This window comes from Hibiscus syriacus, unplaced genomic scaffold (genome assembly GCF_006381635.1).
Source record: "Hibiscus syriacus cultivar Baekdansim isolate YM2019G1 unplaced genomic scaffold, ASM638163v2 tig00110895_pilon, whole genome shotgun sequence".
Lineage (NCBI taxonomy): Eukaryota > Viridiplantae > Streptophyta > Magnoliopsida > Malvales > Malvaceae > Hibiscus > Hibiscus syriacus.
This window is the reverse complement of record NW_024062903.1, coordinates 5,102,724-5,174,812: the sequence shown is the minus strand read 5'-3', so window position 1 is coordinate 5,174,812 and position 72,089 is coordinate 5,102,724. Positions and strand designations below refer to the sequence as shown.

Genomic DNA, 72,089 nt, shown 5'->3' with positions numbered 1-72,089 from the left:
ACTTGATATTAAATTTGGATTAGTAGAAGGACATTATGGTTTTTTCACCTGAAAGATTTTATATTCTCTCTTTTAAAGGATATAACACGTGGATAAGGAGGAAAAGTCTGGAACCATTTCTGCTCTCTTCTTATTCTTGCTGTGAACTCCTTGGCTAAAGGTAAGTTTTTGTAAATTTATGGGTTTCTTCAATTTTTGGTTGGGTATTGAAAGTTTGGGTGTTATATAAGCTTAAGGAAAGCTTATATATGATTAAAACAACAAGATAAGCAAATTATAGATGAATTGGTAAAATGAGTATAGAAATGAAATTTTGATATAAAGCGGTTTTTAAAGTTCTATTAAGATATTTGACTTGTCAATGAGTTAATCAAAGGGTTAGGAGTATTAGAAATGATTAAGAGCTTGGTTGAAAACATGGTATAATTTTTAGGGATCAGATTTTTGGGTGGAATTTAGTATGTTTTAGAGTAGTAATTGATGACAAGTTGGTTTAAATGAAAGAAGTATAGTTTAAGGGCTTAATGAAGGATGATATAGGAGATTGAGAGGATTTTTGGGTGATTTTTGAAGTGAAAATGGCAATTCTGGGCTTCGAGTATCGGTACTATTAGAACAATACCGATACTTTAAGGGAAAATCTGTGAAATTTGAGGATATTATCGATACTTGTTGAAGAGGTATCGATACTATAAGGGTAGTATCGATACCCCAAAGAATGGTATCGATACCAATTTTAAGATGCAAACATCGAATGTCATTTTGGTATTGGTACCTTGAGGAGGTATGGATACCCTTGAAGAGAAGTATCGATACTGGAGGGATAGTACCGATACTTCTAGGCATGAAATGAAAAGTAAAAGTTTCTTGCATCACAAGTTATTCTGATTGGATATAACAGTTTGAAGAACGATATTGATTTTTTATTTGTTTTATGTAGTGGTTGATCGTAATCAGCTTCTGGTCAGCTCGACATATTAAGTACTTATCCAAAAGTGTTATGGAATTCTCTTAGGACTTCAGTGAGGCAAAGGTAAGTTCTATTTATATAATTTATTGATGTTTGACGGAAGGCTTATGATAAGTCAACCTAAAATGTTTTGAAAAAGATGAAATGATATTATTATATGTGAAGATTTTCTATATGATTATGTTTTATACAAGTAAATGAATTCTTTGAATAATGATATGTGATATTAAATAATTATGTAAATCACTATGAAAATATGATATTTGTGATTAAATGAAAATAACGATAAATGCTTTGTGAAACAAGATATCATGAATAAATGTTTGATTGTGAATAAATAATAACATTTGATAACGCTATGTGAATAAGATGTATGTAAAAGATTTTATGAATATGTGTTAAGTGAATATGTTCCACGGAACATAAATGACAAGTGAAAATGTGAACTTTGAACAAATGAATGTGAAAAAACTCTATGTGAGAGTAACTATGTGAATAAGAAACACGTTGAATAATGATTGAACATAAATATGTGATTAATAACCTAAAGTATATGTATGAGGATTAGAGTAATATTTGGCATGCCAAGAGTCGAGGGTTTTATGTGGACCTCCAGGATAATTATGTGGTCCTCCGGGACAATTATGTGGTCCTTCGGGACAAATATGTGGCACTTCAGTGCAAACCTATGCGGTCCTTCATGACAAATATGTGGCACTCCGGTGCAAATTACGAGTTGTGGTGACAACATTAGTGTACAAAGTCAATGTACTCAAATACCTAGAGTTCTCTGTATTATATGTTTGGGCAAATTAAACAAATTGTTATAAAATGAAAAATGTATCAGTTCTATGTAGTTTATATGAAACTAAAAGTCTATATGAGAAATGACATGAAGATATAATCTAGAATAAAATAAGTATAAATTCTTCAATAATTAATAAGAGAGGTTAAAAGTTATAACACTGGTAACTTTTGATAATATAACATTTCTTTTATAAAAGTATACAAATATTTTATAGTGTCATAGTACTTATAATGTCTCACTAAGTCATCGACTTAGTATGTGAGTATTTTCACACGTAGATTCAAAGTTATGCAAGGAGTAATATATGTAAGTGAGGAGCATGACAACATACCTTTGAAAATTACCAGATCATAGAGATTTTAAATTGTATGTTATTGAGTATGGTAAATGTTGTTGGCATGTATGATAAATGTAAAGTTTAAATACTCTGATATGTATTTTAACTGTGTTTTATTAAGTTTTGTTTTCTTTATCAAATTTCAATCAAATTTTTAAAGAGTCAAAGTACTTTTAAAAGTTAATGTGACGTCTCGGATTCGTATCCGGGTCGGATACGGGTTAGGGGTGTCACATTTAATGGTATCAGAGCTTAGGTTGAGTCAAGTTTTTTCAATAGACCGGTCGGTCGACTTTTAAATTTGTTTGGTTTGTATATGCCAATGATATAACAAAAATCTCTGATTTGATAGTATAAGGAGTATGTTGTTCTTGATAGTATAGTTAAATGATTATAGTTTAATAGATTTAAGACTAAGAAGTTATCCGAAGTGAAATGGGAAATAGAGTTGATAAGAGATGTAGTAACTCGACAAAGTGAATAGTCGAAGTCTCAGAGAGTATTTATTGGATGTTGGACGTTATTCTGAAGTGTTTTCAATCATCTACTCCATCGTATTATTAGAATAAATGTTGTTTTAGAGTTAAAAAGGTTTAGAAGTATCGAGTTTAAAGATTTAGTTCAGGAATGTCTTGTTTCTGTGGATTTTTACGAGAAAATTTCGTGTACTGATCTCTATTGTTTTAAAATGGAAAAGTTGGAGGAACTAATTTCACTGCTAAGAGGTCAAGTATGTGTATAATGGATTAAGTGTGATACAAAGAGTAAACATGTTTCCATCTGGGATTTTTGAAAGTAGCTCTTATTAAGATATTGATATATGGTTGATAAGGCCAGAGATTTACAGACTAAGTATGTCATTTGGAAAGCATTAGGGTTATTATGAAAAGAAAGATGAGTTATAAATTTTGGATGAATTGTCTTCTATTAAGTAAAGTAACATAGAAGAATAAGTATCCTCTTCTGGGGATTTATAATCTTTTGTTCGGTTAAAAGAGTTAGTGATGTGCTAAATTTTCCTTAGTTTGGAAAAAGGAATATTCTACCAATAGATAAAGAGTAAATTGAAACGAGTCTATAGTTCACTCAATTGGGAAAGCATGAAAAGCAAAATATAGTAATGATTAAATGTTATTAGCCACAAGGGCGATGATAAATACCATATAAGTCGTTATCAAGGTTTTAAATTAATTTTGATTGAGGATTAGATATTGTCATTGTTAAGCTCGAATAGATTGCTCGAGATAAAGTAAGGACATGAAGTAGAATTTTTATTAAGGGTTTAAACTTTCTTAAATAAGTTAATGGTGAATGCTCGAAAGTATAATTGATGTACGAGATATGATTGAGTGAAAGTTGAAAAAGTTATTATGAATTCAAAATCCATTGGACTTAGATGATTATTAAAAAGATTCATCGAGAAACTTTCTAAGACCCCTCCTTACTAAGTAATTTATTAGTAATGAGATAATAGTTATTTGGATTAGTAAGAAACAAGGAAATGCAAAGTATGTCTTAGTACTTGGAAATTAATAGTTGAGAAAAATAAGTCAGACAATTAAGTGCAGTGTATCAAAGTATATTTGGAAATGATTCTTAAGAAGTAAACAGAATATACAAGTGGACTTCGTTGGAAGTAAGAGAAATTCATTTTGAAAATTGAATAAGGAGTTCAAAATTTTTAGTTATATGAAATCAAGAATTAGAATAACAAGTTCGGTCTAAGTGTAAATGTGATAACTTGGAATTGGAAAATTCCTTAGAAATTATACAAGTTGAAGTGGTAGAAGTAGTTTAAATGGTTGAGTAAGTATGTGAATCTAGTCCTTGATGAACCAAGAGGAGAAAAAATTCAAATAAGAAATGATAAAGAATAAGGTTCTATGCAAGCATTGTTGAATATTAAAGTTATGAAGGTATGATAAGACTTCTCATATCGATATAAGAAGAGTTATGGAGCATGAAGAAAAAGAAATGACCTATGTTGCCAGGTGGTTTCGATTTATTAAGGAATTTAAGTGAATGAGTCTAAAGAATCAAGTATGATAAGGGTTATTGTGAGGTGTAGATTATAAGTTTGTAATGGAAGTATATAATTTTCAGTTCTCAATAGTATTGAGAAAAAGTTACGATGTATTTTGTAACTGGGTTATATTTGAATATCGAAGTGTGGAGTATTCAACGAAGATTGTGTATTTCATTCCTGTTCCAAATGATTTTTCATTGGATAAGTATGTGGAACTATACATTAAAGAGATAGTTAGACTATATGGAGTGTCAGTTTAATTGTATCTGATGATATATAAAGTTTACTTCAAGGTTTGAAATTATTTGAGTAAGACCTTCGGAACTTGATTTATATTTTACATTATTTTCCATCTATAGTTAAAGGGTTGGTCCGATTAGTTTATTCAGATTTTAAAAGTTATGTTAAGGCATATGTGATTGAGTTTAAAGGACCCTGAGAAAATTTGTATGCTATATTGCCAAGCATAAGTGTGGATTTGCTAAAGTTGTATTCTTTTACCATGTAGACTCAGCTAATAGGATAAGAATATAAGCAATAATTACATTTCTGTGACCAAGTTGTTGAGGATAAACATAGTACTTCTTTGGATTGTTATGTGTTAAGAAAAGGTTATGGTGTTGCAAAAGATATCGACATAAGTTTCGAGGTTGGTATGATTAGAATCTGGGAATGAATATGTTTTTGCACGAGAGGAAAGGTTCTAGTTCTGCAAAGTAATTAGAGAATTAAGTAAAAAAATGACTAAATTTTGATCTTGAGTTGATAATATTTGTAGATATTGATTGTTATAACACCCCCTAATTAAGTGATGAATGACATTATATTATGTTGATTTTAAAAGTCAAGAGTATGTGCGAAATCGAATGAGTGAAAAGAAGGGAAAGAGATTAAGTTCTGGCAAGAATGAGAAAGTGTTGATCATTACTACATGAAAGGTAAATGTGATAACTGATAGGACAAAGCTTAAAGGTAAGATCTATTTTTGGAAAGTGTTGTGTCACACCCTAATATGGGGTTAGATTTCTTTAAGTTTAAAATATATGAAATGATATGATGTTTGGTTGGCAAATAATTATTTTATTAGACCATTAAGTTATTAAACAAATTGAAGATAATGAGTTAGGTAGAATGTGGACAAATTGTAGGATGAATGATTGATTGAATATAGGGAATGGATTTGTTTATATATATATATATTTCAAATATTGGGAACCATAACTTGAATGGATATATTTTTTTTAAATAAGGATAATGATATTTTAGTGGAATCCATTACTTTAAGCTTTCACTTTGGCAAGCTTTTGTATCCACTAAATCCCACCGAGAAAGTTGTCTTAGTATCCACTACAATTGCTTCATCTCTGACTCTTTCCTCGGCTGCCTCTTATGGAATTTTGGAGCGAAAGCTATGTCTAACTCGCATTCAGTAGAGTTTTCTTTGGACATGGGTTTCTCCCAAGTGATTCTTGAAGGAGACAAGAGGTAGTGCAAGGAGTCTATATGCATGGTATTGCCACTTCATCTCTCACGATGGAAATCGAGTGGTGCACTTTCTGGTAATTGATACATCTCTTGGACTCTTTGACCGGTTCTGGATTGAGACAGCTCCTAGGGATGGTGGACTTAGCTACGACAGATCAATGTTGGCTAAAGACCCTCCATAGTTTCGCTTTCTTATGCCTCATTCGTGATATAGAATCTGATACAACGACAAAAGATTTTGATCCAAAAGCAAGTTTATACGCCGAGCCATGCTCTATAAACCAATCGTACAAAGAGAAGAAGATAAGAAACATCTCATTTTCTGATATCGGCGTAATCACCGGTGTTCAAGAAGACCACAACAATGAACCCGCAAAAGATTCTACAAGACCTGAGGAATCATCTTTTGTTAACTTAGAGCATTCGGATTCCGATTGTCCATTGTTTGCCGGAAACAACACGGAGACAGAAAAATACTCCATGGCTTGAGCGAAAATGCAGAACCTGGAATGTGATATGTACGAATCAAAGTATTCGGAGGTTGGATTCATAATGAAGAGTTTGATGCGATTCAAACCATGTATGTTGGTTCTTGGACGACGACTAGTGACAACGGTTGATACGGTGGTCGTCGGCATTCAACTACCTATCGACGAGGCTTCCTTGTTCATATGCAGAGTATGGCTTGAAGCTTTAAATATTAAGTAATAGAATGGAAAAGAAATTGTGGAATGAAATAATACACGTGGGTTGTGGGGGAATTGAAGATAACATGCAAAAAGGGGTAAACCACAAGGTATGGCATCCAAGTTTGGTGAGATCTTTACCATGTCTCTTAGTTTCCAAGTGGTTATAGTTATGACATAATAGTTTTTACAATATCAATTTAGTCCATGATGTTAGTAATTAAATATTACTAGCTCTTCAAGTTTTGAGTTATGCAAATTGGGTTTCCAAATTATTAATTAGATTCTAATAAGTTATTTTTTATGGCGAGGAAAATTATTGGAAGTTGTATTTGTACAATAAATTATTCGCGTTCGTTAGAAAAAGATTGGAAGCTAGAAATCAAGTTGGTGAGCTGGAATTTAAGACTAATATTTTGGGTTTTGTTGATGTTTCGAATTTGAGGTTCGTTTCGCTAAATTCAAACCCGGTAAGATGTTTTTCACTGATTAATCACCCAATTCGATCCGTTTTTTAGAATTAAGCCCCGTTTTTGATGAAATATTTATTGTTATGTATCTGAGGAATTATTGGAAGCTAAATTAAAGATTGAGGTTGTTCGAATGGAATTTTTATGGTCGACCAGTATGGCACAGAAATCGAGGTAATACTTTACTACCTCTTTATACTTTATGGAATATGTGAATATTGGTAAATGCATGAATGCAAATGTTTGGTCTAATATGTGTAATTAATGAAGTTTTACATTTGATTCGAATATGGTAAAAACTCGGTATCTGAATATGGATCAGATGACTAGTACAAGAAATTGAAAGACGGTTTGAATTCAATTACAAGTTATTAGATTAAGTGATATGGGAATCAACATTGGATTGTAATGTATATTACCTCATTTGATAAAGTATGAAAATACTCTTATTTAAGTGATAAATTATAAAAATACCCTTATGTTGTAAAAAGACAAGAATTGACCATGGAAGTTGGATAAGAACTTGTAAAGACATATTGATCTGATGAAACTACTGATGTGAATTGAAATGCTAGTTTGCTTAGGAAATCTAGATAATTGATTTCTAAACCCAAGATGGCTTGTACAATATACTAGAAGTTTGATAAGGAATATTTTTAAAGTTTAAAGATTATTCGAAAAAGAGATAAACCCTAGAATCTCTGAATTATAAGTATTTTTGTTAAGAATTTTAATACCAAAATTATATGGTTATGAAATTACGAAATTACCTTTGAGAGGGAAAAGTAGCCCAAATTGACCCTGATTGGAAAAGTACTCAAGAAGTAATGCTTAAATCGATGAATTACTAGTTTCATCGTTAAGTTATACATTTATACGAAAAATTTCTGATAATCCATAAATCTCCACGTTATGAGTAAATTCATGAAGAATAATTTATCGATGGTGCTTTCTTGACAAAATTGTTCAAAATGACTGAAATAAATGATAAGTTTGAATTCGATAATAAGATCGGACGAAATGAACTGATTAAAATATGTGGGATCTATAAAATGACCGAAATACCCTTGAAATGGAATGACTCAAGAATATCACCAAGTTCAAAAATGAATAGTTATCATCAAGCTTTGAAATGAATGGAAAAACATTGAGCACCAAAATGACCAAAATACCCTTATGGTTTAGACTAAGTAAATGTCTTGGATTAATTAAGAAATTCAAATAAACATGGATGTTGTACTGCTCTTTAAAGTTATGAAACGCAACTTATACCGGTTAAACAATGTTAGTACTATATCAGTACTTGAATGGCATATGTATCACTTGAATGCTAGTTTGTATCCTCAAGTTTGGATTGATGATAATTATAGAAGTACTCAGCTCAGCTCAATGATAGAGTGCATTCGATATTAAAAAGTGGATATTCGTGAGATAAATCAATCATGAATACCAAAATGATTTTAGTATATGACCAAAGTGAACTGAACGGAAGTATAACATGTATCCGAAACTCAGAAGTGTCTGAATTACTCTGGAAAACTCTAAAGTAATCGAGATAACATTAATTGCTAAATGAACCAAGGAACGTTAATGATGGAGAATTTAGTAAGTAATTGGATGAGTTTGGAAATACAATAAACTTGTATGATGTACTGTCCTTATGGTTATGAACTAAGAATCAAATACGTCATCAATTCTTGATATTATTGTAATGTGGAAAGAAAATAAAGATTATAGGGATGCATGTTCGATACCTTAGGGTATATTTAGCGGTGATTCTGAAGATGATTTATGGACAAGAATTGTCGGTATTATAGAGTGAATACCAGGAAAGGAAATGAATTGACCAGTCGATATGCATCAGTTCTTAGAGTTGTTCAGCTCAAGTTGTTCGATAATCTGATCGATTGTCATGGATGGTAATTGCCCTGAATATTCGTTTCTTCTTTTTCGACTCAAATCACTCCAGTATTTCCGGATGCACATGAAAACATAGTGGGATTCTAAAGTATCAACCTTAAATGTCTGATTAGATCAGTTAGTAACCGATTCTCTTCAATAGGACCTCGTTCCTGGAATCTGATAAAATTGCATAAGTTTTCTGTTATCCAAAATGATGACTACAAAATGCCTCTGATAAATATTGGGATTTCTCTAGTGTGTTCCTTATATTTTAATAAATTATTTTATTGTTTTAACATGAGGTATACTAAAATTTATGGTTACTATTTTTTAGATGCACCGACTTAATGGTGATGGCTTATGGATTTGTATCACGATATAAATTGTATCTTGGATATACATATTTGTAAAGTACAACTCTGATCAAGCTGGAAAATTTTATGGACTTAATGTGACTCTTAGGTAGGCTCTGCGGCCCTGAGATCATTCTCGGGTAGGCCCTGCGACCCTAAGATATGTTCTTAGGTAGGCCCCGTGGCCCCGAACTTTCTTGGGTAGGCTCTCAGGCCCTAAGATGTTCCCTTAGGTTAACTATTTATACAATGGTTTTAAACTACGAGTTTAAAAAGCTCTACTACAGTATGATTTATGAGATTTACTGAACTATCATTTGATCAGTGTACCTATTATGATTTTATGGTACTGTTGGAACACACTAGACATCCTATTCGATCTCCTGTAAATGTCATACTTTGAATGATTCCTATGAATTGTGGTCTTCATGGCTTCAAATCGATGAACTACCAGTGGAACCTCAACTTTACCGAAAATTTGTATACGTCTGATTCAAGAAGAAAACTATATGGCCTTTCATTTATCTGCATGTCCTATAGCATCATCTGGTAGTTTTGTATTACTGAGCTTTTCGAAGCTCACTCTATTACTCACCATTGCAGGTTAAAAGCATTGTACTAGTACAACTATCAACATCAGTAAGGGAGTTCTTCCGGAGTTGCTTGCAGAGTATGGTACATGTGATTATGGGGCATGTAGATTGTATTCTATTTTATATATGAGTTTGAAAAACCTGTTTTATTTTTGCATAATGATAAATCATTTTATGAGTTACATGTTTTGACAAAAGTTTTAAATTTTCCGCTATTTTTACAGTGGGACACTCCGGTGGCCTAATGTGACACTTCAGATCAGATCGGGCTATCCGCATCGGTCTGAGGGGGTTACATGTTGATTATGTGATTGTCTAAAAAAAATTCATCAAGTTGGTTTATTTTAGTGAGTGGTATGTCAGCAAGTTTAAGAAAGGTATCAAGATAGTTTATGTGAAGTTTTATGTAAAAGGAAATGTCAAACACCATTAAGATGGTTCAAATTGAAATTGAGACGTAGTGCAGCCAGACTTGATCAAAGAAATTGAGTTCAAGTAGGTGACAAAGTGTTTCTGCAAGTATCACATTGGAAGGAAGTTTTTCGCTTTGGACGTTAAAGAAAACTTACTATTAAGTTCATTGGACTTTATAAAGTTCTTAAGAGGATTGGATAGTGGTATAACAGTTAGCGTTGCCATCAGAGATGGAAAGATTCATAATTTCTTCCATGTGTCTATGCTTCAGCGATATCGATTAGATCCTGCACGCATCATAGCTCCAGATGTGATAAAAGTTCAATCTAGCTTAGTTTACGAAGAGAAACTGGTTCAAATTTTAGCATATGAAATCAAGCAGTTAAAAAACATAACGTTTCTGATAGTTAAGGTTCTTAGAGAAACCATAAAGTGGAAGAAGCTACTGAGAACGTGAAAAAGAAATAAAGATGCAATATCTTCACCTCTTTGTAATGAAAATTCAAGGATGAATTTTCTTAAGGGGGAGATTTGTAACATCCCAATCATCGGGTCAGTGAAAATGTAAGAACTCAAAATTTAGCGGTTTAATTAGAATAATTTGAAATTTCAAGAATTTATTTGAAAATTTTCGAACATGACTTGATATTAAATTTGGATTAGTGGAAGGGCATTATGGTATTTTCACCTAAAAGATTTTATCTTCTCTCTCTTTTAAGGGATATAACACATGGATAAGGAGGAAAATTCTGGAACCATTTATGTTCTCTTCTTCTTCATGCTGTGAACTCCATGGCTAAAGGTAAGTTTTTGTAAATTTGTGGGTTTCTTCAATTTTTGGTTGGGTATTGGAAGTTTGGGTGTTATATAAGCTTAAGAAAAGCTTATATAAGATTAAAACAACAAGATGAGCAAATTAGAGATGAATTGGTAAAATGAGTGTAGAAATGAAATTTTGATATAGAGTGGTTTTTGAAGTTCTATTAAGATATTTGACTTGTCAATGAGCTAATCAAAGGGTTGGGAGTATTAGAAATGATTAAAAGCTTGGTTGAAAATATGGTATAATTTTTAGAGATAAGATTTTTGGCTGGAATTTGGTATGTTTAAGAGTAGTAATTGATGACAAGTTGGTTTGAATGAAAGAAGTATAGTTTAAGGACTTAATGAAGGATGATATAAGAGACTGCGAGGAGTTTTTGGTGATTTTCGAAGTGAAAATGGCAATTATGGGCTTCGAGTATCGATACCGTCAGAACAATCTGATACTTTAAGGGAAAATTTGTGAAATTTGAGGGTAGTATCGATACCTGTTGAAGAGGTATCGATACTGTAAGGGTAGTATCGATACCCCGAAGAATGATATCGATACCAATTTTAAGATGCAAACATCGAATGTCCTTTTGGTATCGGTACCTTGAGGAGGCATTGATACCCTTGAAGAGAAGTTTCGGTACTGAAGGGATAGTACCGATACTTCTAGGCATGAAATGAAAAGTAAAAGTTTCTTGTATCACAAGTTATTCTGATTGGATATAATGATTTCAAGAACGATATTGATTTTTGATTTGTTTTGTGTAGTGGTTGATCGTAATCAGCTTCCGATCAGCTCGACATATTAAGTACTTATCCAAAAGTGTTATGGAATTCGCTTAGGATTTCAATGAGGCAAAGGTAAGTGCTATTTACATAATTTATTGATGTTTGACGGAAGGCTTGTGATAAGCCAACCTAAAATGTTTTGAAAAAGATGAAATGATATTATTATATGTGAAGAGTTTTTATATGATTATGTTTTATACAAGAAAATGAATTCGTTGAATAATGATATGTGATATTAAATAATTATGTAAATCACTATGAAAATATGATATATGTCATTAAATGAAAATAACGATAATTGCTTTATGAAATAATATATCATGAATAAATGTTTGATTGTGAATAAATAATAACATTTGAGAATGCTATGTGAATAAGATGTATGTGAAAGATTATATGAATATGTGTTATGTGAATATGTTCCATGGAACATAAATTGCAAGTGAAAATGTGAACTTTGAACAAGTGAATGTGAAAATAACTCTATGTGAGAGTAACTATGTGAATAAGAAACACTTTGAATAATGATTGAACATAATTATATGATTAATAGCCCAAAGTATATGTATGAGGATTAGAGGTATAGTTGGCATGCCAAGAGTCGAGGGTTTTATGTGGTCCTCCGGGACAATTATGTGGTCCTCTGGGATAATTATGTGACACTTATGTGCAAACCTATGTGGTCATTTGGGACAAAATGTGGCACTTCGGTGCAAACCTATGTGGTCATTCATGACAATTATGTGGCACTTCGGTGCAAATTACGAGCTGTGGTGACAGCATTAGTGCACAACCTCAATGTACTCAAATACCTAGAGTTCTCTGTATTATACGTTTGGGTAAATTAAACAAATGGTTATAAAATGAAAAATATATCATTCTATGTAGTTTATATGAAACTAAAAGTCTATATGAGAAATGACTTGAAGATATAATCAAGAATAAAATAAGTATAAATTCTTCAGTAATTAATAAGAGATGTTATAAGTTATAACACTGGTGACTTTTGATAATTTAACCTTTCTTTTATAAAAGTATACAAATGTTTTATAGAGTCATAGTACTTATAATGCCTCACTAAGTCAACGACTTAGCGTGTGAGTGTTTTCACACGTAGGTTCAAAGTTATGCAAGAAGTAATACATGTAAGCGAGGAGCAGGACAACATACCTTTGAAGATTATCATATCAGAGAGATTTTAAATTGTATGTGATTGTGTATGGTAAATGTTGTTGGCATGTACGATAAATGTAAAGTTTAGATAATCTGATATGTATTTTAACTGTGTTTTATTAAGTTTTATTTTCTTTATCAAATTTCAATCGGATTTTTAAAGAGTCAAAGTACTTTTAAAAGTCAATGTGACGCATCGGATTCGTATCCGAGTCGGATACGGGTTAAGGGTGTTACATTTCCTTTCTCTTGTAAATATTTGTGCTTTTGTGAGTTTAATCTTGTAAACACCTACCCTGTAAGAGTTTTCTTGTTTACATTATTTTATCCTTTGTAATGGGGTTTTTATTTCTAGTTTATCCAAGTGAAAACTAGGGAGTTGTAAATGTTATCTCTTTATCCTTGAAAAATAAAGAACAAATTAGTTAATTTGTTGGAAAATCCTTAGTGATGAGCTAAGGTAGTGGATGTAGACTTGGTTGATAAGTCGAATTATTATAAATTGATGTGTAAGTTTTCCTATAATTTTACTTCTTACTCCCTAAACTCTAAAAAAGCTAATTCACCCATTTTAGGCAATTTTCAGTTGTCAATTTGAACTTAATATATCCAACGTAAGATGTTTAGGTTTGAAAACATTAAAGGTAAAGTGAAAAGAAAAGTGAAGGGATGAAAAATTGAAAGGTAGAATGTTAAAAGATCGAAAATATATTTATTTATTTTTATTAGTGTAATTCATAAGAAGGAAAAATATCCAAAGGAATTTGTATTTTTTTATTATTTGATAGAGATGGGAAATGAAAAAATAAATAAATTTGAAAACTATATAACTATAAATTGACATATATTTCTCTCATATTTTTTTTTAAATTGAAAATTTTCAACTTTATTTATGAAAATTAAAAATATTATTACTCTCGTTTTTTTCAGATTTAATATTAGAAGACTTAATTTTTTTTAAAAAAAATTATAAAAAAGAATAATTTAACAAAATATATTTTAAGATAATTTTAGGCTCCTACAACTAAACATTATAATACTATTCCATATTTCGATAAAATTGATCATAATCTTATTTCCTATTAGTCAATTTCACTCTTAAATAATTTTACATTTATCAATTAAATATCATAATTTTATATCAATCAAATAAAATAATTTAGAATTCTTAATAATGTATTAAATTAATTTTTTATTAACTTAAAGTAATATAATATGTTATTTGTTTAAAGATTATTAATTATTTAACATTAAACATTTCTATCTTTTACACATGTGATAATCGAATATGAGACTTTAAAAATAAATAATAATTTATCAATTACTAAAATCGTACAATTCATGCAATATGTAGAATAAAAGGTAAAATCAGCTGTTCAAGTCGGGGGTGTTCAATGTTCGGTTAAAAATTGAATTAATCAATCAAATCGAAATTTCGGTCGATTAATTTTGATTTTGATTGGTTAACGATTAATATTTTTTTTAAATTTAAGTTTCGATTAATTCGGTTCGAAATCGGTTAATTAACCGAATTAACAGAAATTATTAAATATTTAATATATTATATATATTATTTAGATTTACGAGTGTTTGAACTTGGTTTTTATCGAATTAACTGAAAAAATTATCTGAATAAACCAAAAAATATTTAATATTTAATATATAATATATATTAGTTATATATTATTTATAAATTTTGATTAATTCAATTAATTTGGTTAACTAATCAATTAACCGAACATAGTTCAGTTCGGTTAAATTTTTTTAGAAAAAATCTAATTCAGTTAACGATTAATTAAAAAAATCGATTAATGAAATTTGAATAATTAGATTCGATCAATTAATCGAATTGCTCGTTTGAAGAGCAATCGTTTAATTTTGCGAAAGGTTGAAGGGTACCTAATCCTACGAAATTAGGGCATCTAATCCTACGCAGAAAGAACCATAGAATATTCGGCTGATGTGAGATATCAAATGTTAACCGTTGGATTAAAAATAATCCAACGGATAAGAAAAAAACCCTAGTTAAACCAAAGCCGATAGAGTGACTACTTAAGCTAAAGCAGGCTGCATTTCTTCTCCTCTATCATTTGCTTTCAACGCTCTCTTGCGCTGCGACGTAGGGAGCTTTTTGTTTAGCGATTCTCAACTAGTCTTCTTTTTAAGCTTACAGGTATAGATCCGCTTCTTATTATTTCTTAACTTTTATTGATTGATTGGAGGTATAATAAGATCTGATTGGTTGTTTGGTGATATATTAGTTTCATTTTTATGTGATTTAGCTGTTGTTTATGTAAATTTAATTTTTATTTTCCTCGGTTCGAGTTGCTTCTTTGTACTTGATTTTTTTCCCTGGATAATACTTCTGCGTAGTCCCGGATCTGGTTCTTGTTTGGTTTGATTTGATCGATGTGTTTTTATGCATCAGTGTTCGTTTAAATTGTATGGTTTAAAATTTTTAAAATTCCGTCTGAGATAATTTTTCACGTGATAACTGATCTACTGAAGCAAATGCAAAATAAGTGAAATCTATTAACGAAAATTTTCAAAATAGTAAGCCATTTTTTTCTGAGGCTTTACTGTTTTGAATGCAAAACTTTGATCGGTTTTATGGAAAAAGATATTTAAGATCTAGTGGCTGTAGTTTAGTGGAAAGAACACCATATCTATGGAGGATCTGGGTTCGAATCCCAGCGGCCACTCTTTATCATTGTTGAACCTGTTGAATTTTAACTCGGATAGATCGCTTTTTGAAATTAAGTTGAATTATTCTTTATATCTTTATTTAAACCAGATGTTGAATTTGTTATTTTTTATTCATTAATATACACATATATTAGGCGATGGAACTGTGTTTTGTTTGATCTTGAATTTGTGTATGATTTGTTTTGTGAATTGGTTGCTGTCAATTTTCAGGTTCTCTCCCGAGTTTTATAATGGGTAAGGAGAAGATTCACATTAACATTGTGGTCATTGGCCATGTTGACTCTGGTAAGTCGACCACCACTGGTCATTTGATCTATAAGCTTGGTGGTATTGACAAGCGTGTGATTGAGAGGTTCGAGAAGGAGGCTGCTGAAATGAATAAAAGGTCATTCAAGTATGCCTGGGTGCTCGACAAGCTCAAGGCTGAGCGTGAACGTGGTATTACCATTGATATTGCCTTGTGGAAGTTTGAGACCACCAAATACTATTGCACTGTCATTGATGCACCTGGACATCGCGACTTTATAAAGAACATGATCACTGGTACCTCACAGGCCGATTGTGCGGTACTCATTATTGACTCAACCACTGGTGGCTTTGAAGCTGGTATCTCTAAAGATGGCCAGACACGTGAGCATGCTCTGCTTGCATTTACCCTTGGTGTCAAGCAGATGATTTGCTGCTGCAACAAGGTAAAGTTATTGTATTACATTGTAATTGATGTACCGGTGTCCCCTTTTGATAAATGTGGTGATTTTGCAACTGTAACTGATTTTTTATTGTGATCTGGTGTAGATGGATGCAACTACCCCGAAGTACTCTAAAGTGAGGTATGATGAAATTGTCAAGGAAGTCTCTTCTTATCTTAAGAAAGTTGGCTACAACCCAGAGAAGATACCATTTGTTCCCATCTCTGGTTTTGAGGGTGATAACATGATTGAAAGGTCTACAAACCTTGACTGGTACAAGGGTCCCACTCTCCTTGAGGCTCTTGACCAGATCAATGAGCCAAAGAGACCCTCAGACAAGCCACTCCGTCTCCCACTTCAGGATGTCTACAAGATTGGCGGAATCGGAACTGTCCCTGTTGGTCGTGTTGAAACTGGTGTCCTAAAGCCTGGTATGGTTGTTACTTTTGGTCCCTCTGGTCTAACCACTGAAGTTAAGTCTGTCGAGATGCACCATGAATCCCTCCCAGAAGCTCTCCCCGGTGACAATGTTGGGTTCAATGTTAAGAATGTTGCTGTTAAGGATCTTAAGCGTGGTTTTGTTGCGTCAAACTCCAAGGATGATCCTGCCAAGGAAGCTGCCAACTTCACCTCCCAGGTGATCATCATGAACCACCCTGGCCAAATTGGAAATGGATATGCCCCCGTCCTTGACTGCCACACCTCCCACATTGCTGTCAAATTTGCTGAACTGTTGACCAAGATCGATAGACGATCTGGTAAAGAACTTGAGAAGGAGCCTAAGTTCTTGAAAAACGGTGATGCCGGGATGGTGAAGATGGTTCCCACCAAGCCCATGGTTGTTGAGACTTTTTCCGGGTACCCACCTCTTGGACGTTTTGCCGTTCGTGACATGCGCCAGACTGTTGCTGTCGGTGTCATCAAGAGTGTTGAGAAGAAGGATCCAACTGGTGCCAAGGTCACCAAGTCTGCTGCCAAGAAGAAATGAGGTGGTTACATTTGATAGAGATATTGCTTTTATTACATCTAGGACAACTATCTTTTAATTTTGGACTTTTGTTGGAACTTATATTTCATGTTGTTAAGTTCTGCTATAAACTGTTGTTGATTTGCTTTTATACCAACCTTGCTTGATATTTGATATTTTTTTCTTCCAATTTATGTGCTGATTGCTTCCTTAGCTAAGGCGTTGGAACGGATAACACAGATTTTACACAGCCCTTTTTTGTCATTTCGTTCAGTTTTCTATTGTGTTCCGATTCAGGGCTGTACTGTATCTTAAGCTTGATTTAGGTTTTAAATAAATGCAAACTATTATAATTCGGTTATTTAATATAAAAAAGATTAAATCTACATTTATAAATAAAAAATTACTTGATGCCGAAGTTGGGGGAAGATGCTTGCTCCTGTGTTAATATGCGTTTGGGATAGAAAAGCTATGAACAAGACTTGAAGTAAGAATTGTAAAAAGCTTATGACTATAACATTGCAGAAGTATAGAGTTAATTGGGTCATGTTCTTAAATTATAATCCTTATTTTAAATTGATACTTAAACTTTTAAATACTTCAATTTCATCCCTAAAATGACTCTCATTCTTAATTAGAACTTAAATTTTTAAATATTCTAATTTTATCCTTAAACTATGACCCTCTTTCTATACTGGTTCCTAAACTATTCAATATTTCAATTTTATCCTCAAAATTTTCCAAATATGTAATTAGTTTCAATCATAATTAAACCTAAATTGTGCTTCCCCCCAAACATATAGTAATATAACTTGGTCTAACGATCTTATTAACAAGTGATGTGATTATTATATACGTAAAGTTCGAGAAGAAATTGGAATGTTCAAAAAGTTTGGGACCAATTTAGAAAGGTCATAGTATGGGGATGAAATTAAAATATTTAAAAGTTTATGGACCAATTTAGAATGAAGGTCTTTGAGGGCATATGATGTAATCAACTCAAAATAATATACACGTTTTAATGTGTTAATACAAGTTTTATATTTTTAATATAAATTTAATATTTAATATTTTTTATTTTTTATAATTATATATAATATTTAAATTATTTTTTATCTAATTAACTATTTAAATTTTTTATATTTATATATAAATATATTTCTACATACATAATTGAAGTATATTTTTTAAAAAACTATAAATTAAACTAGATATAACTTTAAAAAAATCAACAAAAAACTTGAATTAATACGCGCAATACTATTAATACTTATAAGTACCATAATTTCTATAGTTATATTTAAAATATTAAGATTTTATATAATATATTTGAGGTTCATCTTTTAAATAATTAATTATGACTTTTAAAATCAATATCTTTGAGTTGGTCCTTTGATACTCAAAACTATTTTTTAAATAATTTTTTAATTATCAATGATCAAAATTGAAAAATACTAAATGTTAGTGATCAAATTTATAAAACTTTAATTTGGTAATCAAAATAAAAAAGGATAATAGTTTGGTGACTAGTAATATAATTTAACCACGAGAATTGTTTTCCTTGGGAAATACGTAAAAGGCAGTGGCGGTGGCGGGTGGGTGACATAAATAACACACAAAGGGTCATTTTTCTCATTACACAAAAACCCTAAAAACCTAGTCTTTGGAAACGGAATGCAACAGTCCACAGGTATCTCAGATACGTCAGAAATGGTGAGTCCCTTAAATGGATTAAATTTCTTTTCGTTCTTGTTCATCTATATCGAAAATTAGAGGGATTTATCAACAACAAAAAATTATAGGGATTTAATAATTAAATTTACATAAAACAATTTGGGGGTATTTTTTGTTAGGTTGCTCCTTTGATAGCCGGAATCGCGGTGGCAGCTGCTGCTTATGCGGGGAGATATAGCATTCGGGCATGGCAGGCGTTTAAGGCAAGACCGCCGACGGTTAGGGTTCGAAGATTTTATGAAGGTGGGTTTCAGCCTAGTATGACAAGGAGAGAAGCCGCTTTGATTCTGGGGGTTAGGTAATATCAGTATCTTTCTCTTACAGTTAATGAGATAACCCATTTTCCCGTGTCAAATTTTTTGCTTTATGTCATGAATAGGGGTGTAAACGAGTCGAGCACGAGGTTAAAATTTTTAAACTCGAAATCGAAATCCTGAATTGAAACTCGTGAGCAGCTCGAAAAAGCTCGAAATGAAAAAAAAAATTCTTAAACTTAACTCAATTGAAGCCTCAAACTCGAAATGGATCTCGAATAGCTCACGATCTATTTCGTTTCATTTACAATCCTAGTCATGAAATCGTTTCGTTGATGTTGAGGGCTGATTTTAAAAAGATTTTGTGGTTATTCGGCAAATTAATGAATTTATGTGTTTGATTGATGTTAGTTCTTAGGGATGATTGGTAATCATGTTGAGGTTAATTGATCCAATATTTGGGTTCAAGTTTATTTTCAATCATCCGACCATGACCTTAATCATCAATGAGATGGCCCCTTTTTTGCATCATCAAAATTTATGCTTTTTGTCGTGAATTCGTTTTGTTTAGTTGAAAGTTGATTTTAATGAAATGGGGTTGCTTGATTTTGTGGTTATTTGGCAAATAAATGACGTTCAAGTGTTAGATTATGTAAGGATAGAGAAAATAAGTGTAAGTTCTATTTGATTAAGGCTAGATTTGAGGAATGATTATTAATCATTCAGGATTGTTGCTGTTGAGCTGAGACTAATTTAAGATTGGGGTTCTTGTTTTGATACATTCAATCATCCAATGACAGAAGGCTTTCTTACTTCCTACTTTGTCCGTTGGGTTTTGCATTTAGTGTTATTTGAATATATTTACTTCAGTTATCTTATGGTATTGCACTCGTTTTGCAAGTGATTTCTTTTACAAATGAGTTGTGCATGAAAAAGCTTATATGTTGTGTTCAATCAGAGAAAGTACTCCTGCGGAAAAGATCAAGGAAGCACATAGGAGGGTGATGGTTGCGAATCATCCTGATGCCGGTGGGAGCCATTTCCTTGCATCAAAGATTAATGAGGCGAAAGATATGATGCTGAGGAAAAACAAGGGTGGCAGTGGCTCTGCATTTTGAGGGGAATCGAGTTTTAGAACTGATAACCCTTATCCGGGATTTATTCACTTCTTGCAATGCCTTTAGAGCGAGAAATAAGAGAAGAAAAGGTAGTTGCTGATATCATTCTTTTGACCCCAATAGTTTCAGACGTATTTGGGAAACTAGTAGCTCTTATATGATGGTCTGAATTTTAGTTTATAATTGTTTTGTGAGAGAAACAAAACATGTTGACTGTATTGTATACACATTGCCTCAAGTTCCAACCTTTTGCGCTGAAATTTCGAGTCTTAGCACCCAAAGAAGGGGGAAAGTTTGTTCTCAATGTCCCTTGATCTTACCCTAACAGGAGACACGATACATGGAACACTTTTTTTTTTCAGTTCTAGTTTTAATATTGTTGTGGTGGCTCTGCATTTACATATACATTATCTTATCTGGGTTTGAATCCTGTCTCCCCTCTCAACTGCATAAAAATAATCAATTTTTTTTCTGAGCCTTCTTCCAACTCAAAATGGGATTCGTTTTACCAAACAATTTTTCACGATCCCACAATTCCGTTTCCCAAATTTATGTAATTTGCTATCATGTTTTCCAGCAGGATGAAGGAGGGGGAGAGTGGTTTAAAATTATTATGATATATTTTGAAAATTTTTTTATGTATTTTCTATGAAAAATCTATTTTTTTTCTTTTTCCAACATTTTTTAATCTCACAATTTCCATATTGAAAGTTTTTTGAATTTATATTATTGAAATTCACAAAGCATAAATACGAATTTAATTTCACACTCGATTTGAATTTATATTATTTCTGACGGATTGCTGGATTAGCTTGGACCTCTTTCTTTTGATATTCCAACAATATCTTGCTCTCCAAAGCACATAAACACAATTTAAAACATTTCAACATATAAAAAATCAAAATCAATATTATAGAATAAACATACTTTAATTTAGAGTCTGGGTTTCTTACCAAACCTTGAAACAATGATGGAGCTTTCAAATTCTAATCTTTGTTCCAAAAGCTCTCAAGGAAAGTTCTAGAATTATAAACTGTTTCTTTAGGATTCATGAAATTGGAAGGTTGAAGAAGAAGGAATATCTCCTCTCTCTCTCTCTATTCAATTCGTAAAGGCCCCCAAAAACATAAATATCTAAATTCTTCGAAATTCAAAACTTTAACATTATTCGTCATCTATGTAATTTATATCTAATTTATACTTGACACGTGCTACAAATTTCTATGATTTAACGCCAACATCTCTATTAGGATGATCAACGTGCAGAACTTCCACTTTTATCATCTTTTTAATTTGATCCGTAAACTTTCAATTACTCTTTTTTTTTTTAATTTTCAGTTTAACCTCAAATTGAACTATCATTTACTTAGACAAATTTAGTCGAATAAAACACATTTCTAAATAATTAAAAATGATATAATAGTTTTTCTATCATCAAACTTTAAGATGTCATGTTCAAATATTCAGAAACATCACATTTACCCTCATCTCAAAATTTATTTGAAAATCCTATTTTATAACATCTTGTCACCGTGGGATCGAGGCACATTTAACACACCATTGACAAGTAATCATTAGGTATAATCATTGTGTTACCAGACAGTCGATGTAATCGAATAGATCTATAATAACCACATGATTCACTGATAGATATCATGCTCCACTCATATGGAACCATCATGTGGCACTAAAGACATAAAATATAAAAAGGCTCTCTCTCTCTCTCTTCTAAGAGGGAAACGTATAATCTTTCTTTTGACTCTTCTTCGTTTCTCTATCTCTCCCTTGGAGAAGGTGGTTGAGGTCGTGTCCTTACTTTTGAACACTATCTTACCCAACAACTCTCTACTCAAACTAAAAGAAAGGTGAATTACCTCTGATCGACACCCTCACATCCACCTTAATGACCCTCTCCCCAAATCAAAAAACATCACCAAACCTCTATTCCCCTAATTGTACATCAATAAGATTGATATAGTCTACAAATATAAAAGGATAATTTTATTGAATTATTTATAATTAAGATTAAATTAAAAGAATGTATAAATACTAAGGACTAAATGTATTATTAACCTAATTGAAAAGATACCAATTCATCATTTTCATTAACCATTTAATGTGTACTTATATAATTGATTAATTTTACTAAATTTAGTACCTTAATTGAAAAAAAATACGTTTAGTAACTAAAATAAAGATGTAATAATAATTCAATGACTACATTGGTAGTTTTTTTAATAATGAAATGGACAAACGAGTATTCGAGTTTTGATAAGACCCAATAGGCGTAGAAAAGCTCAATGGAACCCAACTTTTCGAACTGTTAAAAGGATATTATTGTGGGCAAAAACTTCAAGCCCACTAAAAGTATTATATATGTTTGATTCCTTTCTAGGGTTAGAGCCTTGAAGGCTTAAGCTCGGCGGCTGTGGTTTCTTCTTGTCTCTCTTCCAGTCTCTTAGAATCACTCCTTCCATTGAAAAACCACTCGGCCAACATGGGGTATGTTTCATTTTTCTCTGTTTAGCTCAATTATGTGGCCTTTCTATTCCTTGTTTGTACTGCTCTTGTATATTCATTGAAAGTTTTTTTTTTCTTTTCCACGACCAGTATTGGTTTTTAAATGTGGGGTTGGAATCTTGAAGCGTTTTCTTTTTTCCTGCTTTTTGTTTAGTGTTTTTTATAGCTTTGATTGTATTGTTCCCGTTTTTGGTTGTAGATGTAATGGAAGTTTTATTTTAATAATTTTTTGCTCTAGGTTTTTAATTATTGAACTGAAATATGACTGTGATTTATGATGACATGATATTCCATATTAGTTTATCTAATTTGGATTCTGGCAATGATCGTGGAGAATTACACCATAATAATTCGTGTTTCGATTTACTTTTTGATTTTCATTTTCACCGTTAGAGTTACCGTCTCCATTTTCAATAATTTATAAGACCATGGAAAAACCCTAGGTTCATGTTTAGATTTTATGATATTTGATCTACGATACCTAGATTCTTTATTTTCCCCAAAAATACTCATTTTTCAGTAGTTTGACACATACTCAGACAAGCAGACATGGTATTACTTCAATTAATAGTTTCAGTTTAGATTGTATCACATGTCAATTTGGGTTTGGAAATTTTTGGGTCGTTCTGATTTGGGATAATTTCAGGTGTGAAGTTTTGGGGCTTGATGCTTTGTGATTTTTTATTTTGTTGTTACAATTTTGAATTTATTTTTGGGGTCTGGTCACTTTGGGCATGGGATACCCATATGATAAAGTGATTGCCCAAGTCAATGTAACGGTCTTTGAGGATTCGGTATAAGGCATTGGCATTATTTTTTTTCAGGAAGACTCGTGGTATGGGAGCTGGACGCAAGCTGAGGACTCACCGTAGGAGGCAGAGGTGGGCTGATAAGGCATACAAAAAATCTAACCTTGGAAATGAATGGAAGAAGCCATTTGCTGGTTCTTCCCATGCCAAAGGCATTGTCCTTGAGAAGATGTAAGACTAGATCTTCTTTTCCTTTTTGGTACTCTTGCTTTCGTTAACAGTTTATAATTTGAATATTTTTACTAATGCATTTGTGTCTTGCAGCGGTATTGAAGCTAAGCAGCCGAACTCTGCTATCCGAAAGTGTGCCAGAGTTCAACTGATCAAGAATGGAAAAAAGATTGCCGCATTTGTTCCAAATGACGGTTGTTTAAACTATATCGAAGAGAATGTTAGTACTTGAGTGAAACGTTATGATATTGTTTAAGCATGCTTGGGATGTTCTTGTTGTGACCATAGTGTATTTGATGTAGGATGAGGTGTTGATTGCTGGATTTGGACGAAAGGGTCATGCTGTTGGTGATATCCCTGGTGTTCGATTCAAGGTTGTGAAGGTCTCTGGTGTTTCACTCTTGGCGCTCTTCAAAGAGAAGAAGGAGAAGCCTAGATCTTAAGATGGTAAAGGGGAGGATCTAATTATGAGGATTAGTACTTTTACTAGCAATGTTTTGCTTCATGCCTTTTCGTTTAATAGTCTGGTTATCGTATTGGTGTTTTAATGTTGTTCCAAACGAGCATTTGCATTTTGGTATTCGAATGAGTAAGGGATTAATACGGCTTTCATGGAGTGGAAAATTCCAAAAACCTATCGGGAACAATATGGAACCCTATGCTTAGATGAAAATAAAGGAAATGAAAGTTAAAAAAAATAATTATAATTAATAAAGAAGGGTTTAGCATTTCTTGTTTGATTTAAAATTGCAAAGGAAAGAAACTGTTTAATATTTTGCAATTATAAATTGTATACAACATATATTAACAATTACAGTTACCCCATCTAATCTTAATTTACATTAGGTCTACCAGTATATCGTAAAGCTTATATCAAAACTTTTAACAACGTGCATTTTTAAATAATTTAGTAGAAGAGAAAAAAATGAACGCAATGTAGAATTATAATTTGAAATTTAAGTATAAACTATTATTGAAAAAATAGGAAATATAAAATAGAGGAAATCGTATATTAAAAAAACCCTACAAGCGAGGTTTTAATGTAATCATGTTTCATTTAGGGGTTATAGTTTTATTTTCAGGGTTTAGGGTCCTTAAATAAGTTATGAGAGTGTTGGGATAAATGTAGGGTATTCATCTAGTTTTTATTTCCGTCAAGAATATTTATCTTCATTTTGTCTCATGATTCAATGTGAATATGAAATCAATAATTATTCTTTTCTCGTGATTCGTAAAATTAAAATTGTCCTCATTCCATCGTTCATGTGAGTCTCACGACTCACCTAATCTCTGAAATGATTATCTCTCAACTCGTTTCGTTTCATATAATATATTTACAATTATCCGTAGACTAATATATGTTAACATTATTTCATCTGTCACTATTTTAAATAATAATAAATTATCAAAATCTTTTATTTGATAAATGAAAATATAATTTCAACACACTTTTTAAAAATTTCAAAGGATAATTTAATTATATAATGTTTAAATACATCACAAAGTATAAAAACTTCAAAAATCATATCTATATCTGCTCCTCCATTCACTACAAATTTAACTTTTGTGTCAATTTTCGTTTCAGCACACATAAAATCTATTTTCATCTTTGTTCAATTAGAAGTGGCGGAAAGTCATTCCAATAACATCCCTAAATAAAACGAAGAGATCTCCCTCCTATATAATTCTCCTTTTCCAAACAAGGGAAATAAATCCCCCTCCCTCATCCTTACCTTACCATGTCCAAACATAATGTTCAAAAAATAATAATAATGTTTAATATTTACATCGCTTTGAAAACATTATGGTTAATATCAACATTTAAATTCGAATGTTATTCAAATCCGTAAAAAATAAGGATAAACTACATATCTAATGCTTAAATGATCAATTTCGTTTCATTTTAGTACCTAAATTTTCATTTATTTCAAAATTATATCTAACATTTATTTTTTGTTTCATTTTAATACATTGACGTTAGAAACTCAACGGAACTACTGCATGTGACATTTTTATGGGTAAATTATATCAATTTGAGTGACTAAAGTTTAAATATTTTCAATTTAACTACCCAACTTTCAAATTACTCATGTTTTAATCATTCTAATTTATTTTATTAATAATTTTGTGACATTACATATTTTATTATTATTTTATTAATATAAATTAAAATAAAAAAATAAATTTGAAAGTTGGGTGATTAAATTAGAAGTAATTTGAAAGTTAAGTAATTAAATTAAAAAAATAAACTTCAATGATGAAAAAGAGTGAGAAGATAATTAACTGATGAATAATATAATTTACCTATAAAAAAAGTGCTATGTTGTAACAATTCCTTTAAGTTTTTAATGATGAGGTACAAAAACAAAACAAAAAGTAAATATTAGGCATGATTTTGAAACAAATGAAAGTTTAGGTACTAAACAAAACAAAACCGATAGTTTAGGTACTAAACTTGTAGTTTACCCAAAAAGTAAATTCAATATTTGTAAATATTAAAATTCATACTATATGGTTCCCAATAGAAGAATCCGTTCATGCCCAAACTTCGAAGCAAACTTACACAGATCTTATTTAGTTTTATTTAAACTATCTGCATTCGATAGGTATATGTAATAGATGGTGCATGATGCTCAGTTCATGAAAATATTTTCTACTGGTACAAATGAAGTACGAACAAGGAAATTTTGTAAGGTTCCAAGACCTAGAAATTCCATTACTAGCAAATTTTCAGACATTATTCATGAAGATTTGTTTGGCACTATAAATTGGGCACTTCAAGTTCAACCCTTAAAAACTACGAAACGTGCCTCATTAGACACTACCTCCATGAAATAGTACTTCAGGTTCGAACTTAGAGAAATTCGAACCCGGGACCGCCTTATCTCCATGATAAATATCATATCCGAAACAGGTGGAATTTGAACATGGGAATCAATTCTACTGAATAACCAAAGTTTATCACCGAATCTATAAGACTTGTATAAAAAAAGTTCCAAATAAGAATAATTGGAAAAGGCACATACCAAGGTACCTTGAAAGAATCTGAAACTAGACTGCTGCGCTTAGATATTATTCTCAGTAAAGGTGCTCTCCAGAAATGGTAATGGGGTTGTCTTCTCGGCTGCCGCTAATCCTGATAGTACATCATGCGATGCATCTGTATTGTAAAAAGAATCCTTGACTGAGAAAGGTATCCTTGAGCCACAAGTAACTTCAGAAGTCATTGGGGATGGAGAGGTTGGAGTGAGATTTGACAAACTGTTCTCGAACTTATCAATAGGTTCTTTCCTGACAGTGTTGATTTCGTCTTTGACGGTAGCTTCCTCCTTGCTGGCGTCATAAAGGAGAACTGTTTTAGTCTTGAGGTATGTATAGCTGTGCGTATCATTTTCAGCTTCTTCTTTTGATGAAATTTTATTTTCAACATTGGACTTGGAAGCTACATTAGAAATTGTTTCAAGTACTACATCGACAGGAACAATCTTGGTATCCTTTGTGTCAGCACCGTCCTTGCTTCCCTGGCCTGCTACTTTTTCAGCCGAATCAATACCGTTTCTAGGGGAGGATTTATTCTGGAGTTTTGGAGATATGCCAGGGCTGGTTTTGAGGTTTATTGAAGAACTTCGTGCCAATGTTGCAGCAATTGGAGATTTCCGAATAGATAAGGAAGATCTCGAATTTATAGCAGAGGAAGTTTGCTTAACATCAACCTTGGGGCTTTGGATTGCAGTAAGAGTTCTAACAGGCTGAAGCTTTCCGATCTTTTCCTTGTTTGAGCTTCCACTTGGACTAGTGTTTTTTGCTCCAATTTTAGGCAAACCACTAGGTAAACCAGGATGAGACAGCATACTCCCATTTGGAGTGCGTCCTGATGATCGTACCTGCATTTATCACAATTTCAAACAGTCAGACCAACAAATCAAGCTAGAGCTTGAAATAGGCATAAACTAGTTATATACTCTTTTCTTCAGAAGATCAAGACTCTAATATGGAAACCTCAGTCTACTTGTTCTTGAAACAATTCAAGTATAAACCACTTCTGAAATGGTATAAGACTAGAGAAACTTTTAGAAATAAGAACTAACCCCGTCAAAGAAGCCAAGTTTTGGTGATGGCATGCGGAGGCCAGATGGTTTCACTGAAGCAGGGTGAAGAAGTTTAATAGTTCCAGCAGAAACTTTGTTTTCACTTTCATTGAGCGAGCCAGTAACCTCAGCACCATCTCCCTGTGAGCACGTACCAGTTGGATGGTTCTGTGAGTGCACATCACGTTTTATAGCAGGTCCCTTGAGGGAGACAGAGCTAAGGTTAATTCTTGCAACATTAGAACTTTGATTAGAAGCAGATATAGATGATGACTCTGAGGACCATTCACTGATAGAGCTTGCAGGAGAGATACTGGAAGAGATGTTGCTAAAAGACTTCAAAAAAGTTGGGAGCTTTGAACTTCCTGCTTGAATTTTACTTTTTGGTACAATTCCGGAGCCATTTTTATGTTTAATCAAATTAAAGGAAGATACATTAGTTCTGTTAGAAGAAATACTGGCGCAACTTTCAAGCGAGGAACAAGAAGAATTCAGCTCCGTTTTGCTAGAGGCTGGGGAGCAAGAAGAAGATTTCGAAGATGGCTTAGACCTAGGCACAATGTTTCTAGCACCACCCAAAGGAGTTTTTAATACTGTAGTTTCTCTACCTGCAGCAGTTAAAATCAATTGGAGAATGAATTAAGCAGAAAAAGTGAGCAAGAAAACATCCTCCATTTAGATGAAGTTAATTTACACAAATAGTAGTTTGAATTACCGGCAACAGTTTTTGTATCCTTTTCCATTCTGATATTCTTAGCACCCAAGGAAACCCTTTTTGGTGAAGGACCGACACTGCTTAAAACCTTTGGTGGCTTATGAAGATATGAAGTTGATTCCCCACTTCTAGCAACAGACTTTACCGTCTTTATGTTTATATAAGCAAAAAAAAAAAAAAAAATCAGTCTTCAGTGGTAGTAAATAGCAGTTATATGGATGCATGTTTAGCAGTTGCAATAAGTGAATATTTACAAGCTTATAGCATTGTTTTCTATGAACCTGTATAACACAAACAAGCCAGTTAATTTCCCTAAAAAATCTGATTTAGAACTTTAAAACTTACAACACACTATCTTGTTGAGTAATATCATCTTTATCTCAACTAGAAAAGATGATACAACTAACAGTTCATTTGCATTAAATTAGCAACTGATTTTTATTTTTCGGGAAAAAAGATGTTATTGGAAAGAAATACAATAAACTAACTAGGAATGAAATTTATTGCACCGGATATTTCTTGAGTGTACCTTATCTTGTGTAGTAAGTTCTACATTTCTTGAAGCTGTGAATAAACAGAGAACATGACATTGTCAGTTTGAGAATATTTTGTGCCATGAACACACGCCTAGAATGTGAAGTTGAGCTCTAGACTCGAGTACAATGTAAATATGTAAGTTGTATTTAAGGGGAATCAAAAGAAAAATGATTGGGTGCATCAACATAAAACAATGCAGAGACAAAAGGGAAACAAACTATACTTACATGACACAGTTTTACCTTCTGTTGTTTTCAACTCCTTTCTGCCACTAGAATTCACAGTGACAGAAACTTTGTTAGATTTTTGGATTGAAGCTCTTACATCCTCAAATAAATCAGCCTCAAAGCTTTCCAATGTCAAGGTTTCAGAATCCAACGTTGTTAGTGAATCATAAGATTTGTTTTCATCCTCTTGAATCACAGGCAATGTTTGTATATGACCTTTCTCATTGCCTCCCAGCATGCTAGACAACTCCTCCGGCTCCAGAAATCCTAAGTTATATAGTACAAAACGTTATCAAAAACCAGAAATTTAGAATAATAAATGATCGAATGCATATAAAATCAACGAATGTGTACCTTCACTAGTAAAGAAAGCATTATCCCATGCTAAACTTTTGCGTAAATTATATTTTCCATTTTTACTTGTCTTGTTTTGTTCTGAATACTCCATTGGTTCCTCTGCCTTTCCACCTTCTTCATGGGGCTCATGGGAGCCTGATGAGATTTCAATGCTCTCGGGATCCTTAGCGAACCTAACAGTTTTGGTTTCACTTCCCTTCTCTGTACAATAGAAAAGCGAAGCGAAAAAAAAAAGGCAAAATAAGATTAAGCTTCAACTTTCGCACCAAAATGAAAATCAAAATATGCTGTCATTCTGGAAATCGTTGAAAGAGGTATTTCCGTTTCAATTTACTTACTAACAGACTATGTTTACTGAGTTGATTACTGATTTGTTTATGAAGATGATACGACTACATGGGTGTACTCACAGCAATTTTTGATGAAAAATACTAGCATGTCAACAGTAGACTAAAAATTTTAAAATGGAAAAAATTAAGACTTCTCAAAAAGTAGCCCAAATTATCTAATGTTAATAAGAAATTGCTTCCCAAAATCCAAAAGGTATCATTATTTAGTGTAAAACGAAGCTAAATGTAACGAGAAAATGCTTCCAGAAGATTGAAAAAGTAGCTAAACATCTATTCCTTCTATTAGCCAATTATTGATAATAACTAATAAACCGGCCGAAAACATTAAACATAATTTCTAAACATTATTAGCATAAGGTACTTTTTTCCGGTAAACAAAACTCAAAACAGCTTTAAATTAAAAGATACTAAAAATCAAGCAAATCTAGCTATTTGCCACTGTGAAAAGAAAAATCCAGAAGAGTAAATTAAATTCTATGCAAACCTGATGATTGAGGAATTATCGGATCGCAGAGCGGCGAGTTGATGAGACAATGGTCTTCGGAGGAAACATCAATGAGACTTAGCCCTTTGATATTGAGATCGCTTTGCTCCTCAGAATCAAGCATTTGCAGACAGAGATTAGAATCGGAGCTTAATCAGTTAATTGAATTGAATGAAGATGGAGGATTGAAAAGCAAGACGACTGACGGTCACAGGGAAATAAATAAAGGAAAAGTGAAAATTTTTGAATTTGGGAGAAGAAGCGGTTCAATTTTAAATTAATTGTAGAGAAGAATATAAAGAAATAGCGTCACTTTCACTCAGGTGTATGTACACTGGAGCCGGTATTCATGTGTGTGGTCATCGGATTGGACCGTTGGATTTATCCCCATCCGACGGTTGCTAAAAAATGTTAGAATTACAATCAATACCATCTTGGGTAAACTATGTATTTAGCCCCCAACTATCATTTTTTTCCGTTTTATCCATCAAACTATTTTTCCTTCAAAATTATCACTAATATTGTGTTTTAATTTCATCTCGATCACCCGTTATTAAAAAATTAATGATGATGCTAACGTGTCATCATAAGATAATATCACATCATAATTGAAATAATAAAATATCATGTCAGCAACTCTGTTAATTATTTAACGATAAATGATAAAAATGAAATCGAAATGTAACATTTGTGATAATTTAAAAAAATAGATAAACAAAGCAACTAAAATAATAATTTAATGACTAAATACATAGTTTTTCATGCAATCTATTATCATATAATACACATGAATATATATGTTAGGATCGACTTACACAATGTAAATTTTTTAGTTTTACATAGATTTAGGACTGTTGGACTAGTGAAAATTGATGGTTGAGATTGATTCTTTGTTTTTTTTTCAGTGAATATATTCTCAATTCATATTATTAATCTTAATCATCTATTTTCACTATTCCAACTATACTAAATCCATGTAAAATTAAAAGAGTTTTAAATTGTGTAATAAAATCTTATCCTTATGTATATACACACATAAATATGTATGTTAAGGGTGTGAGCATTCAATGTCAAATAATTGAGAGTTACGTTAGAATATACTATTTTGTACTTACTAGAGATTAATCAAAAATAAATATATATATATATATATATAAGATTAAGTGATTAACAGTAAAAAGTTTAATTTTTTTAAAAGAAATAATAAAATAATCTAAACTATTTATTTTCACTTCTAAAGCGATGAAAAACAATATAGTGAAGTACATAAAACGTTTTTTATTTTCCCTCTCGCACCTTTCCCGCCAAAAAAGCTGCGGATTACGATACAATTTAGAAGAAAATTTGACGAACACTTGTGTCCAAATTAATATCACCTACGTCGAGATGTTCAAATCCCACGGAGAGAGCTCAATTGAAAAGTTTGGTTCGATCAACTCAAGCAACGTTGGCTCGATCGTTCCCGTTTATTTTACCGAGAGCGAGTACTCCAAGGACGAAGAAAAACTGATCGTTGAGCTCATTCGCTTCTTCTCTGTTCCTCCAGGGAAAAATCTTGCCCATCAGGTTTGCTTTTCTCTCCCTTTTATTTTAGTCGCGAATCAGGAGACATTTTATTTTATTTTTCTTTAATTTTTCTGATTGACTTCATTATAGTGGTCAAATAATCGACAGTGATCCGTAATATGTTTTTGATGTTCTCAATCAGGTGCATTACGCACATAAATGGACGATTTGGTTAGGGATTTGCTTTTGTTATTACTAAATTCTTAGTTTTATTGTCATATATCGGCAATTTTCCAGCTGCTTAGTTTTTTTTTATATTTTAAATTCTAAATCCGATTAATGAATAGCTGCAACCCCAATTTATAGCTACAAGCTTTGCGGTTTTATCATGAACAGGTAAAGGATGATTGTGGTGCCGTTTCTTTGTCTCTCGATTACCAACAATTTCGAAAATCATGTGATATTGAAGAATTCTATGCAAAATTGGAAGATAAACCTAAAATAGCTCTTTCCACCATGAGTGTTGCTATTCACCAGGTATGAATAAATGATGGAAAGAAGTAATTTTGAATTTTATTTAAATTTGGTTTAACCGAGAATCAGAGCAGGTTTTATTAAACAATCCAGATTTCTACTTGGAAGAAGGAATGAAGATTAATATCCGTCTGCACAACTACCCTGAATCCATGATTGTTTTGAAGAACTTAAAGGCAGCATATATTGGTACCCTTCGATTCCAACTTATAGTTGCACTTATAGTTATCCACAGAGATTTAAATTGCGGTTGCAGCCTTGTTTTTGGTTAATTTACATTTACCGCTATTGTGGACAAAATGGATGCTATTGCGATCATTGTGGGTATCAGCTTATCCAGTTGTTGTTTTGTAAAATGATAGATATTTGATTATATATGCAGATAAACTGGTATCTGTGCGTGGTACAGTGGTAAAAGCTAGCACTGTCAAGCCTCTTGTAATTAAAATGATTTTTTCCTGTGAAAAATGTACAACTGAGATTCCCCGTTCATTTCCTGATGGAAAATTTTCACCACCATCGGTGTACTTTACATGGCTGCAAGAGTAGAACGTTCAGACCAATTCGATCCTCGGCTCAAGCAATAGATTTTCAGAAGATAAGGTAAACAACTTGATGCAAGATGTTACAGTATTTCGTAGCAACTCCATGCACAATTGTATAGCCACACGTCTTAATAACAGTCCATTACATTAAGAAGGAAAAACTGGCTTCTCACCTTTATTGTTTACACAAATTCCAGGTTACAGGAGCTACTAAAGTCCGAGGATCATGAAGAAGGTCGTGTACCTCGAACAGTAGAATGTGAATTGACCGAAGATCTTGTTGATGTGTGCATCCCTGGAGACGTAGTAACAGTCACTGGAATTATAAGAGTTATCAACAATTACATGGATATTGGAGGAGGTACATAAATAAATTCCCTTATAACTAGTTTATCCTGGAATTTGAAATAGCTTTACAAACAATATCTCATTGGCAGAGGCAATGTTAATAAGGTACCTTCTAGTTATTGCAATTATATATAAACAAGGAATTTTACGAGTGTGGAGATTGTGATTTGAAGTACATTAGGATGGAATGAATCAAAGACTTGCTTACACCTACCAGTTTTCTGCAAGTAATATAGTTTGGGAAAAACTTTGATTCTTTTCAGGAAAATCCAAAGGCAGAAATCAAGGATTTTACTATCTGTACATAGAAGCAGTTTCTGTGAAAAATTCCAAGTCGCTATCCATGACTGAAGATTTGGAAGATTCAAACGGTGATGCTAGATCAACAGAGCTTGTAGATTTGTTCTCTTTCTCTCCAAGGGATTTGGAATTTATTGTGAAGTTTCGCGAAGAGCATGGTTCAGATGTCTTTCGCCAAATACTTCAATCCATATGTCCATCCATCTATGGGCACGAGCTTGTTAAAGGTAAACCTTGAATTTGAACGAGCAAACTTAGTCAAAGTTGCCATCTAAAATGGTAAAAAAATTGGCTAATCCATTATGCTCTGTTGTCATTTTGGGGCACTACATCCCCCCACTACAAGACTACCATGCCACCAACCCATTGTATATGATTGTAACCTGTAAATTTGCTTTATATAAACCCATGCCAAGTATCACAATTAGTGTAACACATGGACAGACATGGTCAAATATTTCTCAATTAATTATGTGATGTTGTATTTATGTGAATATATTGGCTTTATCAACAGCTGGAATAACTTTGTCATTGTTTGGTGGTGTACGGAAACATTCAATGGATCAGAATAAGGTTCCAGTCCGAGGAGACATCCATGTCATTGTTGTTGGTATGCTTATTTTTATCTGCGTCTTTTATAGTCAGATTATCATCCAGTAATCAGTGGGATCATCCTTTAAAATTTCTGCAGATAAACACGATTGTTTGATTCTTAACAATTACTACTATTTTACCAGGCGATCCAGGTCTGGGGAAGAGTCAATTACTGCAAGCAGCAGCTGCTGTTTCCCCACGGGGAATATATGTTTGTGGCAATGCAACAACCAATGCTGGTCTAACTGTAGCTGTAGTGAAGGACACCATGACAAGTGACTATGCTTTCGAGGCTGGTAGTTGTAGTTGACTCTTTCTCTCCCTTCTTTGAAAGCTGATACATGTTCTCTTCGATGTATCAACCTAGTTGTTTGATGGGTATGAACTAGCTCAGTTCAAATGTATTTTTCACCCATGAACCAGACAACTATTGGATTGATCTACATCGGATTTACAGTGGAAAGATAAGATTTTATATTCATTCTTGTAACAAACACATTTTCTGCAGGAGCCATGGTACTTGCAGATGGTGGACTATGCTGCATAGATGAGTTTGATAAAATGTCTGCTGAACATCAGGTCCCTCCTGACTACTTTATTTTTCATTTGACCTCCAAGTATCCGGGCTTTGCTTACATCAGGATTGCACCAGGCTTTACTGGAAGCAATGGAACAACAGTGCGTTTCTGTTGCAAAAGCTGGACTGGTAGCAAGTTTATCTGCCAGAACATCTATCTTAGCAGCAGCAAATCCTGTTGGCGGTCACTATAAGTAATACTTAGTGAATTCTATTGTGTATTCCCATTATTTTTACATTGTGATAGTTTTTCTTGGGATGGCCAAAATCTACTTGTCAGCTATATTCTTCATCAAGAGTCAGCTTCTTTACATAGTCTATTCTGTAGACTAGTATATTTTCTGTTCGTTTTGCTTTGTCCTATTGTTCCTCAAGTGATGTTGCTGGTATTATTTGTTGATAATTGACAAAACCAATATTCAACTGCAGCCGAGCGAAAACAGTCAATGAAAATTTGAAAATGAGTGCAGCTTTGCTCTCTAGATTTGATTTGGTTTTCATATTGCTTGATAAACCTGATGAGCTGCTGGACAAGCGACTTTCGGAGCACATAATGTCGGTAAGTAATATTGGGTGGACCCTTTATTTTGTTGAATTCCAGTGAGTAAATTTATATGTATTTCCTTCAACTTTTGTACCTCGTAACAACAAATAGCTTATTGGCAACATTGTATATAGGTTTATAAGCCTGAGACAAGGTTTTATGAAGCAAAATGTCATTTACCCTTGTGTCTATGTTGCAGCTTCATGCCGGATATGGAGAAAGATCACCTGCTGTGAAAAAGCCACGTATAGCTAAAGGTTTCTTTTTTTCTCAGTGTTATGAAAAGAAAAGTGTTTCTTATGCATGCTAGTTGTCCGGTTTAGAAAGAGAACTAACAAGAAACACTTCTGTTTTATAAATGTAGCATCACAAATCGTTGACGCAGTAAGTATGAGCGTGAAAGAAGGTTCTTTAGTTTCGAGGCTGAGACTTGACCCCAAAAAGGATGCTGATTTTGTCCCATTGCCTGGTGCACTTATTCGCAAATATATTGCTTATGCAAGAACGTATGTATTTCCCAGGTGATTTGAAGTGATCTCCGCCTTGAACATTCATTTGCCTGCCTTAGCAATTTTTGTTCTTCTATCATTATCTCTTTACTTTTATGGCAATTAGGATGTCAAAACCAGCGGCGGAAATCCTGCAAAAATTCTACTTACAACTTAGAGACCGTAGCACATCTGGTGACGGTACACCTATAACAGCGAGACAATTGGAGAGTCTGGTGAGACTGGCACAAGCTCGAGCACGAGTGGAGTTGAGAGAAGAAATAACAGCCCAAGATGCTAAGGTAAGAGGCTTAGTTTTCCTTGGTTTCTAGGTTAGGCAGGTAGGGAGGATAATCTGATAATGGCCACTCAGCTATTATTGTCTGAATGAAGCTAAATGATAACTTATATTGATTTAACTTTTAGCCTACTTGAGAGTGTCAGATGAGTATATGTTCAACATGGGTATTAATATTTGGAGGGTTATATCTGCATACTGATTAAATTATAATTTCCATCCTTGTACTACATTCAATTTGAGGATTTAGCTTATAATTTGGTTCTCCTAGTGTTGTTATTAATATTTCGTTTTGATCCCATTCACTAAGATCATCAAAAAATTGTTAATGCGGGCTATGTTAATTTTGCAGGATGCAGTTGAAATAATGAAAGAATCGTTGTACGATAAGTATGTTGATGAGCATGGAATTGTGGATTTTGGTCGGAGTGGGGGAATGAGTCAACAGAAAGAAGCAAAGCGGTTTCTAAGTGCTCTAAACAAGCAATCAGAGTTGCAGCAGAAAGATTGCTTCTCCATATCTGTACAAACTTAAGCTTCTCAAAGTTGGCCTACCAAGTAATTTTATTCTCTCTAAAGGAAATCACTCGTATCCATTTAAATTTTTATTTCAGGAAATCTACAGTTTGGCAGATAGAATTGGCTTAAGAGTTCCTGATGTCGACACATTTGTTGATAACTTAAACAGTGTAGGTTATATTCTTAAGAAGGGGCCAAAGACATATCAGGTATGATGCATCTTAATAATTAGAATGATACTATACTAGTAAAATCTTGAATCGATATGATATTTTGTCCATTTTAACTATGTAATGTATTTGAATAGAATGAAAAATACAAAAATGAATAAGAGCTTATTTAGTTCTAGAATTTACATTTGTATAAGTAGATTCTTCTTTATATATATTTAGAAAAACCATTAGTTGAGTGTTTAGATTTCACAAGCAAGGTTAAAACGATGGGGCATGCCCCTTAGGCCATAGGGTATTGTAAAAGTATAAAAAAAAAGGAAGACGTGTGATGTTTCTTAACTCTGGTCGACCTTTGCCAACCATGTTGCAGGTGTTATCATCATCGTATTCAAGGAGCCAACCATCAAGACCAAGATGCTAAACACCATCAAATCAAAACAGGTAGGCTCCTGATTTCAATTTTATGAAATTCTATTATCATATTTTATGCATATAGAAATGAGAGAGGGAGGAGGGCTTCTGATGCATTTGTTACCAAAGTACAGTGGGTGTAAGAATGTGACCTTGTGTGGTAACTGAAGTTTGGATTTAGCATTAATACTAGTCATAAGTGAACGTCTCTTTTGTATTTCTTCTCAAATGTATTACAAGATTAATAGACATGTAAAGAAATCATACAGTTCATTTCCAGAAACACTTTTGCATCTGATTTTGCACCTGAAAAACCTAAAGCTTTTTTGAACTTAATTTGAAAAAGAAAAAAAATCAAACCCATAAGTAAGAGAGAAAAGAAAAGAACTCCAAATGACCCAATTTCATGAAATGGTGATTCAGTTTTTGGTATACTGAATTAGGATGCTACATCTCAATCATGATATCATCTCATTTTTTTACTCCAATCTTTTCTATTCCTCACGTTGATGCAGTCACAAGCAAAATGATTTTTGCTCCATGACCCTTTAATGTCTAGTATCCTTGAGTTTTAACTCTGAACCCCCCCCCCCTTTCTTTCAATCACAACTCAGTTTCCAAAATTTCATTCGAGTATGCAAACCTTGATAAAAATCCTATTGTTAAGCATTAAGCACCATGTTGTAAGCTGCAGTGTCAGGGTTTGGATCAGCAACAACTGAGCAATCCATAAACGTTTGACTCGGTGAGTTACCGTGGAGGCACTTATAAAAAACAATTGATAACCATCATACCCATAACATGATAACGCCCAAGTGTCGACCAATCACCAAAACAACATAAGAATAATAATGATGATAATAATCAGCACATAAATAAATATTGTACAATATGTTTTAACATTACATTGTTCATTATAAAAATAAGATGAATGGAAACTCACTAAGTTCCCTAAATGCCATTCCTAAGAACCCAAATCTACAATAATACTACCCGACCATTTACATCATTTCTTTGATGAATGAATCAATTCCCAATTATTGATATACAATCATTACTGGAAAAATAACATCGGATTATGTGAACCATTCACAATGTCAGTTTTTCACATCAGACGTTACTCTAATTGTTTCGGCATTGTAACATGAACTCGAGGAGATTTAGATGATGAAATTGGCTGATGTAGGATTAATCTCACTCATTGCCTTGTATCAGAAGCCACGTATGGGCCCGTGACTACAAAAGTTGAAAGATGATAGAACTGACCAAACCAAATTTATTTCTTAGAATTTAAAGAACTTCGAGTACTAGGCAGTAAATAAGAGTTATAATGATCGAAGATGATACAATATAGCAACAAAGAATCATCACAAGTAAAATAACTGGCTAAACTCTCTGAAGATACCTTGAGAGGCTTCATTCACAAACTCTACGCGTCACCAATTTCAAGCATGTGAATCTAAAGCATATTTTGAGCTAGTATAACATTGATTTTTTACTTGTGTTATGGAAAGCTTTTGGATTGGTTTATAAACCCAGTTTGAAATACATTTTGGCTTGAAAATCTGTCTCACATTTCTTATGGATAGAAAAACTGTTTTGGGTTGAAAAGCTATCTTTTATCAATAAAATCATTTCTCTCGGTAGTTGGTAGGTTAACTTTTTCACATAATCACATTAGACATTTTTATTACTTACTATTATTCTCTCTGTCTCTTTTAGTTTTTAAAATTATTTCAGTCAAAATATCATATTAGAAAAATCACCAAATAACAATACTTATATATATATATATATATATATTATCCTTGTATGCCCCACTCTTTTATATCTATCAAAATAATTCTATGAATCACTTTGTAGGTATTATTTTATCATTTTCCTTGATCAAATATATCTCTTAAAATTATGTGCATAGTCAATATGAGATAAAATTTTGGGACAACAATTTTAAATTTTAATAATCTAAGAAATAAAACATCTTAAAAAATAATTTAGAGAAGACTTGATAAAAATAAAAGAGGTACTCCATATATCACATTGAATTTGATTCCAATTTTTTTTTATCTTTTTTATAAGAAATGGAGACCTCGTTAAAAACCCCTTCGTGATTGTTGAAACACCATAAGGTGAACCAGAAATCAACGAAAGGAGAAAAAGATCCAAATTGTATTCATATAAGGATAAATACACAATTGGAGATTACAACCAGAAAATTTAAACAATAGATACAGACAAAAAAAAACCCTAACCCACGTCCTATCTCAGTCGATTCCCGACTTTGCTAAAACATCCGCCTCTAAATTAGCTGGCCTTCAATCCAGTGGATAAAGCCTTCCAAGTTCCTAATTTTATCCGCAATTTCTTTCGAAATTGAGGAATACAAGCTGGGGCATTTATCTAGATTCTTTATCCACTCCACAGACAATTTACTATCACTCTCCACGATCACTCGTCCCTTAGAGCACCATTTAAAAGATTCGAAAAACAGTAAACCATGTTTAATGACCTTCAACTCCATAAGAATAAGGGGACCCGGACCAACAGCTTCTTGAAAAGAACCCAACACTGAGCCAGATTCATCTCTCAAAATCCCACCCAAACCACTGGCCTCCCACCTACTATTGACAGCAACATCCACGTCAGCTTAAGAAAACCCGATGGGGGAGGGGACCAGGACAACTGTTTGGCTCGAAAACTTCCTGAAACAGAATAAGAATCACCGAGCAGTCACCAATGAGAAGATCCCTTGAGATGACAATGTTGGAGAATTTAGCTAAGAACCAGGAAGCTAATATGAACTTTGCAGTACAGAACAGTTGAACCGGATCGAATACATTCTGCTAAAAAACAATAGCATTCATATATTTCCATATCGTCCATAGCACAACACCAAGAATAAAAGTCCAAATAGAAGAATTAGGCACCAATTCCTTCTAAGCAGAAAGAAAACAGTAGGCATTCTCATGTAAGACAACAGTAATTTTCCACAATTTCAAGAACCTATTCCACAAACCCCATGAAGCAGTGCAAGAGAAGAAACGGTGAGGGGAAGACTCCAGTTCTATTTTGCAAAAAGGGCACAAGGGATCCAATATCCCCATACAAATCTCCTTAATAATTCAGTCTTAATTGCCAGATTTTTATGGACAGCTTGTCACATGAAAGTTTTCATTCTTATTGGCACCAACCCCTTCCAAAGAAAACCCTTCCAAAAATGGTCTGCAATCATATCCACGGAGCATGTTTTCAAGCATGAGTTAACTGTATAAATGTCATCCCCATTCCCTTGCCAAAAAAGACCATCTCTCGAGTTCTCCAAAAGGCTAATATTGCTAATTATTGCCATCAGTTCAACCTATTTATCAACCTCCTAGTCACTCATATTCCTTCTCATTTTTTTATCCCCATTTTTTTATCGAGTAAAGAAATATTATATTTCTAAGATAAATGTCAAATTGAAACCCACACATTGATAAATTAATATGAACATCTTTGACGACTCGACAATTAATGGATCAATTAATTCTGAAATTTTATTTTCTTTTTAAAAAACGAAGTTTTTGTTTCTATTTTCTGACACCAACCCCAAACATAAATGAAAAACGCCAAAGCAAAAAAAAAAAACATTGGGTAGGGGCTGAAATAAGAAGCCACAAAATGAACTTAGCCTAACATTTTGCTTTCCCTAGCTGCCAACCAGTTGACCCTCAAAAAACCTAAACATATGTGCTGGTTACAGATAGATAAAACAAAGACTAGAAAACGATGAAAACACAACAGCCTCTTCGCAATTATTTATCATTTCAACCACATCATACATTAGCTAATAGTTTGATGAGCCTTGCAGGAAATAATAAACATGATCAACCGAGTAGCATTGCCTCTTCTTATACCACTCAATCCCAGAACCTCAAATTCTCGAATTCCACTTTCATTCAAGTCATATTCTACCTTTCAGTTCTGCAGTAGAAATGGGAGATGTTCGGGTTCAGGTTCGTGATCACTGGGTGATAATGGTGGTGGAGGAACGTTGCATTAGGTATTTGATGTTGGCCGGCAACAGCTGATGGGGAAGTAATTATTGAAGATGAGAATCCTGATGATGCTGCACTAGGGAAGAGTGACATTTCATTTGTCCCACCATAAGGGCCTTGGATTTGCCATGGTGGGGAATCTACGGCTGTCCTCTTCTCTATTGCTCTTTCCTTTGAATAAAAACAAAACAAAATTAAATAGTAAAAAACCTATAATAACTGATTCATTGCATCAGACACTACTGTTGTTTCGAATTACGGATAAAAAATAGTTTTTCTCCAAACTTGTCACTTTCATTTCTATAATTGGTTCATTGCTGGTAGAAATCAGGAGTCGACCAAAAAGATGTTGGCCTTACCCTATAACCTGGAAGGAAAGTGGGATTTGCAACATTCCAGTTCGGAACGTGTTTGAATACCATTGCTTGGCCAAGACTAGGTTGAACCCTCGTTACCGGAGCAGACCTCTCAAACTGAAAAGGGCAAATATAAGTTTTTAAGCGACGGAATACTTCAATCAGTGAACTGAAATAAACTTTTGAGGGGATGTAATCAACATTACCCTTGCACCACTCGCAACAGGCAGGCCATCATAGCCATGCTGGAGAGCAGAGTCGCTCGAATTTTTGTTATCATTTTGATGATCGGATGTATAGGGGGGCGCAATGCCCAATTTTAAGTCGAGAACTTCACTCTGGTCTGTAAAAAGAGGATCAACAATTCACGGTGAACTAAAGCAAAAAATTGTTTATATATATATGGAGATGGGAGATGACAATTCTTGAAATAGAAAGAGTACCTCTGTTTTCAGGTTCCAAGATTAGCTCCGTCTCATACGTGCTTGGCTCAAAGTTGGTGACCGCTTCTCTTCCATTACATTTTATAGCAGCCTTGTCATAAGCCCTGATTTTCAAATAACAATAACATAGACAAGTAGAGTTGGAAATCAAGCAGGTTGAGAAATCAATGGATTGTTTGTCAGTACTATGAGAGAAACTTGAATTCATAATCTATTGACCTTGCGGCTTCAATCTCACTATCGAATAGCCCCAGATATATGTACCTGCCAGAAAGGAGTGTATAAATAACCCAATCAAAACAGTTACTATGAATCAATTCATTCATGATTCAACTACTTTGATTAATGTCACTACTTAAAACATATCAACCAATATGCTAATACAATTTTAGCCTAAGTCAATGTTAAATGATTCAGAGAGTTAGCGTCAGATATGAGAACGCATCCAACATGGATTCGCTTTAACCTTTTTTACAGGTTTTCTTCATATATTTGGAGAATCATACCCCACACTCATATCCTTACATAGATTTTACATATACCAAAATTATATTTGGTAACATAACTAGAAAACTAAACAAAAAATTGAAGTCCCAAATTAGCAAAGGATTCTTACTTCTTGCCAAGAAGTTGCCCCATTCGAGCTTCCCATCGACCGCACTTGTGCAATGTAACTCCCCTGTATTTGGAACTACCTCTTGAAAAACCAGTGCTCTGCCTACGAAGGATATGCACAAATTCTTCTTTTGTGAAATTACTCATCTACAAAACAAAAAGAACGGTTTATTTAACTTCCAGTATCATTCTCTAAAGCATATATTGAGTTCAATAAATCAAAGCCAAAATTCCCAACCTGCTTAATATCATCATCGTAATCGCCAACATTAAAATTAATATCTGCATCGATTCCTCGAAACTTGATTGCCGCTCGATCATATGCTCTGTTAACACCCTCAAAACAAAAATTTCATACCCCAAAACTTTTAACAGTTATCCAATTTGAGAACAAATTTTACCTTGCTGCAGCATGTGCTGTGTCAAATCCCCCTGTTTAGAAAGAAAGAACACCCAGATCAAAATTTAAAACCCACCATTTTTAAGCTTCAAAAAGAAAAAAATGGATCACTGTCTCAATTCTCCTTACCCAAGTACACTTGTTTCCCACAGTCCCTGGCATTTTAGAGGGGTAAAAAAATACCCAATGAGAAAAAAAAGGGAAACAAGTTTAAACAGTAGAGTGAAGCAAAATGAATCTGTAATATTGCATATGTATACCAAATATGGGATTCCCAACGTCCGGTTCTACGATAAAACGTGACGCCACGATATTGAGAACTTCTCGAACGGGGACCACGTCGACTCTTCTTCACTTGTTGCCTTAGCTGAACTTGCTGTTGATGTTGTTGCTGCTGATGGGCTAGGATCCTCTGCTCCACGGCTCCCTCGCCGTGCACGTGGTACATCGGAGCTTCTCGGGACCCGCCCAGATCCAGCCATTTCTTCAGCGACGTTTCCGTTGACTTCCCGCCATTTCGCTCGACGCCGACCGGGAAAAGCGAGATGGTTGCCCGGTCGTTATTCTCTGCTTCTTGCTGGGCCTCTCTGAGGATGCCGAAGGAGTAAGCGAAAGTGTCGGTGACAGCTGCGCTTGAAGAGGAGTCATCGTCTCCGCCGGTGGTTGCGGTGTCGGCGTTGATGACGTAGGAACCGATGCTCCCGGAACTATCCAATTGGATATTATTATAACCGGAAAACCCAATATGGTCATTATCTCCGAACATCTCCATCTCCATTATCTGCACCGAATTATCGCCACCATCGGAATCAACGCTCAAGTTAAGATCCAGCACCATAACTAAAGCTTAAAAAATGAAATGAGAAAACAAACAAGGTTTCCAAGTTTCAAATAAAGAAAAACATGAAGTTAGAAGGAGGGAAGTGTGGGTTTTAAGAAGGAAGTGGATATCAAAGGAAAGCTAGAGAGGATTCATTGAGGCTTCTTCTTCTTCTTCAGTTTGGGATTGTGAAGGAAGAAGAAAGATGAAGCAACAAAGAGAAAAAGAGAGAAGGGATGACATAGGGGTCCCTCAAAAGGCACGATGGGACGTATGAGGGAACAAGTAGCTTCCTATTTTGCCATTTTTTATAATAAAAAAAATCTAAAATTAAATTTAAAAAAATAATAAAAAAATCCCTCTACCTTTTTCCTTCTTTTCGAGTTTGATATAATTTAAGAATTTATTTTTTGATCAATCTTACATTCTTGGCTGTAATGTTAAGATTTAGAATCACAATTTATGTTTAGATTCCTCTTATTAAGAATAATTGTAATGCTAATTTTTTCTTAGTTAGTAATAATTTTTTGTTGAAATATTAATTTTAGTGGGTACTCGAAGTATTTATTTACAGTTTTCTTTTATAATTTTGACTTGGGTGAATATAAGTTAATACCTCATCAAAAAATTTAATACTTTAATAATACATTTGCGTGTTCAAACATTCTAAATTATGTTCTATGTTTTCAAATTATACCTCTTATTTTAAATCATTCCTCATATTTTTAAACATTTTAGTTTAATTTTTAAACTATAACTTTTATTTTAAATTGATATTCAACTTTTTGAATATTTTAATTTTATCTCAAACTATGGCTATATAACATGTTAATTTAAGTCAATTAAATGGATGGGCTGCCACTCTATTTCTTGTTGGTCGAGTTACTTTGACTAAATTCCTTCTTGCAACAATCTCAATCTATTTCATGCAAACTTCCCTAAAAGAGTTTGCTACGATTTAAACGTCTCGTACGATAATTTATCTGGGGTTCTACTACAAATGAAAATAAAACTGTCTCCTGCTAATTGAGACTCTTTATACCAACCGCTTGATCGAAGAGAATTGTGCCTCCATCGAACTTACGACCACAACGTTGCATTCATTATGAAGGTCGGTATGCCCTTGTAATCAAACTTGACTTTCTCTAGATAAAACTTTTGCGCGAGAAATACAGACTTATTGATATTTGCCCCCTCTCCATCAACCGCTCTTCTTGTTCATCTCCTTGGAGAAGTCTTGCTCGCATATGCCTGAGTTCAGACACTGCATAACATGGTTGGTTCTGTCCGATTCTTGGAAGATGCTCGAGTCCCATCTCTTTTGACCCTTCGACCTTATGCCCTTTCACAGGATATCGTTGCTACTGACATAAGCATTGTTGACTTGGTGACTTCCGATAGAAGTTGGAATATTGAGGCCCTATCTACCATTATTCGGTTTGAAGCTATTCAACACTTCCTCGACATAAAACCATCGGATACTCTCGATATATCAAACTCTTGCCTCCGGCGATGGCACTCCCGCAACCTTTTCACGATTACCTCAACTTAAAAAAAACCCATTTGGAAGCTAATCTGGCACCATCAGATTTCCCAAAGAATCAGAATCTTCCCATGGATAGCTTTTCGTAATAAACTAATGACAAACCATGAGAGCAGAAAACGCTCCTTGGATAGTCCAACCTGCTCAAGATGTCATGCCCATCAGGAATCAATGTTGCATATACTTTGAGATTGCCCTTTCGTCCGCTCCATTTGGTGTGCCATTCTCCTACCTACTATTTTGAACAACTTTTACCTTCCGCATCACCAGGAATGGTTCGAAACAAACCCCAACACTTACGATACTCTTGTTGGCTCCATTGTTCACTAGAACACCTTTTTTGCCACTCTCACGTGGCATATAATCGCAACGACTTCACCATCGACGATCCCTGTGCCGTTATTATACTATTTGGGTGCAGCATTGTCATTCATGCCATATCACCCCTCCCAAAAACCCGATTCAATGGATGCGGCTAACCCAGAGATGATTTGTCTCAATACAAATGCGGCTAGTCAATTTTATTTTTTTTAAAGAAATTGATAGGTTTTTTAAATAAATCTTTTTTATCATAATATAATAAATTTATTTAATTTTATACGATTTATTTTTATGGATCAATGTGGATGTTTGATTTTAAAAGAGTTTTATTGCCAACAATTTGTTGTTAGTATGAAGATGTGAGGGGTAAAAAATATGATAGAAAATACATAGTAAAAGATGAGTTTAAAGTTATGGGGGATGCATTTAGGCAATTTTTATGATATATCACCGGTGACCGGTAATATTATCGATTTAATATCGGTCAGATTATATTTTCTGATCTAACACCCTTAACAGTAAAGCGCGCCCCCTACACCGCGCTATACGGTGAGCTGGCGTCACGTGGGTATAGCACGGCCCCTGCAGGGCGCTATACCTGTATATCTGACATGTGGGGTATAGCGTGGTGCAGGGGGCGCACTATACCCCTAACTACCGACCCCTCCTCCCTATAAAACCCCCATTCTCAATCAATTTTATCACATTAAATTCTCTCAAATTCTCTAAATCTCTCTCAAATACTCTCTTTTTAAGGTATATTTTATAATATTTTTACTATTATATTTTACTTTATTTAATATTTTACTAATATAATTCTTTTTGCGTATATATAATGGAAAGCAGTCTACTTTGCTCGGATGGAAATCATATATCTCTACACTTTGCTGATACAGTAACATTTTAACGTTTTAATTTAATTTAAATTATTAGTAATATTTAGTTATTTATTTAATGCATGATTATTATATTAATAATTAAATATCTCGACACTTTGCTGATACGGTAACATTTTAACGTTTTAATTTAATTTAAATTATTATTAATAATTAGTTCATTCATTTAATGCATGATTATTAGATTAAGAATTAATTTTTGTAATTATTTATTTTTAGAGAAGGACCGTGTTTTAGATCATTTTATTAGGAATCTTAAGTTAGTGATACCCAGCCGTGTCTTGCTGTATTTAGTAGAGGCTGGATTCGGTTACATAGGTATATATCAGGATCACTGTAAGATAGAGCCAGACCTGATTTCTGCCTTAGTAGAGCGGTGGAGGCCAGAGACCCACACATTCCATCTTCCGTGCGGAGAGTGCACGATCACGCTTGAGGATGTTTCTATGCACCTGGGGCTTCAGGTGGATGGAGATGTGATATCGGGGATAGCTTCCGGTTCTTGGACTGCTTTGTGTCGGGATAGTCTAGGACGTGTCTCGGAAAATTTTATCGGAGATAAGATACCGTTAAATTGGTTAGATGCTAATTTTCGGGAGTTGAGCGCAGACGCCTCTGAGGATGAGGTTAAGATGTATGCAGGCATGCATACTGTAGCTGATAGGAGGGTTGCTGATGTCGGACAAATCGCGCAACCTAGTTCACTGCATGTGGTTGTGACATCTTAGCGATTTTCGTCTCGCCGGATCATTCAGTTGGGGCTCGGCAGTTTTGGCTTTGCTGTACAGGAAGATGTGTGGAGCCACTGACTACAGACGTAATGCTATCGGCAGATGTCTCTTGTTGCTGCAGTCTTGGGCATGATATCGATTACCCTTTTTATGTCCCGTTGTGAAAAACCCATTCGTATTTTCACTACTTCTGAGGTAATTATAAAACTGATTTTGTATATTAATAATTTTATACAACGTATAACAAATTTTTTTCCTTGAATAGGTGGTCTACTGATAGGAAAATCATCAGGAGCTACCTGATGATTTAGAAAAGATTAGGGTGCTAATCGATCAGAAGGCTGGCACACATGTATGAATTTTAATGTTTAAAAATCGATTTTAGATTATAGTTATATAATTAGATTATTATTTTGATAAAAATTATATTTTATTTGTTTTAGTTTGAATGGGTGCCATATTCTACTGATGATGTGACGGCGGTGATCCCACCTGAGTTGAGGGGTCCATTAGATATTTGGATGGCGATGGTCCCTCTGATCTGCTATGCGACCGTCGAGTGACACTCCACTGATCGGTGCTCCGGCAGTTTGGTTGTTTTCAACCAATTCTGGAAGCACCTCGCAATATGGACGAGTTGTATAGCTTAGACAGACGCGGCAAGACAGATACAGATTGGTTGGTTAGGCATCATGGGTGGGTCGTGTTGTGGGAGGATCGACATCGGCGCCTTCCCCGTAGAGAGCCCATTTTTGATGACCTCTTGATGTATGCTGAGGATTATTATGAGTGGTTCAACAGTAATGGGAAACCGTTTCTACTTCCCGAGGATGCACGAGGGTAGACATTTCCACGACGTCGACAGAGACGTTCACCGACGCAGCACCATCGTCCCCCGACTCGTGGACGGAGAGCAGGTGCTTCCGGTTCATCCTCAGCTGCACAAGCAGGACCTTCCCAGCAGCCACCGCAGCCATATATGATGCCCCCATCGCCTTTCCATTACCAGATGCCGCCGCCACCTTCACTCGGTTTTATGACCCCGCCACCACCACCGTCACAGATGACCCCTCCTAGAGGCTATTATGGGTCTGTGTTTGCAGACCCGACTTGGGGTTCATATGCTGGATATTTGGCAGGTTCAGCCTCATCACCCATGGCCGCAACACAGACACCGTCTCCTGTACATTTTTCACACTCAGCGATTTCTGGGTTTTATGACTTTTCCCAGTTTTCGCAGGCCGGTGGGATAGTCAGTCATACACTCCAGGGTCCTTATTCTACGGAGGTGCTTCATCGTCATCAGCTCCTCATGTACCTGCGCAAGACGACGACGACGACGATGGTGATGATGATGACAGCGAGGAGTCAGAACCAGTGATACGAAGAAATCTTCCTCGAGACCGACAGCCACCGCCCTGCGGAACACATTAGCGTCGCAGGCATCGATAGATTTTGTTTTTTTTATTATATTTGTATTTACTTTATTTTGTTAAATTGTAATTTTTTTATTATTTCTCATTTAATACTTACTTTATTTTGTTTTTAATGTATTTCAGTTCGTTTTTTTTACCATTAATATCAGTTATTGTAATTTGGTTATCATTTACCATTAATACTTTTGTTATTAGTTTGTTAAAATTTAATGATTGTGTTTGTTTTTTTAATCTTCATCGCTGATTATCAAACATGACTTGAAGTAAATGCAAAATAAAGTAGAAGAATTATTATTTGATAATAAAACATCATTTCCTCATCAATTGTTACTTGATGACAACAGAAGTAGACATGTTTTTCTAGTGTGTCCTGGGTTTCTACAATGCCCACATCTTCTGTCTTGTCTAGATCTTTCTCTAATATCCATATCGCAATGAATTCGATTGGATTTTGGACGACCATACTCCCTCAATAAACTCAGATTTGGTACAATCGGAAGCCAATCTTGAACCTCATCAGGTTCTTTTTCATTACCTATGGGGGAAACTCAAATTCGTATACCTTAAAAACTTCAGATAGTAGGTATACGAGGTCCATAAAATGGTTATAGTCTTGATGTGTATGCGAGCAAGCTGCTATCACATGAGAGCATGGATACTTCAGAGCTTGAAAAAACCCGCAGCCGCACGTTCTGTCCCTTAGATTTACTCTTAACGACACAGCTTCAATCCCTTGAAGAGGTTGTGGTAACTCTGTGACAAGAAACATTTCATGCCTTCTAGAGAAGCTTGTTACAACATTCCATTTGATGCAATAATTTTTTTCTGTAGATCTGCAACTAATCTAGGGTGATAGACATGACCGCCTTGCATCCAGGTTTGAGCTTGTCCCCCGAGTTTCGCAAAAAGCGCCCCCAAACGAAAATATGTAGCCTTTACCAAAGCCGCTACAGGTAAGTGACGTGCACCCTTTAAGGTTGAATTGATTGCCTCTGCCAAGTTGGTCGTCATGTATCAATATCGATATCCACCATCATATGCGTTCGTCCACATTTCTTTATTGATGAGGCTGATGTAATCATATCCTTCCTCGTTCTTTTCCCGCAACTCTTGAAACATTGATTCAAACGTTCGAGGAAGTAGTTCGTAACCTGATCAAAAAATATATAACTTACTAACTTGCTGTCTTTGCAAAATTAAAACGATCGAAAGATAACAAATTTGCTAAGTTTCACTTACCCATGCGCACAATTAATTGACGCTCATCATTCTTCTTGTACCTTCCATGGTAGTTAGCGGCAATGTGTCGAAGACAATACCTATGTTGGACAAAGGGTGGTTGCCACATTGGACCCAAAGACTCCATTGCGCTTTGATCCAGCTCCGCGATCTGAAATGACACAGATGTTTTCCTCGTGATAACATGTGCCCGTAAATTTTGGAGGAAAAAAGCCCAAGAAGCTGTATCTTCTCCTTCGACAAGAGCAAAAACAACTGGAAGAATGTTGCGATTGCCATATTGGACAACTGCCAATAATAAAACTTGCTTGTATTTTCCATACAAGAAATTCCTGTCGATCTGGACCACAAGCTTGCAGTATTTGACAACATTAACGCACTGTGGGTAACTCCAAAAAACCCGGTAGAATTGGCATCGACCGCGAAGAACTCGATCATTATGGTATGCATAGGAGGTTTCGAAGTCCACAATTGTCCTAGGATTCAACGTTCGTACCAGCCTAAACCAACCTGAAGTTCGTTGTAAGATGCATCTCATTCGCCATGAAGTTGACAATGGCATTTTTTTTGCCAACCAAGCTTTTTTATAGGAGACAGTGTACACATACTGCGATTGTATAGCTGAAATCAACACTGCAATAGCTATACGAGAGCTTGCTTTGACCATGAGCATGATGGCTTGGCATATCACTTTAGAGTCCAAGTTGGGATGATCTTGGTTGACCCCTCCAGCACAACATGTGTGAAGACCGTTGTATACTGTTAGTTCCCATCTGTTATTTTTCCTCTTCCTCTTCGATACGCAAACCATCCAATTGCATCCGTTTTCACGCTGGGCACAGTAGCATACATATTTTTCGGTCGTGGAGCGGTCTACTCTGGACTGAACAGAATTACAAATATTGTAATTTTTGATAGCCATCATCGCTTCTTCTTTGCTTGAAAACTCCATGCCTAAAGATAACTCACCATTATTTATGATGAGTAATACCGGAGTTGAATTGCGGTGATTCTGGGTCAATGAATAGTCCAGTCTCAGCACCATCCGCACCAGGCTCATGAAGCGGTTCTTCTGGTGGAGATGATGGTTCCTCCATGCTCTCCACATTTAGGTTGAAGAACCTACTACTTGCACGCCTTCCTCTTGAACTGGAAGACATATCGACATTGAGATCGAAAAAGCTCGCAGTCGAATGCCTCCCCCTAGAGCTTGAAGCCATCGCGTTAAATGAAAACTCCACAGATGGTTTCGTCGATGACATCTCCATATTAAGGTCAAAGGGATTTACAGATGAATGCCTTCCCCTTGAACTGGACGCAATGTTGCCATACGGATTGTTCGTTGACCTACCTCGGTACATATCGTAAGGATTTGCGGATGAATGTCTCCCCATTATGGCATTAAAATCATTACACATTACTGTCGTCGGGCTGTCAACTTGATCAACCTGTTCAGTCAGCCCATAGTGGGAGCTTAATGATTGACCCCGAACAGCACGCACTTGAACAAAATGTGCATACATCTCAATAGCGACGTCTGAATAATTACTTTGAGCTTCAACAATCATTTCAACATCATCATTGTTCGAAAGTTAATGGCAACAATGATGTTGGAAATCTATACTGCAACGACGACACTCTTCTACTACTTCCAATATGAATCTTCCTCGAAATCTTCGTTATCAACTCCTCAAGAGATATATTTATCTTGAATGATATTTTAACACGCTCATTTGATACGAAAACAACACCGGTTTCATATTCTTGAATTTCACCATCATAATAAACAATAGCTGAAAGTCGCGCCATTATTTGAGTTTAAAAGTGCGGCACTATTATATCTGGAAAAAAATGAAACAAACCTGATTTAATAAATTATATATGAACGAACATATAACATAATAAAATTTTTACACATCAACGTAAATAAATTAAATAATATAATTTAATATTATTACCTGCACCGCAAAACTATTTCGACGTATGCTCCCGCTTTCTAATTTTACAAACAAAAAAATTAATTAAAAATAATTAGTATAATATTTTTTTCAAATAATCATAATAAACAATAAATATAAAAAAAATTATAACAAAATTACCTTATAACGAAAAATCGCACGAACTTCTAAATAAAATATGAGAAGATTGCCAGAATTATTGACTCGTTGAAAGAATTGTTGTATTAATTTATAAGTTGAGAGGAGAGATGTGAGAAATTAACCGGCGGAGAATGATATTTATAGCGAGAAAAGTTATACAAAACGCGATGCCTGCCGCGCGCTATATAAAATTATGTCGGGAGTAAATGTATGTCACGGTACATGACCCGTGCTATATTAAATTATACAGGTATAGCGCGGTACTTGATCCGCGCTATACCCTACGTGACGTATAGCGCGCTGCAGGGGCCGCGCTATACCCACGTGGCGGCAGTTCACCGTATAGCGCGATGCAGGGGCGCGTTATACCCCACGTGGCGCCACATCAGCGTATAGCGCGATGCAAGGGGCGCGCTTTACTGTTAAGAGTGTTAGATCGAGAAATATAATCTGACCGGTGTTAGATCATAATATTACCGATCACCGGTGATATATCAAGAAAATCGCCTTGTATTTATCGGATATAAGGAAGAAAATAGTTTGAAAATGGGAATGGAGTGTGACTACACAATCACTAGGTTTAGGCTATCAGCCACTATTAGCATTGCTACTGAAACCGTCCCCCACGGCCCCACACTGCACCGCCTCCCCCTTATTCAACAAGTGTCCATCATCTCTTACGTTTTTTATGGCCATGATTCACCCTTGTTTACGGGATGGATCGAATCGATCCAATTATATTTGATAATTTTAAATTTTAAATTTTAATATATTTTATTTTTTTTTTTATATTTTTATTGATAATATATTTTTATTTTTTAATTTTTTTATATATTTATTTTTTAACATAAAATTTTACGTTCGTTAATATTTTTACCTACAAATAGACTGAAGGAGCGGTGGATATAGTCACCATTTTAATTTTCAAATTCTCCTATATTTTAAAATTTATATATATTTTTTAAATTTTATAAGTTCTCCCCTTTATAAAATTTTATAAATTTACCTCTTAAAATAAAATATTGTGTCCGTCTCTACCTACGAAACACTTAACTCATCATCCCAAATATTCTTACTTTATAAATTTGTAAATATGCATCCACGTTTCTTAGATTCAAAGATCAAGAAGTTACATTTATAGGATGTATACGTTATTAATAAGTTAAAATAGTTCTGAATATATTATTTTCACTTTATTAAAATATTTTAATTATTATATCTAGATTTAGGGTGGAAGCTCACATATCTATTATTTAATTTTTTTTATTTTATAAATTTTTATTTATCAAATTCAAATATGTAATAAATTCTAATATACCAAGAATAATATAATTAATAATAATAATAATAATACTTATACAACGAATTAGACAATTAGTATTTGAAAGCAGAATTATAAATTCAGTTTTTACATAAAAAATACAAAATATTGGAGCTACTCTCATCCCTAACTTAAATCCCTTTTTGCATTTAAGTATATTTATTGATAAAGCCTAACCTCATTAAAACAAACTAAGCACATTTATTGTATTTTTACATGATTTGATATTTGTAAATTTGATATTTTACACATGATGTAAAATTTAATAATATGCTCAATAATTAAAAATATAATGCAATTAATACATCAACAATATTTTTATATAATATTTTTTATAGTTTAAATTTAAGCAATTCATAATTTTTTTTGACTTTTCCTTTCCTGATTGATTTGCATTTATTCATAAAATTAATCTATGAATACAGGGTTGATGAAGGTGATTTATAAATTAATAGATTAAATTACAAGTGGCATTAATTCAATAAAAATAATAAACATTACTAATCAAAATATTATTATAAATTACTATATATATCATTCTACTATTAACCACTAAAATAACTTCATGCTATATATATTATTATATTATTGTCCACTCACATGTCGATTAGAGTATACATAGATAATTTTATTATTATTTTTTTGTAAAAGTTAAAAATTTTAAATTCCAGGTTTTAAAAAGAAAGTTTTAATCTAAATCAAAGTATATTTTGACATGAAAATTATATTATCTTCATTAATTTTGTTTCCAAAAATACTTTTAACTTTAAAAATACTTTTAATTAACAATGAATAAATATAACTAAACACTCGAAAGAAAATTATACAATAAGTTATTTCATTAAAAACCCAAAAATTGTTGTTCTTTTTAAAATGTGAAAAAAAGCCAAACATGAAATTAAAATTAAATATCACCGAGATTGATTTAAGTGATAAACAATTTGATATCGTTTAAGTATTTATTGAGTTTGAGTCTTTCTGTATGCAAAAAATTATCGCTAAGAGATTCACGCATTAAAATTAGGTGTTCGACACATATAAATTTGAATTAATCGGAACAAAACTCTAGAATAAGTAGGGTAAAAAAAAATTCTTGAGGAGAAAAAATATAAAAATATAAGGATGACGTGTCGAATGAGGAAAGAAGATCTTTCATTGAATAAAGAAAAACAAAAATAATAATGATAATAGAAATAGTTTGGTGATTGTCTTAGGTTTGAAAGGTCAGCATCCGTACACGTCACTCACTTTCTAAACTGGCTCCACCTGTCGTCTACCCTAAACGATATGGACCCACCGGAATCTATGCTATAACCCCTAGGCTGTTTGGATTATCGAACTGAAGATTTTTTGTGGGAATTTTTTATATTATAATATCTATGTTTAGATGAAAAAGATTCTCAATAGAGAATAATAAAATATTTTTAACAGTAATTTTTTTTATTGAAAATGTTAATTCATGGTTTACTTAGGTATTTTTCTCTCCTTTAACTTGAACTAAAATGTCTTTGAAACAAAAAATTTGTTCCAAAAATACTCTTACTGTTATTTCAAAAAGTTATATTCTTTTGTTTTCACAAATTTATTTCAAAAATTTATTTTCATAAATTATCAGAATTTTTTAAATATTAATTAAGATTAAAAGAATATATGATATATTACTCTTTTAATCTACCCATTAAATTTTGTAAAAAAATTATATAAATTAAATTTTATAAAAAAATTATATAAATTTTATAAATTTAAATTTAATAAAAATATATAAATTGAAAATAATACAATAATATATTTTCTATGAATTTTTATATAAATATTTTCAATTGAATATTTGGAATTCAACCTGTTAAAAAAAATATTATAAGGACAATTTAGTAAAATATGCATTCTAGTAATCTTTTATTATTTTAACTAAACACTGTAATCATACATTCTTATCAATAAGCCAAACACAATAATGTAACACTTCAGTAATGTGTAAGGTAATGTAACATTCCGATAATCTTATTTCCGGAGGTAATGTTAAATTTCATGAACCAAACGTCCGTCAATTCAAGAATTTATATAAATACTTCAACAAATTCCAAAAATCTCTTTTATAAAGTTTTTTAAATAAATATAAATTAAAAGCGTCTTCAATTTCATTCCAAACAATAAATATTTATCACAATTTTAACCTTAGTTATAAATTTTGATAATTTAATTTATTATCAATTATTACATTAATTTATAAATATACGATTTCATCAAATTAGAAAAGATAAGTTACCCTAAATAACACTTGCAATTACTTTCGAGAGTTTATTTTTGTTGATAAAAACAGAATGTTATTTGATAAATTTTAAAAATGAAATATTAAATTTTTATTATTGAAATGATTTTATATATCAGTAAAAATTACTATATAATATGATTATGTTATTTGATAATAGTATTTTTTAAATTTTAATTTTATAGTATTATATTGCTTTGAATAGTTTTGAATAAAAGTTATTAATGTAATATTTGAGTATTTTCTTTCTAATAAAAATAAATATATCATCTATTTATAAATTAGAATATATTCTTTTGAAAAATATAAAAAGTAATGTTTTAAAAAATTATATGACATAATATACATAAAACTTGATACATTATACAAAATTTGTTGAACATAATATTAGATAAATTTATTATAGAGACAACTCTTTTAATCTATTTACTCTATTCATAAAGCTCAAATTTAATTTTCTAAGTTTATTTAAAAATTTAATGTATTATCCTTTAAATCAACACTAATCTATTCTTAGTAGAAGAAATATTTGTTGAAGATAATATGAGGAATTTTTAGCCTAATAATTCAGCGATTGGATTATTTGGCCCAATAGGACAACAAAAAAATTATTTTGGGATCTAGGCAAAATGCTACAGTGCCCACTGAACTCGTCATGCCGGCGTGACGAGTTCCATGAGATATATTTTTTAATAGGCTGTGTCACGTGGTCTCATAGCCCAAATTATTTTAATATATCAATAAAAATATTTTTTTTAATTTTTAAAAGCATTGAAAAAAATATTATTTTACTGCTAATGGAACTTGTCACGTTGCGTGACGAGTTCGAACGGGTAAAAATTTGAATTTGTTGACCATTGGATTGACCGTTGTTGAACGAGAATTTTCTTTTAAAAATTCTATAGAATTCGTCACACCGACGTGATGAGTTCTAACAGTTAGAAATTTAGCATACATAATACACTCATTTCAACTCTTACACACAAAACACTTATTTCAATCTTCAATCTCTTACACAACAAACTTCTTTCTTCTAACCAAATACATTTCAAACAATGAGCAACAAATTCTTCATAATTGTCCATTATAATGGCGAAATTCTACAAACTGATGTTAGTGTTGTGTTTAAGTCACACATGTCCATCAATATGATGTTCCTTGTAGATGTATCTCATCGCCAAATGAAGCAAAAAATTGAGAGAAAACTTGGGGCTTTGTTTCATGTTTAAATTATCGGCACCTGATCTCCTCAAATCCAATGACATATGAAAAAATCTAGCTCGATGATGATGACGATGTTGTTGTTATGGTTGGACTTCATCAATCATCAAATAATAAAATGGTAGAGATGTACGTCGAAACCACGAATACAACTGATATTTCGATCTCAACAGTACCGGCTTGAAGAACAGAAGAAACATACCCCTATGAACCACATGCAAGTGATGGTGATGATAACCTTGTTGGACGGTTCGGTTAAAGTATAATTGAATTTAGAGAATATGATGAAGATATTGTTTCGTTGGTAAACAATGACGACACACCATTAGTTGATGAGTCCGATGTTTTTTAGACTGCTTCAGAGGGACAAGGTGTGGATGTTGAGGTTGATGCATAGGAGGCAGCTCTTTCAAGATGTCAAAGATGGCATAATGCTCTAAATGTTTGGGCAAAAACATACCCTCAACCTAAAATGCCTCGCCATGATTTACCTCGGTATCATCATGCAGTTACAATGCATAACATTAACTACGATGCTATACGAAATCCTGAAATCTATTATATATCAGAGTTATATGCTGCGTACTTCTTCAGATGAACGATCATCTGAGTTGGCCATTGGGTCTCAGTTTGAAAAAAAAAGAGACACAACTATCAATCAAGGAGTACTGTATAAAAGATCGTCTTCAATTCTATGTGGCGGAGTCTGATCAAAAGACTTATTTAGTAAGGTGTATACACCATGATGTTGGCTATAAATGGAGGATACAAGTATCATACCTACAACAGAAGATGTTGGGGAAGTCACAAGGTTCAATGCACAACACACATCTACAATGACCTCCTTGACACAAGACCACAAACATTTAGATTCAGATATCATATGCTTTTATGTGAAGCTGTTGGTGGAAAAAATCCAATAGTTCCCGTTTCTGTGTTAGTGGCATCCATTCGGAATACATTTGATTATATTATGACTTATTACAAGGCATGGATGGCTAAATATAAAGAAATGACCTTGTTATATGGTGATTGGGATCAATCAAATAATGAGCTACCATGTAACACCCCCAACCCATACCCGACTCGGATACAAATCTGAGGTGTCACATTGACTTTTTAAAACATTTACTCTTACAAAATCGTTGAAAATTTAAACTTTCATTTATATAACAGTGAAATAATTTACATAAGTACAATCAAAATACTTACAAAATCAATCAGAGCATATGTGATTTAAACTTTGATTACATGCCAACATAATTAATATAACAAAATGACATACTGTTTGAATCACTTATGATCTGATCGTCTACAAAAGAGACAATGTCTTGATAGACTCTAACTTTGATCTTCCAATTTTTGGTACCTACTTGTGAAACATTCACACGCTAAGTCACATACTTAGTGAGACATAATATAAATATGCAATAATAAACTCAAGCAACATGCAATCTTATAATTCTAACATGTAATCAAAGTAATCATATATCCACTCAACTATAACATATATAATCATGCATTGAACAATTAATGACATGTCATCTTATAAAGTATTTAATTCTTTTTATATCTTTTATGTGTTCATGTACATTACTGAGAATTTAAGGTACGTAAGTACATTGAGGTTGTGCACATATGCTATTACCACAGCTTGTGTAAATTCCCACTGAGGGGTACATAAAATTGCCCATAAGGACCTTATATATGTCCCGAATGACCACATATATGTCATGAAGGACCACACATAATTCTCCTTAAGGACCATATATATATTCCAAAGGACCAAATATGTGTCCCTAAGAACCACATATATGTTCTAAAGGATTACATATATGTCCCGAAGGACCACATATAACCCTAAACTCTTGGCATGCCAACTATATATCTACAACTCTCATATCACATAACATGGGCTTTACGCTTTACAGATTTCACATGTTCACTTAATCAATCAAATCGTTACATATACTTGTACTCATATAACTTTAATCATTTCTCATATAATCATTTATCTCATAGCATATAGTTTATGTTGTTCGTTTACGTTCGCATGGATCACTAGTATATATCAAAACATATAAACATATATTACTTATGCATGTATTCATAAGGATCATAACATATGCATGCTCATAACTATGAAACCATGAAATCAACCATAGGAAATATACTTATCACTTTTCCATAAAACAACATCTATACTATGACATGCACTCACCTTAGTCTCACTTAATCCAAATCAACTCCTATAAATCATTATCCCTCGGTCGTTCGATCTTAATTGTAACATCCCAGACACTAGGTTAGTGACTAAAATGGAAGTTTTTGAAATTTGGTTATCAATTTAGGAAAAATTGAAAAGTTTAAGGAATTAAATATGGATATCTTAGTATTGGATTAAATGGTAATTATGGAAAGATTGAAAGGGTATTATGGTTTTTTTCTAAAGGATATTTTCCCCCTTATTAAGAGATAAACACGTGGGATTTTGGGGAGAGTTATCTGGAAGCTCTTTTCTTCACGTTAGCTTCAGTTCAAAGGTGAGTTTAATTTTAGTTGTTTAATTCTTGGATTTCTAAGTTGGTTTTGATTCTTTGGGTGTTATATAAGCTTAAGGAAAACTTATATAAGCTTAAAACATCAAGAATAGAGAATTAGAAAGGAAATTGTAATAAGGGTGTAGAAATGAATTATTTGTATGAAGAGGTTTTTGAAGTTATATTGATAAATTTGACTTGTCATAAGAAGGATTAAGAAGTTTAAAGCATTAGAAATGAGTTTAGAACACACTGAAAAGTTTAGTGAAATTCTTTAATTCAAGAGTTATAGTGAGATATTGAAGATAATGAAGTTTTATAGTGTTAAAAGAGGGTTTAAGTATGTATAGTTAAGTTTTAAGGCATGAGGAGAGACAAACAAGTAGAGTGTGGGGTAAAGTGTTGAAAATTTTGGGTTTAAGGAACTATATTATAGGTAGTAGTATCGGTACTGGTTGAGTTAGTACCGATACTACAAGGCAATTTATGAGAAAATTATGCGTGAGGTATCGATGCTGCATGAATAATATTGATACCATAAGGAAAAGAGTAATAAATCTTCATGAGGTATCAGTACTGAAGTAATAGTTCAATATTGGGGGTATCGATACCAGTGAGGAGGTATTGGTACCATAGTATAGTAGTATTGATACCACGATAAGGGTATCGATACCAAGAAACATCGAATCTAATATTGGTATCGATATCGGAGGGGAGTATCGGTACCATAGCATAGAAGTATCGGTACTGTGCTGGTAGTACCGATTCTACTTAAGTTGGAAAGTGAAAATTAGTGTTTTATTTAGTTTGCTTTTATATGAATCTTGTTAAGTAATTCAAATCCTGATATTCATTGGATTATATTCGTGTAGATATCGATCGAAAGCAAAGTTCGGATAGGCCGTCAGAGTAAGAATTACGAGAAGGAAATAAGAGATTGGTATTGGCAAGTAACCAAGGTGAGTACATGATATTAAGTGTAAGTTAGGTTAAAGAATTAAGACTTGCGATAAGTCTAATTTTGATATTAGATTATATGAGTACAAAGATACAAGCATATAATGATATAATGTTTATGTGTATATAAGTATATGTCTAGAGTTTGGAGCATCTTTATATATGATTTATGTGAACCATGTATGTGTAATAAATTAAGTAATTATAAGCCATGTGATAATAAATTGTATGACTATATGATCATAAGAGATAAAACATATGACAAGAGATACGTGAAAGTAATCTATGTGATTATATGTTATATAAATACAAGAACATGTGATATGAGATACATGATAAGAAGATATGAGACTCCATGAGAGTATTGCATGATATGTGATGAGAAGTCATGAGTTATATGCCTATGTGATATGTATATGTGAATGTGTGACAAATATAAATAATAATGCCCATGTTATGTGTTATGAGAGCTAAGGGTATAGTTGGTACGCCAAGAGTCGAGGGGTTCTACGTGGTCCTTCGGAATATATATGTTATCCTTTGGAACGTATATGCGGTACTTCAGTACACTTATTTGATCCATTGAAATATGTATGTGGTCCTTCGGGATATATGTGTTATATATGGTCATTCGGGACATTTCTACGCGATCCTTCGGGACAAACTCTATGTACCCCTAGTGGGAATTATACGAGCTGTGGTGATAGCATATGTGCACAACCTCTATGTACTCACATACCTTAAGTTCTCAGAAGTATATATGGGCTTTAAAGAGAATAAATAAATCAACTTTGTATGATGCTATGTGTGCTCTTTTGTGAAATGATATACGTGTTTTATGATGTGTATATAAATGTTAAGTACATGCTCAGATGACAAAAAGGAATTAGTGATAATAATATAAGTAATGATAAGCATGTTCATGATGATCGATGTGTGTATATAAGCATTGTGTTACATGATATGCATATGTATTTGTTAAGTAATTATAGTTCTATTAATTGTTTACATGTCTCACTAAGTCTGTGACTTAGCGTGTGAGTGTTTCACACGTAGGATCCGAGAAGTTTTAAAGAGAAGATAAACAACGGAGACAACATACCTTCAACAAAGATCAGATCAGAAAAATTTACAGTAGTTTCCCTTTTGTATTATGTAGTGTTGGCATGTATTTAAAAGAGTAAATTGTATAAGCTCTGAACAGTTTGTAAAATTTTTTGAGTTAATATTTGTAAATTATTTAGTATGTTTAATTTTTCCCTCTATTTTAATTAAGTACATGATTTGAAAAGGTAATGTGACATCTCGGACTCGTATTCAGGTCGAATATGGGTTGGGGGGTGTTAATTAACTCTTCGATTGTTTCGAAACTGGCTTATGTTCGATATCTACACCAATGTACATTTAATATGAAAATTAGAATTCTAAACCTTATGAATCAATCATTAATAACCTAAGCTAAATGAAGTATTTATTTCAAATTTCCATTTTGAGTAGTATCGGTACCCAAGGTATGGTACTGATACTTTCTTTGTTGTGGTATCGATACCATGCTTTGGTATTGATACCCTTTCCCGGTTTGGAATTTCATTTCAAAAATGGTATCGATACTTCCCTAAGGGTATCGATACCATAGGTATCGATACTACCCCTTAGGTATCGATATTCCTTGAATGACTTATCCACTTTTAGCTTATGGTATCGATACTTATTCATATAGTATCGATATTCTCTCTCTAAAATTAACCCTTTTCTCTTTGAAGTATCGGTACTGGATGAACAATATCGACACCCTTTGCCTAGAATTCACTTCTTTAACCCGAAAATTTACCAATACCTACTTAACTTTTTATTTTAAACTCCTTTCATGCCATTAAACTTAGATACACTTACTCAAATCATCTTATGTCTATATAACACATCATTATCTTCAAAATCTCATCCTATATCTTGAAACCTAGAATCCTACTAAATTTCCAATAAGTTCAAATTCATTTCTAACACTTTACGTCACACCAATATGGGGTTAGATTTCTTTCAGTTTATAATATGTGAAATAATATAAAGTTTGATTGAAAAATAATTGTGTTATAATTACTATTATTTTATTAAAAATAATGAGGGCCACGCAACACAAATATTTTCTAAGTATGGGGTAGTTCGGTTTTAAAAATCGAGAATGTCGATTATGATGGAGGAACATCGAACCCAACTTCATTGATTCTTCAAAACAGTAACCCGACCATCATTGAGGTTAACCCAACAACCCTTCAACCAAATGTTTAGCCCTAGTGTATTTTGTCCCAGTGATGAAGAGCTCCAGTAGTGTCAACGATGGGTGATGCGAGCTCCAACAACTTCAATGGACGATCGGGTAAGATCCATTTCGTGCAACATTTTATTACTTGCAAAATAACTATTAACAGTCATAGTATATCAACCCAAGAGCAGCAAAATAAAATATGAATATTAGAGAGGGATGAATGTTCTTATTTTCAACGTTTTGGACATTTTTTTTGAAAGATCTCAATGGTGTAGATGTATCATTTGGCAGCGAGAATGACATAAATAAAATCTAGCTTCATCAGACGGTGACCAACGATGATATAGATGATTTTAATTCAAGAAAATCGAATGGTTTTCGGTAGATCTACGAGCATTCATGAGATTTCTCGATGAACAGATGACATATTCATAGAGAGAAGACCAAGAAGCTTCGAACGATGAAAATTATGTCTTGAACGATGACTGACGCCGGTGATTGACGTGGTGGTCATCGGCGTCTTGCTATTGTCGGCAAAGCTTCTTGCTCCATTTACAGAGAACTTGGTGGAAAGTGCTCAATGAAGAATGAATTATAAGAAATTGATGGTGATGCGTGAAAGAATAAAGCATTATAAAATGAATAATCAAAACTACGTAGTTTTGTGGTGTTTGGAATTGGAGATGGGCAAACCATAATTTAAGTCCTCCATTTTTTTGGTAAGACTCTGACCTTGTCTTCCAGTTTCTATATAGTTATGAATGTTGCCTAATAGTTTGAATAAAATTATTTTGGTCACTAACCTTGGTAGCTAAGTATTAAATTGACCCTTTAAGTTCTTAATTTTGCCAGTTATGTCCCTTTATTATAAAAAGAAGTTTTAATAATTTATTTTTATGGCGAGGAAATTTATTTTATATTTGGGTTTGTATATTTGAAGGTTCGGGTTCTTGAGAAAAACATTGGAAGCTAGAAATTGAGTTGGCGAGCTTGAATTGAAGAGTTATTGTTTGGGTTTTATTGACGTCCTGAGTCCGATTCGAAGTTTCGCCAAATTTGAACCCGGTAAACTATTGTTTTCACTGATTTATCATCCGATTTGATTCTTTTTTCGGAATTAAGCTCCACTTTTGATGAAATTTCTATTGTTATGTATTTGAGGAATTATTGGAAGTTGAATTAAAGATTGAGGGCGTTCGAATGGAATTTATATGGTCGATCAGTATGACAAAATTCGAGGTAATACATTACTACCTCTTTATGCTTTATGGAACATGTTGATAATGGATAAATGCATGGACATATATATGATTGGTCTATTATGTCTGTTTGATTATGGATGGATTCGAATCGAATACGGTTTAAGTGATAAATTAGTTAAGACTCTATTGAATTACAAGTTCTATGATTGAGTGATAAAGGAATCAATCCTGAATATGTGAATTATAATTTATCTCATTAAAGGTACTTGGATGATAAATTATGAGAATACTCCGATTTGGTAAAATTATGAAAATACCCCTATGTTGTAAAATGACAAGAATTGTCCTTGGAAGTTGATTAATAACTCTGAAAAGGCATATTGATCTGATAAATTTACAGATGTGCATAAGAAATGCTAGTTTTGCTTGGAAAATTTGGATAATCGGTTTCTAACCCCAAGAAGGTTTGTGCAAGATACTAGAAGTCTGTTAAGGAATCATTTCAAGATAAAAGAATGTTCGGGAAAGCAATTGACCATAGGATCTCTAATTATAATTATTTTCATTAAGAGTTAATACCGAAATTATTTGGTTAAGAAATTACAAAAATGCCCTTGAAAGGTAAAAATAAATCGAGTTGACTCTGAATGAGAAAGTAATATGAGAATTTGTACTTAAACCGATAAATTACTGATTTGATTGTTTAGATCCTACCTTTGTATGGAAAATTTCTGATAATTCGTTAGTAACATCTAAAAAGACTTTTAACCTGGAAATCTCCGATTTGAGAATAAATTATCAAGGGTGTTATTTTGTCATAACTATTCAAAAGGACTGAAAAGATGATACGTTTGAATTAAATAATAAGATTAGATGAATGAAAATGATTGAAATACATCAGATCTGTCAGATTAGTTTGATGAGACTGACATAAATGATAAGTTTGAATTTAATAATAAGGTCGGACGAAATGAATTATTGGACTACAATAGATCTGTAAAATGACCAGAACACCCTTAGAATGCAATAACCAAGAATATCACCAAGCTCAGGAATGAATGAATATCCCTTGAGCTCTGTAATGATTGGAATAAACTGAACACCAAAATGACCAAAAATACCCTTATGGCTTATACTAAGTAAAGTCTGGGATTAATTAAGAAATTCAGATAAGCATGGATGTTGTACTGCTCTTAAAAGTGATGGAGCGTAACTTAAGTCGGTCAACCAATGCTAGTGCTATATCAGTACTCGAATGACATAGGTAATACTTGAATGCTAGTTCGTCTCCTCAAGTTTGGATTGATGATAATTATGGAATACTCAGCTCAGCTCAACGCTAGAGCGCATTCGATAGTAAGAAATGGATATTCGTGAGGTAAATCAACCACGAATACCAAAATGATTTGATTATAGGACTAAATTGAACTGATCGAAAGTGCAATATGTATCTGAAATTTAGAAACGTCTGAAATATTCTGGAAAACTCTGAAGAGATCGGGATAGACTTGATTACTAAATGAACTAAGTAACCTCAATGACTGAGGATTAAGTAAGTGATTTGGATAAGTCTAGATACTCTGATGAGTTTGCATAGTATACTAATCTTATGGATTATAAACCACAAATCAAGTACGTTGACATTCCCTAGTATCGTTGAAATATGGAAATGAAATAACGACTATGGAATATCTGTTTGTTCCCTTAAGATTTATTCAGTGATGATTCTGAAGAGAATCTTTGGATAATAAATTTTGGTATTAAAGAGTGTGTACCCTAGAAGAGCAAGGAATTGACCAGTCAACAGCATCAATTCTGGGATTTGTTCGATAATCCGATCGATTAATATAAATGGTAAATGCCCTGAATCTTCGTTTCTCCCTTATCAGCTTAAATCATTCTGATCATGTCTCATTTACACAAGTAACTCAAATGCAAAGGATTCTGTATATCCCAAATTATTGAGTAATGAAATTACTCTCCATAAATATGAATGTATATTGCATCAGTATAAATGTTCATGAACATCTTCCTGATGCAGCTGAATTATAGTGGGATTTCTAAAGTATCGGTTTATATGTCTGTTTTGAACGAATAATAATTGACTTTTTTCAATAGGACCTCATTCCTAGAATTCGATCAAATTGAAAAAGTTTCCTGTTATCCATTCTGATGACTACAAAATGCCTCTGAAAAATACTTGGATTCTCTAGTGTGTTCCTTATACATTAATAAATTGTTTTAACATGTGGTACACTAAAATCTATGGTTACTGTTTTATGGATGCACCGACTTAACAATGATGGCTTATGGATTTGTATCATGGTATAAATTGTATCTTGGAGATACTGATTTGTAAAGTACAACTCTGATCAAGCTAGAAAATTTTTATGGACCTAATGTGACTCTTATGTAGGCTCTGCGGCCCTAAGATCATTCTCGAGTAGGCCCTGTGACCCTAAAATGTGTTCTTAGGTAGGCCCCGTGGCCCCAAACTTTCTTGGGTAGGCTCTCAGGCCCTAAGATGTTCCCTTAGGTTAACTCTTTATACAATGGTTTTAAAATACAAGTTAAAAAAACTCCACTACAGTATGATTTATGAGATTTACCGAACTATCATTTGATTAGTGTACCTATTATGATTTTATGGTATTGTTGGAACACACTAGACATCCTATTCGATCTCCTGAAAATGTCATACTTTGAATGCTTCCTACGAACTGTGATCTTCATGGCTTCAAATCGATAAACTACCAGTGGTACCTCAGATTTACCGAAAAATTGTATACGTCTGATTCAAGAATGAAACTATGTGGCTTTTCATTTATCTGCATGTCCTTTAGCATCACTTGGTAGTTCTGTATTACTGAGCTTTTTGAAGCTCACTTTATTACTCACCATTGCAGGTTAAAAGAATCGTACTAGTGCAGCTATCAACATCAGTAAGGGAGTTCTTCCGGCGTTGCTTTCAGAGGATGGTACATGTGATTAGGGGGCATGTAAATTGTATTTTGTTTTATATATGAGTTTGAAAGACCTGTTTTATTTCTGAATAATAATAAATCATTTTATGATTTTACATGTTTTAAGAAAAAATTTAAATTTTCCGCTATTTTTACAGTGGGTCGCTCCGGTGGCTTAATGTGACACTCCAGATCGGATCGGGTTAACCGCATCGGTCTGAGGGGGTTACACTTTATACTTCTTAATCTTAAACTTTACTTACTAACTTTCTTTCAAGATTTCATTTAGAAACTTCTTATATTCAATCCTTCATAACTCATACTTCTTTTAGTTTCTATCTCCTTTTAAGTTCCCATAATCTTTCCTAATGCCACATCAATCAAAACCATTCTTTAATTGCAAGAAAACCAGCTGAAAATTCGAACTCACCTTAGCTAGAAGCTCACGTTAAAAAGAGGAAGAAGAATGAGGATAGTTTTGGAAAATCTTTCTTTTTCTTTTTTCATATCTCCACGTGGTTATATCAACCGCCATAAGAGATTTTTAATTATTTACTTGTCAAATGACCATTTTGGCATTTTTTTCATCATTATTTGTTATTCAGTCCTATATAAAAATATCTCACTTAAGTCCCTGAACTTTTCAATTTGTCTAATTTAGTAACTAAATTATAAAATTTTACAATTTGGTCACTAACCCGGTGGTTGAGATGTTACAAATCTCCCCCTTAAGAAAATTCGTCCTTGAATTTTCATTGCACAAAGTGATAGGGGTACTGATTCTGCAAATCATCTTCACGTTCCCACGTTGCTTCCTCTACCTTGTAATTTCTCCATAGAACCTTGACCAATGGAATAGTTTTGTTCTGTAACTGTTTAACCTCATGAGCTAATATTTTGTACCGGTTCTTCCTCATAAGTTAAGTCAGGCTAAACTTCTATTTCTTCTGGTGTAACAATATGGGAGGGATTAGACCTATACCTCCGAAGCATGAAAACATGAAAAACATTATGAATCTTCTTAATTTCAGTGGCAAAGCCAACTGGTATGCCACTGGTCATACTCTCTTAATGATCTCAAAGGGCCCAATAAATCGAGGACTAAGCTTTCCTTTTCTCCTAAACCTTAGCACTTTCTTCCAAGGAGACAATTTTAGAAACACTTTATCTTCAATTTGAAACTCGATCTCTTTCCTCTTAAGATCAACATATGATTTCTGTCTATCAGCTGTCGCTTTAAGATTATTTTGAATCACTTGAAATTTCTCTTCCACTTCATTAATTAACTCAGGAACAAGAACATCTTGATCCTTAAGCTTGTACCAATTCAAGGGCGTACGAAACTTTCTCCTATATAAAGCCTCATAGGGAGCCATCTTGATGCTTGACTGGTAACTATTGTTATAAACAAGTAGTAAGTATTTTTCCCAAGACCCTTTAAACTTGATCACACAGGCGCTTAACATATCTTCCAAATTTGGATAGTCCTCTCACTGTCCATCTATATGAGGATAAAATGATGTGCTAAAATTCAATACGCTCCATGTAAAGTCTTATAAAATCTCGATGTAAATCGAGGATCTTGGTCAGAAAAAATCGAAACAGGCACTCCATACAATCTAATAATTTCTTTAATGTACAGTTCAACATACTTATCCATGGAGAAATCAGCTCGTACTTAAATGAAATGGGCTAACTTAGTCAATTGATCAACGATCACCCAAATATAATCTCTTTTCTTCGGAGTTAAGGGTAACCTCGTCACAAAATCCATCGTCACATTCTCTCATTTTCCATTGAGGAATAGATACTGGTTGCAATAATCCTGACGGAACTTGAAGCTCAGCTTTAACTTGCTGGCAAGTTAAACACTTGGACACAAATTCTATAATACTTTTCTTCATTCCCGACCACCAATATCGAATCTATATACATCTTGTTTCCACCCAGGTGCATAGTTAATGGAATATATTAGGCCTCTTTCAACAAATCATTCCTCAATTCCTCATCATCTGGAATTACCAATCTCCCTCGATAATATAGATTCCCATCAGACTTAATCTCATAATCTTTAATCTCTTCATTCTTTACTTCTTGCAACCTCTTCAAACACTTTTCATCTTTATTTTGTAATTCTTTAATTCGACCCAATAAGGTTGGCCTAATCATCAATTCTGCACATATTGCATCATCTCCATCCAATGATAACCTTGCATTTAAAGCTCGAAAAGCTGCAAACATTTTTTGACTTAAGGCATACACTACCACGTTTGCTTTTCCAGGATGAAAATCAATTATCACATCATAGTCCATTAGGAATTCAACCCATATTCTCTACCTCAAGTTTAATTCTTTCTGATTCATCAGATATTTCAAGCTCTTATGTTCTGTATAGAGGTAACCACATTCTCCATATAAGTAGTAACGCCAAATCTTGAGAGCGAACACTACCGCAACCAACTCCAAATCGTGTGTTAGATAGTTATTTTCATGTGATTTTAGTTGTATAGAAGCATAATCCACCTCTTTACCTTCTTGCATCAATACACATCCCAAACTGTTATGGGAAACATCACTGTAAACTACGTAGTTCTTGCCAGACTCAGGTTGAACCAATATTGAAGCTTCTGTCAAAATTTTCTTTAATGTTTCAAAACTTTCTTAAAACTCAAGAGTCCAAGCAAATGTTACATCTTTCCTCATCAACTTAGTCAAAGGTAAAGTTATCATCAAAAAGTTCTTAACGTGTAACATCCTCAATATCGTGTTAGTGACCAAAGTGTGAATTTTAAAAATTCAATGACCATATTAGATAAATTGAAAAGTGAAGGAATTAATTGAAAGATGTTTGTGTTGGATGATTTAATAAATGAATGAGAAGGAAAGGGGCAAAAGGGTCATTGAACAAAGGAAAGAATAAAATAATAATTGTGGGTATTATAATACCCACGTGGAGCATGATTTGAAAAGATAAGTTTCCAAACTTATCTTCTTCTCTTCTCCAACGTGAACCCCCAAGCCAAGGTGAATTTGATTTATTTTGGTTAATTCTTAAAATTTAAGTATGGTTTTGGTTAAGAAAGACTTAGGAAACACGATGAAGATGAAAACGATCATAGAAACTCAAAGATTTGTAAGTTATAAAGGATTAAAGATAAGAAGTAGATAAATGAAATTTGAATAAAGATGTATAAATGGATTTAGAAGCTGAAATTGACTTGTCACAGGTGTGAATAAGAAGTTATATGTAACATCCTCAATACCATGTTAGTGATTAAAGTGTAAGATTTTAAAATTCAATGACCAGATTAAATAAATTGAAAAGTTCAGGAATTAATTGAAAGATGTTGGTGTAGGATGAATTAATAAATGAAGGAAGAGTAAAAGGGTAAAGGGGTCATTGAATATAGGGTAATAATTAAATAATTAAATAATAATTAATGGGTATTATATTACCCATGTGAATCATAATTGGGGAAACATAGTTTCTAGACAATTCATCTTCTTCTCTTCTCCAATGTGAAGCACCCAAGCCAAGGTAAGTTTGATTTCTTTTGGTTAATCTTTAAAATTGAAGTATGGTTTTGGTTAAGGAAGACTTAGGAAACATGATGAAGGAAAAAGGGACTTAGAAACTCAAAGAGTTTTGAGTTATGGAGGATTAAAGATAAGAAGTGTCTAAGTGAAAATCTGAATATGAAGGTTTAAATGAATTTGACTTGTCATAGGTGTGAATAATAAGTTATAAGTGTTAAATCAAAGTTTGGATAACATGGAAAATTGGGTATGATTCTTAGTTTTAAGAATTTGAATGAAGTATGGGAGATAATAAGGTGTGAGAATGATAGAAGTTAGTTAAAATGGTTGTAGTTGAGTTTGTTGGTATGAAAGGAGTTTTATATGAGGAAATTTAGTAAAGAGTTGATGAATTTTCGGGTGAAAAAGCCTATTTTAGGCAGAGTGTATCGGTACCCTATGTATGTGTATCGATACCCTCTTGAAAGAAAAATAACAGAATACAGTAAGGGTAACGATACCTCAAGGGGTGTATCGATACCCCCTAAAGGAAAAATTGAAGATTGTTTCATTAAATTTATTTAAGCTATTAGTATCAGGTTATAATGTTTAGGCTTCTGATAGTCGTCTCAGAAATTATGTTTACGTAGATATCGAGCCTAAACGAGTTCCAGAACAAGTGACAAGTAAGATCGATCGAGGAAAAGACAAAGAGATATATGCGAGTGCATATGCATGGCATGGTTATAATAGCATACTAAACTCTAGTCTTGTGATAAGTATAGTTCCAATATCATTGATACATGATTACATTCCATATTATGATACATGACATGAATTCATATTATATGCATTGTGTGACATGAATATGTTTCGGGACATATATGTATTCTTTGGAACATGTATGAGGTCTTTTGAAACACATACTTGATCCTTGGTATATGTAAATGATTCTTAAGGAATTTCTATATGGTCTTTATGGACAATATTATATGGCCCTTATGGACAATATTATATGGCACTACGGCGCATTTCTACGCAGTCCTTCGGGACAAATTCTACGTGGCACTTTGGTACAAATTTATACGAGCTGTGGTGACAGCATAGTGCACAACCTCATAGTACTCACATACCTCAGGTTCTTAGTATTGTATCATGGCCAGTGAACTTATTATATGAATGCATGATGGTTAATTTGATCAGATTATGGGTAAGATACATGGTTATGCAATTTGCATGTATTAAATATGTGATTTCATTATATTTCATATTATTATGACATTATCATTATGGCTCACTAAGTTTATGACTTAGTGTGTAAGCGTTTTACACGTAGGTACCGAAAAGCAGAGAGATCCATTATAAACTCAGCAGAACAACATATCTCCACTTGAAGATCAGATCAGAAGTAAATTAAAAAGTATGTATTATTATGTGATAAATAGGTTGGCATGTAAACAAAGTCGGTAAATTAAGTATGTGTGCTCTGATCGAGTTTTGGAATGTTTTAAATGTATTT

The 72,089-nt window shown here is 33.3% G+C and overlaps 6 protein-coding genes across 8 annotated transcripts; 4 read left to right on the top strand and 2 right to left on the bottom strand.

Moving 5' to 3' along the window:
• The first annotated feature begins 14,893 nt into the window (after positions 1 to 14,893).
• Positions 14,894 to 17,254, top strand: LOC120146055 (elongation factor 1-alpha-like). Of its 2 annotated transcripts, none has more exons than XM_039159725.1 (3): positions 14,894 to 14,992; positions 15,736 to 16,217; positions 16,321 to 17,254. In XM_039159725.1, exons 2-3 carry the CDS (start codon positions 15,756 to 15,758, stop codon positions 17,200 to 17,202), a joined length of 1,344 nt encoding a protein of 447 aa, XP_039015656.1. In that variant the 5' UTR covers positions 14,894 to 14,992; positions 15,736 to 15,755; the 3' UTR covers positions 17,203 to 17,254. The 2 variants fall into 2 exon arrangements, with proteins under 2 accessions (XP_039015656.1, XP_039015657.1); XM_039159726.1 differs by having other exon boundaries at positions 14,939 to 14,972; positions 15,729 to 16,217.
• Positions 17,255 to 18,793: 1,539 nt separating this feature from the next.
• LOC120146058 (mitochondrial import inner membrane translocase subunit TIM14-1-like) lies at positions 18,794 to 37,363 on the top strand. 2 transcript variants are annotated; one of them, XM_039159729.1, is made up of 5 exons: positions 18,794 to 18,894; positions 19,035 to 19,213; positions 20,128 to 20,297; positions 33,841 to 33,849; positions 37,342 to 37,363. In XM_039159729.1, exons 1-3 carry the CDS (start codon positions 18,856 to 18,858, stop codon positions 20,285 to 20,287), a joined length of 378 nt encoding a protein of 125 aa, XP_039015660.1. In that variant the 5' UTR covers positions 18,794 to 18,855; the 3' UTR covers positions 20,288 to 20,297; positions 33,841 to 33,849; positions 37,342 to 37,363. The 2 variants fall into 2 exon arrangements, with proteins under 2 accessions (XP_039015660.1, XP_039015659.1); XM_039159728.1 differs by lacking the exons at positions 33,841 to 33,849; positions 37,342 to 37,363 and having other exon boundaries at positions 20,128 to 20,540.
• Positions 22,660 to 24,332, top strand: LOC120146057 (40S ribosomal protein S23). Its single transcript, XM_039159727.1, has 4 exons — positions 22,660 to 22,789; positions 23,632 to 23,787; positions 23,881 to 24,007; positions 24,090 to 24,332. Exons 1-4 carry the CDS (start codon positions 22,785 to 22,787, stop codon positions 24,228 to 24,230), a joined length of 429 nt encoding a protein of 142 aa, XP_039015658.1. The 5' UTR covers positions 22,660 to 22,784; the 3' UTR covers positions 24,231 to 24,332.
• On the bottom strand, positions 26,486 to 29,957 carry LOC120146076. The gene is made up of 6 exons (XM_039159739.1): positions 29,709 to 29,957; positions 29,370 to 29,621; positions 29,120 to 29,154; positions 28,591 to 28,738; positions 27,876 to 28,483; positions 26,486 to 27,671 (listed from the first exon to the last, which is right to left on the bottom strand). The coding sequence occupies exons 1-6, from the start codon at positions 29,800 to 29,802 to the stop codon at positions 26,853 to 26,855; spliced, it is 1,956 nt and encodes a 651-aa protein (XP_039015670.1). The 5' UTR covers positions 29,803 to 29,957; the 3' UTR covers positions 26,486 to 26,852.
• On the top strand, positions 31,814 to 37,598 carry LOC120146059 (probable DNA helicase MCM8). The gene is given in 18 exon segments (XM_039159730.1): positions 31,814 to 32,111; positions 32,448 to 32,588; positions 32,660 to 32,774; positions 32,968 to 33,103; positions 33,105 to 33,188; positions 33,328 to 33,491; positions 33,742 to 34,005; positions 34,293 to 34,388; positions 34,516 to 34,668; positions 34,881 to 34,951; positions 35,025 to 35,143; positions 35,379 to 35,508; positions 35,693 to 35,738; positions 35,858 to 36,014; positions 36,109 to 36,283; positions 36,632 to 36,802; positions 36,894 to 37,007; positions 37,342 to 37,598. Coding segments are annotated over 18 exon segments (2,367 nt in total). The 5' UTR covers positions 31,814 to 31,931; the 3' UTR covers positions 37,393 to 37,598.
• A 3,571-nt stretch (positions 37,599 to 41,169) lies between these two features.
• Positions 41,170 to 44,295, bottom strand: LOC120146054 (APETALA2-like protein 3). Its single transcript, XM_039159724.1, has 10 exons — positions 43,494 to 44,295; positions 43,363 to 43,388; positions 43,235 to 43,265; positions 43,072 to 43,159; positions 42,835 to 42,980; positions 42,438 to 42,482; positions 42,219 to 42,322; positions 41,982 to 42,118; positions 41,779 to 41,892; positions 41,170 to 41,590 (listed from the first exon to the last, which is right to left on the bottom strand). Exons 1-10 carry the CDS (start codon positions 44,069 to 44,071, stop codon positions 41,333 to 41,335), a joined length of 1,527 nt encoding a protein of 508 aa, XP_039015655.1. The 5' UTR covers positions 44,072 to 44,295; the 3' UTR covers positions 41,170 to 41,332.
• Between the last annotated feature and the right edge of the window lie 27,794 nt (positions 44,296 to 72,089).

What these genes read in the sequence shown, in the direction of transcription:
- LOC120146055 (XM_039159725.1), top strand. Translation starts at nt 15,756, where the DNA reads ATGGGTAAGGAGAAGATTCACATTAACATTGTGGTCATTGGCCATGTT. An exon ending in TGATTTGCTGCTGCAACAAG is followed by an intron (nt 16,218 to 16,320) that starts GTAAAGTTATTG and finishes GATCTGGTGTAG; the next exon opens with ATGGATGCAACTACCCCGAA.
- LOC120146058 (XM_039159729.1), top strand. Translation starts at nt 18,856, where the DNA reads ATGCAACAGTCCACAGGTATCTCAGATACGTCAGAAATG. An exon ending in TCTCAGATACGTCAGAAATG is followed by an intron (nt 18,895 to 19,034) that starts GTGAGTCCCTTA and finishes ATTTTTTGTTAG; the next exon opens with GTTGCTCCTTTGATAGCCGG. An exon ending in GCTTTGATTCTGGGGGTTAG is followed by an intron (nt 19,214 to 20,127) that starts GTAATATCAGTA and finishes GTGTTCAATCAG; the next exon opens with AGAAAGTACTCCTGCGGAAA.
- LOC120146057 (XM_039159727.1), top strand. An exon ending in GGCATTGTCCTTGAGAAGAT is followed by an intron (nt 23,788 to 23,880) that starts GTAAGACTAGAT and finishes TGTGTCTTGCAG; the next exon opens with CGGTATTGAAGCTAAGCAGC. An exon ending in TAAACTATATCGAAGAGAAT is followed by an intron (nt 24,008 to 24,089) that starts GTTAGTACTTGA and finishes TATTTGATGTAG; the next exon opens with GATGAGGTGTTGATTGCTGG.
- LOC120146076 (XM_039159739.1), bottom strand. Translation starts at nt 29,802, where the DNA reads ATGGAGTATTCAGAACAAAACAAGACAAGTAAAAATGGAAAATATAAT. An exon ending in GGAGTTGAAAACAACAGAAG is followed by an intron (nt 29,155 to 29,369) that starts GTAAAACTGTGT and finishes GTTTATTCACAG; the next exon opens with CTTCAAGAAATGTAGAACTT. An exon ending in AACTTGGCTTCTTTGACGGG is followed by an intron (nt 27,672 to 27,875) that starts GTTAGTTCTTAT and finishes TGATAAATGCAG; the next exon opens with GTACGATCATCAGGACGCAC.
- LOC120146054 (XM_039159724.1), bottom strand. Translation starts at nt 44,071, where the DNA reads ATGGTGCTGGATCTTAACTTGAGCGTTGATTCCGATGGTGGCGATAAT. An exon ending in AGTGAGATTGAAGCCGCAAG is followed by an intron (nt 42,323 to 42,437) that starts GTCAATAGATTA and finishes TTTGAAAATCAG; the next exon opens with GGCTTATGACAAGGCTGCTA. An exon ending in CTTGGAACCTGAAAACAGAG is followed by an intron (nt 42,119 to 42,218) that starts GTACTCTTTCTA and finishes CTCTTTTTACAG; the next exon opens with ACCAGAGTGAAGTTCTCGAC.